Here is a 72089-nt window from a genome sequence, read left to right as displayed (position 1 = left end):
CATTTTGTATTTTTTTAGTTATTTTAGTGGTGACGTGTGAATATTTCATTGGAACAACTAATGTGTGATTAGTACATTAGTTGCTTTAATCGGAGTGTGATTAAAGACCAAAAATATTAAGGCATAATTGGTTATCGCATGTTTGTTCTAGAATTCAATGATTGACTGATCTTAGTGGGTCTCCATGTTTTTATGTCCACCCCATTTCTTACTATGCCATCAGTCAAGTATATATGCAGTACATCATATCATACACGTTTTCTCCCAGCTTCAATCAAAATCACAATTACATTTCTGGCATATTGGATGGATATATACACGCCGGGGTGCAATATAATCTTCATTTTTTGTGTGTGTGAACAAAGTTTAAAATACAATTTTATTAGATGGACAACAACTTTTATTTAAAGTTTAATCAAATGTTAATGTGATATGTTGTTATGATCAGGGGCAGAACTACAATGGGGACAGTAAAGACAGTTGCCTTTTCCTCCCACTCCACCCCATATATAGCCATGGCCGGATCTAGTATGGGGACAATCGGAACATTTGCGCCCCTCCCCCGTCCCCACCTCATCCCTTATATATAGGGGTCAAGGGACTCTTGTATATAATATATATAGTAAATGTTTAGATACAAGTAAATAATATAGATATAAAATACTCAAAGATGAAATAGTTTAGGTGGTTAAATATGTATGTGTTGTAATCCTAGAGGTTAAGAGGTCAAATTTTTGTACTGATTAATTTTTTCTTTCAAAATATCTCATTTGTTTTAATCTTCCGTCCTAACTGGATGAAATTTATAGCTCCGCCCCTATATATAGCCTGTATGTGTAGTGCATGTTTAGGTATAAGTATAAAATACAGATAAAAATAAAGGAAAGATGAGTTGATCAAATTGGTAAGGCATGCACGCAACTTACAAAAGGTCGTAGCTTAGGTTCAAATCCCTTAAAATGTTTTAGTATGGTGTTTTAATTATTTGTTCTCACTAAAAATATTTTCTGGCTCCGCCCTTGAAAAAGAATCCTCTTAAATTACTAATAGAAACATGCTACATCAACATTTGATAAAAGCTTTTGCTCAACAAATTTTATCTTCTTTTTTAATAAATACATTCGAAATAGAAAGATTTAGTGTGATACGATCTTATATCGATATTGTAAGAGACTGTAGAATAACACTTAAATTTGAAGTGTTATCTCACTTATTAGATTAGTATTTTAATTAAGATGAGCTATTCGCTTATATTTTAGTATCTACCGTACTATTAGTGTTCTTTTTAAGAGTCGATGCATCATGCATGGTGAAAAGACATACTAGCTTGAAAGAGGCTACCCGATGCTAGGAATGGCCTGAGTTAAAGCTAAGAAGGGGCACTTTGGTCTTTCATTAGGTCCAAACATAACAAATCAAAGTTTGAAGTGTGAGTCATCTAAAGTAGTTGGCATTAGGTGGATAGTGATACTTGATGCAAATTATACTATGGACAAAGAGTTCACCTTGCATTATAGACCCTGATCGAAAACGACATTTGAATTATGTACATATCGCTAACATATTATGTACATTCATTTAACAAATTATGTACATGTACATAAACTGAATGTACATAATATATGTTACTGATGGATATATTGGAGACAGGTCCAAGGTGAACCGACATGAAGAAGTGTGCCAAATCCACCTGCCCTGAGAGCCGGCCACAAGGCCCCAAAGCTAACGTTCATGCTGACCCTGAGGTCCTAAGGCCGACCTCGTATCCGGCATTGAGACCCCAAAGTCGGCCTCGTAGCCGGCCTCGAAGCCCCAAAGCCGACCTTCACGGTCGAGCCCGAGGCCCTAAGGCCGACCTCGGCCCCAATGGTAACTACGAGGACTGTAGCGAGCAATCCGACCGAGAATGGGTCAAAGCTATGAGGATCGTAACCACCCGACCATTTCGCGATGGGCGATTACGGAGGAAACCTAACATAAAATAGATCTTTTTGTCTTGTTACTACACATCTTGTAACCTCATTACACAAAGCTCTTAATAATACAAGGCTCATTGTCTTTTCCTAAATTCTATTTCTTATCATATTTCCTTTAATTATTGGATTTAGTTTATTCGGCCTCGGAATTAATTAAATCCATCATATACATAATTTGGACGTGATCCACGTCCCTGGTCCACAATATAAAAATTGGACACTTGGTTATATCACCTATTGGACTAATCTTATGAACTTCACTATTAGGTTTGAGTATCTATAAAAGTTATAAACATGATTGTGAAAAATCTCCATAAGATCAGAATTAATTACTCGTGTTTCATTACTATAGAAAGCTAATTCCTCCCCATTAATTTAAATTTGTATTTAAAAAGCTATATGCTCTCAGTTTGATCTTATGATTTTCTTCCAAAATGCTGAACCCCAACTCAGTTTGATCTTATGATCTTATGATTTTGTCATAAGAGGATGATTGAAAGAGAGCAACAAATACATGACAAAATTTCCAGCACTGATACTGAAGGTGAAAATCAAAAACTTGAATTACGCCTGTGCCGTCGAACTCAATCGTGCATATATGCATCATTGTCTTATACCAATTCAAAGATGGAGTTAATAACCTACAATAATATTACACAGATTCAACAAAAGCGGCCAAGATTTCACATATCCTAATTAATCATTCGCTGTTCGTCTTTAGGTTGCTGCAAAGTAGAAGGATTGCGGCCGTTAATCATATTAGATTTCATTTCCTTATCACACCCTCACTATATAACATTCAAAAGAAAATATGTAATCCAATTTTCTACTTCCAACTTTTACTCCCACACATAAAATCTTGATATAGATCAGAGACTTGTATTTGGACCCACATAAAATAAAAATAAGAATAAAAAGTAACTTACCCGTCATATCAGGGAGTAAAATTTTGAGAATAAAATTTGGAAGTAGTAGAATTCACATTCAAATGCATTGTACCTTCAAAAGAGAGCTTTCTAGCCCCGGCCCGAAAGGGGTGATCGATCGCCTTGATTCTCGTTCTTAAAAGAACATGAATTAAATATGACTCTTATAATTAAAAGTCATGAGTTTAATTCTTACCATCATCTTTTTGTCTGAGTCCATCACACAAAATTTGCTTAATGCAATTTATCTCTCTTATGTGATTTCGGAACTTTTCAAAAAAATTTCCCCCAAGTTAATTTGTGGTTACACTATTAGAAGCATAATATATGAGATTCGTCTCTCAAAATATTTCGGTATATAACCTTAGCTAAGTACATTTTTAACATATACTACATTGTAATAGAGTCAATAACATTCAAAAAAAATACATTTTTAACAATTTAATAACGCTTCATTACATAAAGGAAAATTGAAAATGTTATAACTAATTCAAGATAGTGTGACATAATCTATATCTATATATATATATAAAAGTAAAATCCTCCTAACAAATTTTCCCCCCAAAACTTTTGTAGTAAAACATATTTGGTAAGTAAATGTCAAATGGAAAATAAATAATAATAATAATAATAATAATAATAATAATAATAATAATAATAATAATAATCTATATATCTATATATATATATATATATATATATATATATATATATATATATATATATATATATATATATATATATATATATAAAAGTAAAATCCTCCTAACAAATTTTCCCCCCAAAACTTTTGTAGTAAAACATATTTGGTAAGTAAATGTCAAATGGAAAATAAATAATAATAATAATAATAATAATAATAATAATAATAATAATAATAATAATAATAATAATAATAATAATAATGTTGTTACCTTAAATAAATAAATTATTATATTTTCCCTTAAATAAATAAATTATTATATTTTCCCTTAAATAAATAAATTATTATAATTTCCTTTTGAATTAGTATTTTCTACCTATAAATACAATGACTTCTTCAATCAAAGAATCTCAGACTCATTTCTCTGCTTTCTTTTTGTATAAATTTTTTATATTTTTCTAACTATATTCTCACGTACTTCAATATGTTTTGCAGTTTATATCATCTGATATGAGTTTGAAGATACTTAAGAAGGCTTTGCTTCAACAAAAGGAAATTGAGGAGGAAGAGCATTTGTAACAGAACTCTGTTGGTTTAGTTTTTATGGAAGATTGTAGAGATGCGATCGAGGATGATAAAGACGGTAATTTTGATAATTTTGTAAGATTTTCTAAAACTTAGAGTTGGTATGTTGACTTCGAGATTTGTACATGCCATTCAAGTTTCTATGTTTTTTTTTTTACCAAGCAGAGTTCATTTTACAGCATTTTTATAATTAATATATATATATATATATATATATATATATATATATATATATATATATATATATATATATATATATATATATCACAACTTGAGTAGAGTGTTTGTTTAACCTATTAAAAATCTCGCTATATTTGATTTTTTCTAAATTTTTGTAAAACACAAAAGTAATGATTATTTAAAAAGAAGAAATAAATAACAAATACAATTTCAGATTTTGTGTTCCTCCATTCACATATTAGTATAAATAAATAAACAAGTAATAAAATAAAATACAAAGGAAATATAAATTTTAAACCAAAAATTTAATTAGAGAAACCTCCCAAAAAAATCCACGTTGTACTGAACCCAAATAAAAAAATACTGGCAATGGCACAATCATACGGATCAAAGGGAGCAATGGAAGACCCAGAAATCCAGACATCATTGATGTACCGAACGGTGATGAGAGACTCAGAAATAGGAATATCATTATGATTGAAAACGGAGATTTTCTTGACACCCGAATTTAGTTTAAGGAGAAGTTTACTCTTGAGTACAAATGTATCATCAATGGATTTTGTATGGACATATAGAGTGTATTTATACACCATGGATGAGTTCAAAATAGCACAATATTGAAATTATAAAATGGTAAGAGATCTCAAAAAAAGGTAAAACTTTCAAATTTTCAGTTAATACAAAAAATGTTATAATCGCCGAAAATATATATCTTTAACTTTAGACAAAAATTAAAAACGAAATCATAAACAATTTTAATAATTGACTATTTCATTTCTATGTTTCTTGAAAAATGATGGGCATGACTCATCGTGAAATATAGTAATTAATGAATTACCATTAAAATTAGTATAATAATGAAAGAATTATCATTTGTATGTTGACATTTTCCCCCGTTTATTACCATTCAAATGTTTGATACCAAGAATTAGACTATACAAACACAAAATATGCATGTATGGTAAATATATGCAATTTATATATATATGCCCCTAAGTTTTGGGGATAAACTTGGTTAGGAGGATTTTACTTTTAATTATATATAGATATAGATTATTCTCATAATTTTTCTTTCCTTCTTTTGTGTTATTATTATGGTAATTTTATAGAATATTTATTTATTCATACAAAATTTAGAATTTACATTTTTTATTGATTTCTAAGTACAATTCTCTTAGTTTTTATTATTCATATTTTTAAATTTCATATATAGATATGAAATACAATTTGGAATAAATCAACTTAATTATATGAATTTTTTCTATAAATTTATCTAAATATGTACATGATTAGAGAATATATTAACCATGCCAAAATTTAAATTTTAATTTTGTATGTTATGAAATAGATACCTAACTAAATATATAAAAGTCCAACTATATTATTATATTGTACATTTTAACATCTTTTTATTTTTTCTATTTTTATTTTAAATTCATAATAACAAAAATAAAATTCCGTGCAATGCATGGATAAAACACTATATTTAAAAAATACAATTTGATAAATATCATAAATTAATTAGTAAAATATCATTTATGTTTATAATAATTAAATAAAAATAATAATTCAACTATGTGAACCAATAATAATAATAATAATAATAATAATAATAATAATAATAATAATAATAATAATAATAATTAGTAATATTATTGTTCAATATAATATTTAAAAAAAAACTTATTTCAATTGGTAATGTATATTCTATATTAATCTATATTTATATTCTATATTAATTAATAAAAACAAATCATCCTTTACAAGCTCCTGCCTAAACAATTAATAATAATATGAAAAAATAAAAAAGAATGGAAGGAAGTCGTACCCCCAAACAATTAATAATAATATTGGAAAGAAAATTAATAATAATATGGAAGTATGAAAAATAATGGAAGGAAATATTATTCATGTGAATGTTTTCTACACTCTGAAAAAATGAAAAAAAAAAATCAATAAGCAGTATAAGGAAAATAATCATTAAGATATTTTACTATTAATCTTTTACGAAAGATTTTGCGTAAAAAATAACAAACGAATTGGTTATTACTAATTTAGTCTTATTTTACTATTAATCTTTATGAAAAATTCTGCATAAAAATTAATAAAATCGGTTATTAATAATTTAGCTTAATTTTACTATATTAATCTTTAAGAAAAATTCTGCGTAAAAAATGTAATAGAATCGGTTATTAATAATTTAGCTTTATTTTACTATTAATCTTTAAGGAAGATTTTGTTAAAAAATAAATAGAATTAATTATTAATAATTTAAATTAAAATTAAAGTACATATATTTTCCTATTCGTAATACAATTTTACTTACTGTTTTACAAAATCTTCAAATAATAATTGGTAATATTATTGTTCAATTATAATAAAAACTTTAATTTTAATTGGTAATCCATATTCTCTATTAATTAATAAAAACAATATCCTCATTTACAAGTTCCCGCCTAAACAATTAATAATAATATGAAAAAATAGAAATGAATGGAAGGAAGTCGTACGCCAAAACAATATAGAATAATATTGGGAAGGAAATTAATAATAATATGGAAAAATAGAAACGAATGGAAGAAAATGTTAGTCATGTGAATTTTTTCTACACTCTGAAAAATGGAAAAGAATCAATAAGCAGTATAAGAAAAAGAATCATTAAGATACTATTAATCTTTTAGGAAAGATTTTGCATAAAAAATTGAATAGAATTGATTATTAATAATTTAACCTTATTTTACTATTAATCTTTAAGAAAAATTCTGCGTAAAAAAATGTAATAGAATCGGTTATTAATAAGTTAGCTTTATTTTACTATTAATCTTTAAGGAAGATTTTGCTTAAAAAATGAAATAGAATCAATTTATCTATATATAATTAAAAACAAAATCATCCTAATTCATTCCCCCCCCCCCCCCCCCCTCCCCCCCAAACTTTTGTAGTAAAGCTTATTTGGTAAGTAAATCTCAAATGGAAATTAAATAAAATCTATTAATTCATAAATAATAATAATAATAATAATAATAATAATAATAATAATAATAATAATAATAATAATAATAATAATAATAATAATAATAATAATAATCCAAACAAAACCATATACAAATTAAAATTAAAATTAAAAAAAAAATAAGAAGAAGACAAAGGTGGCTTCCCTTTGTAAATGATGTGGATCATTTCGATCCCACATTGAAGAGCTCCTCTATATAAGAGGATCATTGCTTCTCTTACAAACATATAATTTCTTGCCCATCAATGTGGACAAGTATTGAGAAGTCCAAAGACTTTTTTTTTTAGTATTATTGACTCGACAAATTATGCTGTGGCACCGTGTCCATCTTGCAAAGTAGACACAGTTCAAAAATTGTTCATAATTATGAATATATAGTTCTATAATTTGAATATATAGTTCTATAATTATAAACATAGTGTTGTGAGCATTATTATAAACATATAGTTATGTAATTATGAATATAGAGATTTAATAATTGTGAATATGAAATTCAAAAATTATGAATATATATGTCCAAACAAAACGATATACAAACATTTATAATAATAATAATAATAATAATAATAATAATAATAATAATAATAATAATAATTTAGTTTTATTTATTATTTATTATTTATTATTTATTATTGGGGGTTAGGAAAGATTAACTCAAAATATATGTGTTGTTTTAGATTTTAGCAGTTTGGAGCAAATTACTTAGTTATTAAATAATATTTTTGGTGTTTTGATTAAAGATAAATTGTTAAAATGACAAATTTGTCAATAATAATAATAATAATAATAATAATAATAATAATAATAATAATAATAATAATAATAATAATAATAATAATAATAATCCAAACCAATATACAAAATAAAATTAAAATTTAAAAAAAAATAAGGAGAAGACAAGGGAGTCACGGGCTCCCTTTGTAAATGATGTGGGATCATTTTGATCTCACATTGAAAATGTTTGAAAAGAGGAGCAATGCTCCTCTTACAAACATAATTGCTTGCCCATCAATGTAGGCAAGTAACCTGAAGGGTGTGGTTGAGTATAAGGAACTCATCCATCCTTGACCAAAGGTCAAGGGTTCGATTCTTGGATTTGGGAATGGAGCAGTCTTAAATCTCTAAGCCAGCTGTCCCATCCAAAAGAGGTGCTTACAATTTAGCGAGGAGATTAGTCACTGTGTCCAACGGTGGAAACCCTGGATTTACCAAAAAAAAATCAATGTGGGCAAATATTGAGAAGTCCAAAGTCTTTTTTTTTTTTTTTGTTTTTTTTTTTTTGTTTTTTTTTTTTGGGTTAGAAGTAAAGGAAAATTAAAAATGGAAAGGAAATATTTTAATAATAATATTTTACATCATCAAATAGTAAAGACATATTTTAAAAAATAGTAAAGATAAATTAAAAATGGAACGAAAATATTTCATTAATAATATTTTACATCATTAAATTAAAATGGAACGAAAATTAGGTAAAAATATCACTGCATCTTTATTCTAATTGACTAATTGATTGGAAATAAAAAAGAATAATTAACTGAAAATGAATCCAATATTACTAATTGACTGAAAATATAAAAGGAAATGAATATTAATAATTGACTGCAAATAAAAAATGATCTATAATTGACTAAAAAAATGGTAAGATCATTGCATTTTAATTAAAAATGGAATGAAAATTAAAAATTGGAGGAAAATATTCCAATAATAATATTCTACATTATCAATAGTAAATGCATATTTTAAACAATAGTAAAGGTAAATTAAAAATGGAACGGAAATATTTCAATAATAATATATACATCATCAATTAAAAATGGAACGGAAGTTAGGTAAAAATATCACTGCATTTGATATTCTAATTGATTGAAAATTATAAAAAAAAAAAGAATAATTGGCTGAAAATGAATATGATATTACGAATTGACTGAAAATATAAAAGGATAACTAATTGAGTGATATTCTACCATTATATATTTTCACCCAAGTAACCCGTCCTGATGGAGAAGATGTTAGCTCTAGATGAAGATGAACAAGATTGTGTTGTCACTACCAATGTCGTCTACAAAGAGGTTTCAATAATGTGTAAATATAATCGGTGATATTAATTTTTTTTTTTAAATGAAAAAATTGCTATATATCTAGACAAAAAAATATATCTTCCATACAAATGAATATGGATAGCAATTCATTTCTATAACTGAGTTGTTAGAGAACGAGCACATTTACCTAATGTATGAAAATACTAAACAATGATATAAAAACTCTTCAAAATTATAAGACCGCATCCGTACATCTAGACATTAGCTATTAATTTGAGCAATTATGTGCACAAATTCAAGCAATGATAACATCAAAATATATAAACGATTCAAATCATATCTTTAAGTGCACTATATAATATTTGATGTTCTAATTTAAATAATTATATATCGATTCATATATTCTTAATATATTACAACATATTCATTCCGTGCATCGCACGGGTGCAAATACTAGTTTTTAAAAAATACAAAGTCTTTTATTATATGACATGATTTTACATAACTAACTTGGCAATATAGTCAACCAATTTAGAGATAGTCAATGAATATAAAACAATTTTGACAAATATCACATTTTTTTATTAGGTAAATATTTAGTCTAAATAGCATTCTTAATTAATTTACGATAAAATAAAGCAATTTAAGCTAATTATTAGCTAATATGAAATTATAAATGACATATTAATAGGTTTTTTTTTTAAATACTCATTATTCTTTACAAGGTAGTGTTTGTGGATTCGAACTTATAGCCACTCATTCGGAATGGTAACCAAGATATCATCACACTACATGATAGTTAGCAAAATAGAAAGAAATGGTCAAATTAATGTATAATTATAAAGGGGTGAGTCAATTGTACTCTTAAATTTAAAATTATGCATCAAGCTGGCAATTTAAGGATTTCAATTAACAAATTTCATAAATGGTCACATGTATATTTGATGCATTATAAATTAATTATCAGACATCTATGTTTTTTGTTTTTACATCAGTGATTAGAACATGTATAAATTTTAAGATAAAACTAACAATTGTTATTGTAACTAGAGAGAGACCAAAATAAATATTGTAGTATATAATTAGTGGTGAGATTAAGACTAATTTGACCATTTTTGCATATTTTAAAAGTCAAAATTGCAATTGACCCAGCCCCTAACTTTAGTTACCAAAAAGGCTATACACCGCTAATTTTACTACTCACCAACTAGTCATTACATGATGCGATAACATCAAGTGTGCTAGACATTAGTAAAGTTAAAACTATATATATAAAAAAAATTTTAAAAAAAATAATGCTTACGATTTTGCCATATCATGAAGTGATTGGTTTAAGAGTAGTAAAATTAAGGGTAATTAGCATTTTTCTAATAATAATAATTTGTAGAAACGGTCAACTACCCTGTCGTATGATGGCATCATGGTTATCATTCTAAATGGGTGGTCATAAACCTTGGTGGTAGGAATTTAGATTCTTTAAGCTAAAAATATTTGAGAAAGTATAGAACATTTACTACCTTGTAAATAATTATGAGTATTTCAAAAGAATACTAATAATAATTTATTAATCTTAACATCATCTAGAATATATCAAAAGTATAGTAGCTGATCATCATTTAAAGAAGTTGTCGAATAAGTGGAGCATGACTCTCGTACATATATGTCATGAGTTCAATTCTTGTCAACATCTTCTCGGTTGAGCTCATCACATTAGGTGATAGAAAAGTAAGATTTACCCTATGCATATTCTTGAAATCTTGGATAGTGGTTGTTGATTTTCATCCTCACCAAAAATAAATCAATAAATAGTAGTTGATGTTACAATTGCGTGTGAAAATAGTTCGTCATATATATTTGCTATACTATATTCTATGTAAAATTTTAATTTATGTAGTATCTGTCTATATATTCTTTCTCAACCTATTGAGGTTAGAATTTGAACCTATGATCTTCCATGCGGACTCTAGGAGAGTCACAGAGGTGTCATTAAACTACAATATACTTTCTACTTAGTCTAAAATAAACAAATTAATTCAGTGGAGTTTGATTACATATTTAAGTGACTCAACTCCTCTCACTTAAATTAATACTTTTTAATAAAATTTTATTTTTTAAACTACACTTATCACTTATATATAATTTATTTGTTAGCTTTTATAATAAGGGAAATTCTATTTACACCACCTATTTTGCTATTTGCACCACCTATTTAATAGGTCTAATAGCTTTATAAGTGGTGCAAATATAAATGTCCACCATTATTAAATGTGGTCAAAATTAATATTTATTATTCAATTTTTTTAACCATCCAAATATTAAATTTTAAAAAAAAAAAAAAAAAAAAAAAAGAGAAGGCGACGGGCTGCCTTCTCCCCTAAAAAGGCAGCTGGGAAGGCAACCCACAGTGGGTTGCCTTCATGGGTCGCCTTCTCCGGTGAGAAGGCGACCCTCTGGGCTGCCTTTCAGTTTTTTTTTTTTTAATATTTTAATTAATTAAATAATGAATTAATAAATTATCAATTGTAAGTTTGATCAGGTGGTGCAAATAGCAAAATGTATTTTCATTTGGCTATTTACACCCTCTATTAATTATTAAAAACTTTCACTTTTTACAATTTCAAGATGTCTTTTGGTCAAAGGGTGGTACAAATAGCAACACCCTATAATAATCTACGTCGGCATTTACTACGTTAATACGTTAATTTTTATTTTTATTAAAAAAAAAAAAGTAGAAAATGATGATTGTGATAGGTTTGAAAGAGGCACAATGATACCGCTCATGCACAAATTTTCATGATGACTTTTCACTACAACTTAGCATCAACTTCCTACCCCTTTATTCTTTTTTGTCTAATCTTTGCATGCCATTCCACTTATCTAATATTCTACTAAGCTCGCCCTTCTAAACAACATTTATTAATTTCCAAATCCCCACAATCATAACATTAATTCTCCCATAACGTGAATTCCCGATCCCAAAAGCTCCCACATCCCAGCTTGATAAAATATTTAGAAAGATGTAAATTACGGTACTCAATAATTTAGCAGACATGGTCAAATATCGTATCGATGTGCACAAAGGATCTGACCATTTTAGGCATAATCCGTACACTGTTGGTCGCCGAAGTTCAATTCAATCCGTACATTGAGTTAAACCCGTACGGGCGAAAATCATATATGATAATATATATTGTGTAAATTATGTTCCTGTATAATAGTCATCACACAAGAGAAGTAAATTACAGTAGCTAGACCTTGTATGATAAATTTAACTCGCTGACTAAGAGAGTATTGATACAATAATCATGTTTCACCACTGGATCACTTCTTTTATTATAACTTTAATGATTCTTTAATTAAACATCATATATTAACTGGCGGTGGATATCCCATAGATTTGATTTGGTTTAATGATTATTACATAAATAAAATCAAATAGTTAGATTTGACGTTTTTATTAAATTAAATTTGAATTGAATACTTAAGTTGAAGACCAAAAATCGAAATAAATTAATTGATTAAATTTTGATTTAATTTAATTTGAATGATAAACTGAAATTGAAACTAAATAATATTTTTAGTTTTCATTTCAGTAACATTACTTGATTCATTTATTATTCATTCATTTATTTATTTATTTATTTATTTATTTATTATTATTATTATTATTATTATTATTATTATTATTATTATTATTATTATTATTATTATTATTATTATAGTATCAGGACTATGTGGTCTAATGGTATCCGGGTTGGACTTCCATTTGGAAGATTATGAATTCAAGCTTTAGTGGAGGCGTTATTGGTTCTTTGTGTTTCAGTAAGTTGAGAAAGTATATGAACAGATACTACAATGTAAGAGCCAGTAACTTGTAACTTTCAAAACAAAGAAGTAGATGCAATTTGATCATAAGCTAGCAATCTATGAATATATAAAAAAAAAAAAAATCTATTAATAGGTAATTGGATAAGTTATAAAGAAGAAAAAAAATTCTTTGATTTAACTTGAATGATTCAATTTAAACTGATTTTGATCCATTTTAATTTATTCGATATACATGACTAGGGCAAATTATATCGTGCATCAAGGTGCACAATGCATTATGCGTCCTAAGAATTTATGTATATTATATTAAGAATTTATGTGTATTATGTTAAGAGTTCATGTGTATTATATATTATGTTAAGATTATGTGTATTATGTTAGGAGTTTATATCTATTCTACTATACAATTTTATACATACGAAACAGGAGATTTTTAGGGCGCATAATGCATTGCGCGTACTAGTGCACGATATAACAATTGCATGACTACCCTATCCAATTTTGAACATTTTTAGTTGATGAACAACTTTAATGACTGTCAATTTAACACATTGCCATTAATTGATTAGTAGTAAAATTAACAATACGTTATGCCAATATTTGAGTTTGTACCGTATCGTAGTTATTATGGGAGTGTCAATAAACAGTGTGTCTAATCTTAGTTGATTGGTTAACCTGCTGAAGCACAAAGAGTCCATACTATCTCCACTGGAGATTGAATCTATGAACTCTGAGCTGGGAAAGTTACTTCGTGGCACTTAGATCAGAAGGTCATTGACAAATAAATAAATAATATTTAATTTTGTATTTTTTTTAGTTAATCTTGGAAATATGTGAAAATAAGTTATGAGTGGGTTTTCGATATCGATATAATAAATGAGAAAAAGAAAAGAAGACAAAGAAAAGTGGGATTACGCGTGCTTGGGAGAATCAGATGGAAAGATAAGATCACACCAAAAAAAAAAAAAAAAAAAAAACACAAAACAAAACAAAACAAAAAAGAAGAAGAAAAAACTGTTCTTTTCTTTATAGTTACTCAATCCCTAATTAATTGGCAGCCTTTATGCTCTTCTTTGCATTGTGATAATTTCTTCTTCGCTCTTTATGGCTTTATGTGTGTATATGAATACAAAAAGGGAATACTACCAATAAGATCGGTTTAAGCTAGTCGTAAAGATTTAATTAGGGAATATATATATCATTTTTATGAAGTGGTCACCTTACTATTAGTAATGAGATAAAACTATGCAGTTGATCGATCCATCTCAGCACATGTAAGAAAATTAATTGAATGCGAAACTTTGATGAATCTCTTTTAAGTGTAATGATCTGCGAGATTAGATAAAATTAGACTATTCAACAAATAGTATTTGAATTGATAGGTAGCCTTAATGCCTTTTGACTGAGAGATTAGAACACAAGCGGATGACGATATCAAATTGATTCATAAGGATTAAGGATACCATTCAAGTCATAAGCCAACCCCCCTTAGCTTCCCCAGTTGGGAAAAAAAAAATCATCTCAAAATGTATGTGTATCACATTATTCACATCATAGTAGAGTTTAACATAACTTAGCTTAGCTTCAAAAAGATTTGTGACTTTTACCTTATAATTATGATACGAGTATATCCACAGTAGAAGAAGGTGAAAATCAAGAATTGGGAGAAAGAAAAGAAACAACCCATGCTACTATGCCAAGGAGAAAACGAAGGAAACCGGCATGGATGGTTGATTACATTTGTTAGACTAATTTTATTCGTAATAGGATACATTAGTTTAGTCCTAATACATTATTATATCATATTAATTAGGAATCATAGTCCTAAGCATAATAGGAGTAACTTAGTATATAATCACCCTGCATGCTAGGGGGAAAGACATGCGAATTATTATTATCTTTTTCTTCTCTACTCTCATCTTCCTTCTCTGAAATCTCTCTCTCTATCTCTCCCTCTCTCTCTCTGATTTTTCCCCTCCCCTAATTCCATCTTTGGAGTCTGCACCCACTCAAAGCGGTGCCGGCTTGATACGGGTTCGTATCAATTGGTGCTTTCATTGCATCGAACTCATCTTTCTTGTTCTTTTACACACTCAAAACTGTAATCCTACTTCATTATGTCAGACAACCAATCCACATCAACAACTCGTCCTTGGGAGCAGGCAATTGCCGAATTTCAAAAAAATTATGATAGACAAACTGTTACAAATCACCAACTCATTCAACAACTCATTACCTCCGTGTCACGGTTGGAAACGATGGTAACAACAAATAAAAATGCAGCAGTGCAACCTCAAACACATGGAATTTTAGGGCCTCCACCTGATAATCATCTACAACCATCTTTGCAACCGGAGAGTGGCCAAGGGACTCAACGATTTCATATGAAACTTGAGTTACCTCGCTTTGATGGCTCAGACCCTCATGGTTGGATATTTAGAATTCAAGAATATTTTGATTTTTATGATACACCCGACACACAGCGATTGCGAATATCAGGATTCACAATGGAAGGGATTGCTTTTGGGTGGTATAAATGGATGAAAAGGAATGGAATGTTAACTACATGGAAGGAATTTTTACAGAACATCACAAAGCGGTTCGGCGAGTCTCGTTTTGAGGATTCCCAAGGAAAATTGTCAAAATTGACACAGCAAACCATAGAAGATCCAATCTTAGAAGAAGAAACCATAGTGCATGAGCAAGATGACATAATCGCAGGAGATATTTCCAGTCTAAACTCATTGGCAGGCCCGGTTAATCCCAGATCACTTAAACTTTTGGGAGAAGTTAATGGCCGAACGTTACAGATTTTAATAGATAGTGGCAGCACCCACAACTTTGTGCAACCCAAAATCGCTGAGCAATTAAAGTTACATACTTTGAAGGTCACACTAAGTGGCACAACACTGAAGAGAAGCACATTATACCATCCACAGACTGACGGGCATACAGAAGTAATGAATCGAGTATTAGAGCAATACTTAAGGGCTTTTACTCACATCAAACCAACCAATTGGACGTCATACTTGGGATGGGCAGAATTTTGCGGCAATACAAGACCACCACCCACCTTAGCACTGTATACAAAAGACACACCAACAGTGCAAGCACTAGATGAATTATTGTTGGATCGTGACAGATTGATAAGGCCACTGAAACACAATCTTCGGGAAGCTCAGCATCGCATGGCCCAAAAAGCCAATGCCAAAAAAAGCAAAATGAAATTTTCAGTAGGAGATAAGGTTTGGCTTCGTCTACAACTATATAGACAGATATCAATAGCACGTAGAAACTCTAAACTAGCACGACGCTATTATGGTCAATTCAACATCTTGGAAAAAATATGGGAAGTTACATACCGCCTCGAGCTACTACCACAAGCAAGAATTCATTCAGTATTCCATGTCTCACAACTCAAGAAACACATAGGAACTGAAGAAAATATAGAGGTCCAATTACCAGAACAAATTGTGGGCCGATCACCAATTTCAGCTCTACTAGCACTCTGTGGGGAACAGAATGTTCTAAAAAATGGAAAAATACAACGCCAAGTCTTAGTGCAATGGTTAGATAGTAGTCCAGAAAACGCCACTTGGGAAGCTGCCGAGGAAATGGAACGATGGTACCCGAATCTCCACCTTGAGGACAAGGTGGTCGTCGAAGGGAAGGGGAGTGATACGAGTATATCCACAGTAGAAGAAGGTGAAAATCAAGAATTGGGAGAAAGAAAAGAAACAACCCATGCTACTATGCCAAGGAGAAAACGAAGGAAACCGGCATGGATGGTTGATTACATTTGTTAGACTAATTTTATTCGTAATAGGATACATTAGTTTAGTCCTAATACATTATTATATCATATTAATTAGGAATCATAGTCCTAAGCATAATAGGAGTAACTTAGTATATAATCACCCTGCATGCTAGGGGGAAAGACATGCGAATTATTATTATCTTTTTCTTCTCTACTCTCATCTTCCTTCTCTGAAATCTCTCTCTCTCTATCTCTCCCTCTCTCTCTCTGATTTTTCCCCTCCCCTAATTCCATCTTTGGAGTCTGCACCCACTCAAAGCGGTGCCGGCTTGATACAGGTTCGTATCAAATTACCACCTAAAAAAATTTTACGTCCCATTTTATTGCTTCCATCATTGCTCACATTATATTAATTGCTCAATCCCATGTCTCTTCACCAACTAAAATCCAACCACTTGGAACTTGATCTTTCATGTTTGAGGCAGTCCTTCCTTAGGAAATTTTGTCCTAACCATGGACCTACTCTCCAAATCTTAAGGAAGTGTTTGGTTCAAGGTATACACATATTACCAAGGGAGAATGAGATTTAGAAGAATAAGGTTCAAAATAATCACGAAGAGTTTTCTTTGTGTTCGATGTTGAAGACGAAGACTTATGTTCATTTCTGACACTAGATATGAAAACTTATATATCTTCGACTCTGGTGCTTGAAACAAAGACTTTTCTTCGGCTCCGGTGTCAGAGACGAAGACTTTTCTTCATCCCCAGTTGGAAACAAAGATTTCTCTTCGTCATATGTACCAGAGATGAAAAAAAATGGCCATCCGGTAAAAATAATTCTTTTAAAAAAATCATATGGCCAGGTAACTGGTAATTAACCGATATAATTTGTCAATTTGGTTTGGTTGCACACAACATTTGACTTGTTCGAGTGGTTAATTGCACTTTTTTTTAGTTGAATGATCTACTTGCATTTTTGTGTGAGTGGTTACTTTTTTTAGTTGTAGTTGAATGGTCTACTTGCATTTTTGTGTGTAGTTGAGTGGTTATTTTGAACCTTATTTCAAATTGGAATGTCACAACTCACAATCTCATATTTGATTCAGCTTATACTCTGTATTACATTTCTTAAGGGATGTAACATGGGGATTTCAATTCTTATTTATTCAAATGCCGGTGCGCATAAGGAAACTGTCCATTTTGGACATAATTTTCACAATGTCGTCGCCGAGGTTCGAACCTTGATCTCTTACTCCAAATACTACCCACTAAACAATTGAGCTAAGCCCGTGCGGGTATTTTATTTTATTTCTTATACACACTAGTTATGGCACACTCGTACAAAATGTCGTGCGCAATGATGATGATGTTTATTTAGAGCCAAAAATTAAGAATATTTCATATAGATTTTGGTAAATATTCCTTACCAAACACTCCGCAATAGTGATACATTAGTTTGAAGGCAAATATAAATAAAATAGGTAGTTATCTTTAAACATATAATTGGACTGAAAGAATATGACCAAACTGTCCATTTAAGAACTAAGAAGAGTACGTAAACAACACAACAAATATAACATTAAAAACAAATAAATAGATAACAACTTTATTGTAGTTTATTTCAAGTTAAAATTGTTAGTAAAAACCCAAATATTATAATATAATAAATTCATCAGGTAAATTAGAACTATAAGAAAAACAATAGTAGTAAGGTATCAAAAAAAAAAAAAATATTTCTAAAAGTATTTGAAAAGTAGCTAGAAATGGATTTTGACGAGAGAATTGAGCCTGAGAATTGAAGGCCGGTCTAAGAGTAATTTGGTCTTGAGAGTGATTGGAACTTATGAGCAAGGTTTGGGAGGCCTAGACAGGAAGGGGAGAAAGTTAAGGTGGCAAATTGCGCTAAGGGGTTGAAGTGCAAAAGAGGGAGTGGAAATTATGTCGTGGAAATGTGTTCACCATGCTTGGTGAACACGGTCTCAAACGGCATCGTTTTTATCGAAAAAAATAAAAAAGTTAATTAATGTGCTGTTAACGGCGTTTTGCATTCTATATTCAGATTATGAATTTACATTTATTAAATTATGAATTTTCTGTACATTCATAATCTCATAACAGAAAATTTATAATTTCATAACTGCACATTCATAAATTCATGCATGCACATTCATAATTTATGAATGGTTAAGAAACTTGCGCGAAGAGAAAGTGAAACCGCAAAATGTGAATATGAAGAAGAAAAGCCGCACTGTTAATTAAAAAAAAAAAAAAAAAAAAAAAAAAAAAGAAGATTAGTGGAAGAGAACAGTTCATGGTGAACACGGTTCCATGGCATAACGATTGAAGAGGGAGAGATTGGGTCAAAGCATAACATGAGTTGAAGTATAAGGGTTCATGGTAAGATTATTTTGGACCCAAAGTGGGATACCATTTAGTCAGAACGAGAAATACGAAACTCCTAGATGCTTTGTCGGGTCAGGGTGTGGGGGCCCTTAGGATTGGGAGAAATACGAAACTCTCAGTTTATGTGCATTCTGTTAAGAGTTTATGTGTATTATGTTAAGAGTTTATGTGTATTATGTTAAAAGTTTATGTGTATTATGTTAAGAGTTTGTGTATTATATTAAAAGTTTATGTGTATTATGTATTATGTTAGTAGTTTACGTGTATTCTACGTACTATACAATTCTGTACATTCGAAACATGAAACTTTTTTTTTTTTTTTTTAGAAATTAACGAAAAAAACGGAAAACAAAATTTGTTAAAAAAAAAAAAAAAAAAAAAAAAAAAAAAAAAAAAAAAAAAAAAAAAAAAACTACAAAACGATGTCATTTTGAGACAGGACGCACAATACATACTGCGCTCTAGTGCACGATATAATTTGCCGGTAATACCTCAGCTCCCTGTTGGCAGCGGTGATATACCCTGCTAACATAGCCCATATTGACAATGTTTACATGTCCCACTTGACCAATTTATGGGGTAGTGGTGACAGGCAAATTATATCATGCACCAGAGTGCACGATGCATTATGCGCTCTAAAAGTTTATGTGTATTATGTTAAGAGTTTATGTGTATTATGTTAAGAGTTCATGTGTATTGTGTTAAGAGTTTATGTGTATTATGTATTATGTTAAATTATATGTATTATGTTAGGAGTTTATGTGTATCTATTATACAATTATATATACATACGAAACATGGAATTTTTAGGGCGCAGAATGCATTGTGCGCCCTGGTGCACGATATAAAAATTGGTGATGACATACCCCCGGTAAATTATATCGTGCACCGCGGTGCATAATTGATTATGCACCGCGCATCAAAACGACGTCGTTTTATTTAATGAAAAGAAACGGAATCTGTTTCGCAAAAAATAACTCTGTTCTTCAGTTTCATTTTGTATACACTGCAGTTTCAGTTCAACACAACTACAGTTTCATTTCGATATAACTACAGTTTCATTCAATATTAATACACTCAAATATGTGAAAATGTTATTTAATTTTATTTTATATACAATATAGTTTCATTAAAATACAAGTACATGATCATTTCGATATAATTACAGCTTCATTGTACAATATACACTCAAATATGTGAAATGTTATTCAGTTTCATTTTATATAGATGACAGTTTCATTTCACCCACAACTACAGTATCATTTTGATATAATTGCAGTTTCATTTGATAATATAAAAATAATATGTGAGACAGTGTCGGTTTAGATACACTGTAGTGTCACTCTGTTAATACTAACAACGCGCTGTTTCTTTACTTAAAGAAACGGCGTCGTTCTGATGCGCGGTGCATAATTGATTATGCACCGCGGTCGACGATATAACGACTGCATACCCCCTTATTGGGCCTTTGTCTTAACCCATTGACATTTTGTATTTATCACTTGGATAGTTGGATTAAAGAAGGGCTTTCTTAGCTGCCCAATTTTCTTTATTTGTTTAACTGAGTCAATTACCAAAAATCATAATCCAATTTATGATAGGTCTGAAAATTATTAAATACAAATGCAACTTAAAAAAGATAATGCAAGCTTCGAAAATAATGTTAGAACCTAAATTGCAAATTTAATAAATTTCAATTTCAACACTCTATCATATCATACCAACCAAATTTGCAAGTTTTAAATTATCAGTTTAGCCAAATTCAAGAAAACAACAATATTTCATGTTTTAAAAGTAGAATGTGTACAATTATTCATTTAAAACAAATTAAATATAAAAAAATTGAAATCAATTAAGGAACTACCATCTTGTTATCAATAAATCGTAACCAATCATATTCCAATTACTAGTAATTAATTAATAATGGGGAAAAAAACAAAATGATCATATCATCAATTGATGAAGAAGAAGAAAGTAAACTGCTCATACTCCGTAAACGCAGCTTTGTGACTTGTACTTCGTGTGCTACTATAACCTTTATGGCCCGTTTGATTCACGGAATAGGCCGGAAATGGCATAGCATTCCCAGTAATAGGCCTATTCCGTTGTTTGGTAACCATTTCTATTACCAGGAATAATATTCCTGGTAATAGCCTATTACCTCAAATAAGGTAATAGCTATTACTAGGCCCCCTGGTATTAGCCTATTACTGAACGCTCAGGAATAGATTTTAGAATTTATTTTCTTTTTTACCCCTTTCTTTAACCTAATTTTTTTATCATATATATAAATTTATCCTATTTCACCACCGTCGTCGCCGCCACCACCATCACCGCCGCCGCCACCACCACCATCGTCGCCGTCGCCACCACCACCATCGTCGCCGCCGCCACCATCACCACCGCCGCCGCCACCACCACCACCATCGCCGCCGCCGCCACCACCACCACCATCGCCGCCGCCGCCACCACCACCACCATCGCCGCCGCCGCCACCACCACCATCGCCACAACCGCCACCGTCCCCACCGCCGCCACCACCACCGCCACCGTCGCCGCCACCATCACCGCCACCACCATCGCCGCCGCCGCCGCCACCGCCACCAGAACCACCACACAGCAGCACCACCGCCACCTCCACCACCACCACCGCCACCACCGCCACAACTGTCGCTGCCCCCACCACCACTGCCACAACCGTCACCGTCAACACCACCACCGCCACCACCACCACTACCACCCCAGCACCACCACTACCACCGCCACCACCACTGTCACCATCGCCACCATCACATATTTTTATAAGGGTATTTATGTCTTTTAAAACATATTTCATTTCTATTCCTTAAATCAACCAAACACTGTAATATAATTCCTAAAGTCTATTCCTTCCGCGAACCAAACAATAGAATACAAATCATATTCTATTCCTTGCCTATTCTATTCCTTATGGAATAGCATTCCTATTATCTCAAAATTCATTCCGTGAACCAAACGTGCTGTTAATTAATTAATTAAAAACCCTAACATTCACCCCACGGGACTAAGACTCTAAGAGTCATTATGCTGTGCAACTGTGTGCACCATGCATGGTGTACACGGTTACAAAAACGACGTCGTTTTGATGTTTGACTTAAAAAAAAAAAAAATCAGTTTCAATTGCCGTTAACGGCGTTATGTTGTACATAATTTGAACTATACATCCATAACCTCGTAACTATCAATTCAGAATTGCATAACTACACATCCAATAACTTCATAACTATACATCCATTAACTTCATAACTATACATTCAGAATTGCATAACTACACATTCATAACTTCATAACTATACATTCAGAATTGCATAACTACACATCAATAACTTCATAACTATACATTCAGAATTGCATAACTACACATCCATAACTTCATAACTATACATTCAGAATTGCATAACTACACATCCATAACTTCATAACTATACATTCAGAATTGCATGCATAACTACACATCCATAACTTCATAACTATACATTCAGAATTGCATAACTACACATCCATAACTTCATAACTATACATTCATAATGTGAAATTATAACTCCATAACTATACATTCAGAATTGCATGCATAACTACACATCCATAACTTCATAACTGTACTATACATTCAAAATTGCATAACTACACATCCATAACTTCATAACTATACATTCAGAATGTGAAATTATAAAATTATGAACATATGTTTACGTAACTAACAGCAATCGAAAATGATTTTTTTAAACTAAAACGATGCCGTTTTTGCAATTTGTACAGCATAATTTGCCCGGGACTAACTCAAGGGACAAAGTGGACAGTTATTATACCATGGATCAAGATTCACCTTATATTATGGACCTTGATTCAAAAAAATACTTTTAGATTATATGTCTGCAGTTAATTAACATATTATGTATATTCAATTAATAAATTATACGTCTAAATAATGTATAATGCTGTTGAGGGGAATCGAAACTGATTTTTTTTTTTTTTAAATGAGACGCGTGTTTTTAGTCAAAACGACGTCGTTTTGCAACCGTGTGCACCATGCATGGTGCACACGGTTGCACAGCATAACTATTGCTAGTATAGTTGGCTAAGGCAAATTATGGCAAATTATACCGTGGACCATGGTCCATAACGGTGTTGTTTCTTTTAATGAAAAGAAACGGTCCTCGTTTCACGTCGTTTCGCATAAAGTAAATATGTTTGTATAACATATTTAGTTTCATTTTATATACACTGCAATTCATTTCAACACAATTACAGTTTCATTTTGATATAACTACAGTTTCATTCAACATTATACACTCAAATATGTGAAACTGTTATTCAATTTCATTTTATATACACTATAGTTTCATTACAACACAACTACAGTTTCATTTTCATATAACCACAGTTTCATTGGACAATATACACTCAAATATGTGAAGCTGTTATTTAGTTTTATTTTATATACACTGCAGTTTTATTTCAACACAACTATAGTTTCATTTCGATATAACTATAATTTCATTCGACATTACATACTCAAATATGTGAAACTGTTATTCAATTTCATTTTATATACACTATAGTTTCATTGCAACACAACTACAATATCATTTCAATATAACTACAGTTTTATTGGACAATATACACTCAAATATGTGAAACTGTTATTCAGATTCATTTTATATACACTGCAGTTTCATTTCAACACAACTACAGTTTCATTTCAATTCAATTACATATTCATTTGATAATATCAAAACAATATGTGAGACAGTTTCATTTTAGATATACTGTAGTTTCATTTTGTAACTAACACACCAAAAGTACGAGTTCCGTTAAGATGTAACAGCAACCGTTTCTTTACTTAAAAGAAATATCTGTCATTTTTGGACTATGGTCCACGATATAATTGCTGGGGAAATTATAGTATGGACTATAATTCACCGTGTAATGTGGATTATAGATATAAATTCATTTTTAATATACTGGTGGTTTATTTTTAGGTACTAAATGTTCATTATTTGGTAATATTAAATAATAAACCTTTAGTATACAAAAAAAATGAGATTTAAAAAATAAATATTTAATGTATTAAAAATGAATCTTATTTTAGTTGTCTATTCAATCCCGCCTTGGTGAGATGCTCAGTTGACTTGCCAAATAAAAAAAAAAAACTTAACTAAACCTTCACTATTTTTTTTTCTTTTTTAAACTTCTGTATAAAAAAAAGAGTAAATTATAATTTTTATTTTATTTTTTATTTTCATTTTAATAAAATCAAGAACTTGTGGCATATAGGAACTAGAAGTAGACTACGTTTATCATTTTTTTGTTTAGTTTTTAAAGGCCAAATAATCTTCTTTCCTTGGGCTTTCAAAAAAAAAAAAAAAAAAAAAAAAATCTTCTTCCCTTGGGACTTGGGTAGAACTTGGCGCTCGGAGACGGGGAGTGAGTGGAAACTCTCGAGCGACGACGTTTTAGCATTGGTCGCTCAGAGGATCATCTCCTCTCGTCATCTGATCATCAGACTTTCCTGCTCTGAGTGGCCGGTTGGTTCTTCAAAGATGCCTCGTGCATCATCAGCTGTGGATCTCTTTCGCTCTGGTAATTCTTCTGGTTACCTCTTCCGCCTCTGTCATTGCCAAAATTACTTTAGCTTTTCTCTGGGGCGTTGTGGTTTATGTGATTGCGTTTCATTAATTCCTAGCGGATTGGTTTTCGAGTAATTCGACTTTAAGTTGCTGTCTTTATATCAAATTTTGAATAGTTGAGCTAAAAAGTTGCTACCTTTATAAGCGATCAGAATTGTTTGTTTCCAAATTCAATATATCTTATTTATTTGTGGTGTTTCTTCTTGTGTTTGGCCTTTGAGACACGATTAAAGAGCTGTGAATGGCGTTAATCAGATATTGATTTCAGCCCTTTAATTCAGATTGTAACGAGAATTAATGCTAGTGAAATGCTTGAAATTCATGTCACTAGACTCAGAATAGGATTTTTGTTTTGCTAACTTTTGAAATTGATTGCTCCGAGTTCTGCGTAGTTCCCTTTTACAATAAAAGAAGTTTGTATGGCAGTTGAATACTTGGATGCATTGTGTCAATCCTTTAGTTCTGGAGTTTGAGGTTAGCATACAATGGTTATAGTATTTTTAGTGGAAACATGAATTCACTTTATAGTTTGATTGTGTCCTTATTTGAAGTTTGGAACTATACAATTAGCTTAACTTTCCTGCCCTGCCCCAGGTGTTGGGTCAATATGTTTCCGATTCTACCAGCAATCCAGCATACTTTTAAATCATGTTGCTAGGATCAATAATAAGCTGCTATTAAATGATAGGGTAGAAGGAGATTCATATGATAGATGGGGTTTGCTTAGAGATATGTTTAAGATATTTCTTGGCTAAGAATTGAAAATGTTAAAGGAAAAGGTTAGTGCCAGCCTCAAGATGATGTTCATTACAAGTAGTTAGATATACTGTTCTTGATAGAGATTACACTAACTTTTGCTTTTGATGTTTTTGAATTGGTTCTCTATTTTATTTACTTGCTATGACAACGACATCATTGCTTAAAGGGTATTACACTCTCTCACGTGATTTCCATCTGTCCAGCTTCAGGTAAAGCAGCAAGTAAAGAGTTAGAACGAATTGATCAGGTCTTTTATACCTATGCTAATAATTTGTCTGGTGTAATTGAGTAAGTTTACCCTTTCTTTTGTACATGTAATTGATCAAAGACACTTAAACTGTCTTACAAATTCTTTTATTGTAGAATCAGAGTGGTTAATTGGTTTCCAGATTTCTTGTTTTAAACCAATACCATGGAGGTCATTGTCCGAAGAAAATTTTGCTTAAAGCCAAAATTTAAAATAACATTGAAATCTTTTCAACTATTTATCTTGCTTCCATGGGTTGATAGTTTTTAGAGTACCTACTACCTAATTTCATCCAACATGTTGCATGCATATAATGGTTCTACTGCTATTTTTATGTTAAATTTGTTGTTCATATCTAATGTATAAGTTTTCCCTTAAACAGCCCTGAAGGTATTGAGTCTCTCTGTTCAGATTTGGAAGTGGACCACACTGATGTTCGCATCCTAATGCTTGCTTGGTAACTTTCACTCTATAAGTAGGACTTTCACAAACTTTGTGTATGTTTTGTGGTTTAATACTAATCCCTCGCATTTCAGGAAAATGCAAGCTGAAAAGCAAGGATATTTTACTCTGGTAATCAGGAGACCATTACTTGCACTTGCTTATTATCTATTAATCATTACAGTTTTTCTAACCTGCTTTATTGTCTTTACATAATGATAATTTCTTGGCACTTAATTTTCTCTTTGTTTCTTTATTTTCCTGGTCCAAAGTATACTCATCCTATCTTCTTTTATTAGGAGGAATGGCGAAAAGCGCTTAAAGCACTAAGAGCTGACACAATACAAAAAATAAAGAAAGCACTTCCAGAACTTGAGAAGGAGGTACCACCTTTCAAGGGTTTCATTTCCACTTATGTTTAGCCCTCTGACTTGATTTTATGCTGTTTGATGAACTCTGAACCCTTTCCTTTTATTCCTTATTTATTTATTTTCCCCACTTTTTGTATGTTGAAGGTCAGAAGACCATCAAACTTTGTGGACTTTTATGCCTACGCATTTCGATATTGCTTAACTGGTATGGCATTTCTATAATCCGCATAACACTTCTTTACAACCTCTTAATGTTTACTTGGTAGTTAAATGCTTTTTTATTTAGATTGTGTTTTAGCCACAACAAATTGCACAAGGTAAACACCATGGGATGGTAGCATTATAGAATTGAAGACAAACAAGTTCCAGCTCTTACCTTATTTGCTCACATAATTTTTTTTTTTTTTAGTTTCCATTTTACCATTTATAACAACTTTAGACAGGCAACTGGTTAATTGTTGTCTTGTCTTCTTCTATGCTACTAACCATCTTTTCTTTTTCCCTCTTGGTTTCTAGAGGAGAACCAGAAGAGCATAGACATCGAGAGCATCTGTGTGTTGCTCGATCTTGTTTTGGGGCCCTATTTTTGCACCCAAGTTGGTGCATTTGTTCAGTTCTTACAGGTTAGTTACCTTTCAATGGTGATTCCTTTCGTTATCTTTTCCTTTGTATTGGTGGAGACCTTTTCAGTTTCCGAACTGGTGTGACATTCTCAGATTTCTGATGGTTATTTAGGATTGATATATACGTGTGTGTGCGCGTATGTACATGTATGTTGATGCTTATTTTAGCTCAAGCTAAATTAAACCTGGAGGGTGTGGTTGAGTGGAAGGGACTCATCCATCCTTAACCAAAGGTCAAGGGTTCGATCCTTGGCTTTGGGTATGGAGCAGCCTTAAATCTCCAGGCCAGCTGTCCCACCCAAAAGAGGAGGTGCCTACAATTCAGCGAGGGGATTAGTCACTGTGTCCGACGGTGGAAACCCTGGGTACACCCAAAAAAAAAAAAGCTCAAGCTAAATTCCTTATATGGTATTGCCTAAATGATATGGACTGTGATTTAATACTAGGTTGCCAAATGCCCAGACTAGCTGTGTTTTCCAATGCACAATGGTACCTTTTAAGTATTGGGACCTTTTTTTTTTGAGAGAGATTCTATATTTAAGTGAATTAGTGATAATATGTCATATTGCTTAATGATATTGTATTGGTGCTTGATTATTATTGTCAGACACAGAGCGAGTATAAGGTCATAAACATGGACCAGTGGATGGGATTTTATAGATTTTGCAATGAGGTAATGCTTCACTTCTCTCTTTTACGATTTTTTGGTACGTCTGATGGGGGGGAGGAGGGCACTAGAATTTGAATCCGGACCTACTGTCTAGAAAGGGTTGTAGCTTCCTACTACATTACACCCCGAACCCCCTTCTTTTTACTAGATGAATACTTTTGGTTACTAGTGCTTCTTATACAAACTCGGGCACTTGGCCTTTGTGGTATCGTTCATAGCCTTACGGCTTTCTCCATTTGAACAGATAAGTTTCCCAGATTTTAGCAATTACGATCCAGAGCTTGCTTGGCCATTGGTCCTAGACAACTTTGTGGACTGGATGAGAGCAAATCAGGGCTAGGTGAATTGCTATTCGGAAACTGAAAATCTTTGCCTCACAGAGGCTAAAGGATGAAATTGGTACCAGCCTCTATTCCCATATTATCAACTTCAGCAACCAATTTTGTTTCCCAACAATGAACTGATACCAATCCAACTTCCTTGCAGGATTCAGCTTAAAACGCGTGTTTGATACCGCCATTCATCCGTTCTTTCTTACTTTTGCATGTTGATTGTTAAAATGCTGTAACCTCTTTTGCTTCTGTATTTCTTGTCAGCACTGAGATGTAAAATTAAGTTGAATATCTTATTTATGAACTTGTATTGTTGATATAATAATAATATGATCATGTGTCTTGATCTTTACTGGTTTGTTTGTGTACACATCCAATAAACCTATTCTTATAGATCCATATTGTACTATAGTCCTTTCACAATGACCCAAAATTTAGGTGCCCATGATCTCGGATTTTAAAAAGTCGACATTAGGGTGTATAGTGTGTAAGACTGTAAGGAGAATAAATCACATTACGAAGATCCTGATTTTGTGTGATGGGTTCTATTAAGATGGTGTTACAATAATTGAACTTGTAACTTATACAAAAATACAAAAATTATGTTTCACATCGAAGCATGTGCTCCATCTCAATTAAAAAGGTTAAGTAGTTAGTTAGATTGTTGTGACGTGCTTGGATCATAGTCTCTCTCTTTTTTTTTTTTTTTTTTTTTTTTGACTTTTGACTTTTGACATGGCTTTAATACTAAATGTGTTCATCTCAACTAAGCCCAAACTGATAATTGAATTGCACATTAATAGTTATATGCTCAACACACTTAATTAGTTATTTTAATATCAATCTATTAACATAACTAATATGTCAATAAAATGCACTCAATTTGTGAAAAGCACATGATGAGAATGTATATGAAAATACTTTATTTCCCATCTAATTTTTCTTTCATTATTTTATATTTTTATTTATTTTTTTTGAGAATAATTTTATATTTTTATTATATGATGTGGCCTATTTCCTAGCATTATTGAAATATATAAGTAAATAGAAAGGAAAATGGAAAAAATAACACCTCAACGGCTACTGAACACTGATCTCTGAATCGCACTCTGCTGCTGCCACTCTGAAGGTTCTCTCGCCGCCGGTGATGTGTTGCTGGGTGGATGGGAATGATGCTCGCCGGTAAAACCATTTTGGCGCGAATCTCAGGGAAATTCCGACCCGTCCTAACACGATCCTTTTGCAGCGGCAACAAGCCGCCCGCCAACAACAACAACAAAGAAGTATTAGACCCTTCTTCTTCTTCTTCTACTTCTTCTTCTTCGTTGACTCGATATGATGCGTACAAGGAGCTGGAAAACCTTAATTTCATGTCGGCCGCTAAAATCCTCTTCACAGAGCCTTCCAAGAAGAAGAAATTCGGGTACTCTTGTCGCGAACTTTCTTTTAGGCATTTTATCGAACACTACTTCCCTATTCGATTGCTTACTTGTGTGAACATTTACGGCTTCCATGAGTTCTTGCCTGTCATTCTTGTATCTGTTATGTCGGTTTACATGGGAGCACATTCAGTGGAAGATGTTTTAGCTGTTTGATTTAGTGTATTTCTCTCTTCTTTTGAAAGAATTAAGCTTAGCTTCATAGGAATGAACATGTAGAGGCAAATAGCAAAGAAGAAGACAAGATATTTGTTGTGGTAAGAGCAGCCTCATGTTACCAATGCATTGAATCTGCATTCACCTTTAAGATTAAAGACTTAGAATGACCTGTGAATTGAATCTTAATGTGTATGTTGTGTGAGTGTGGTCTTACTCAATGTTGCAGAACGCACTAGGCGCTAGCCGAGCGCCTAACGGGCGCCCAGGCGGCCGAGTAATTATTAAAAAAAAAAAAAAAAAAAGGCAGTAGGTTGTAAGCTGTTAGACTGTTATAATTTTCCAAACTAGTCAATTACATATGTTAGACTGTTAGCTGAGGACCGAGGAATATGAAAGAGGAGCAACCGAGTAGGTGACGATGTACAGGCAAGGGAATTAAAGAAACAATCATTCGGTCGAGTTGGGCGCCGACTCGGCCGAGTTAGGCACCGAGGGCGCCTAGCCGGCCGACTAAAAGTAGCCTAGGGCTGGAATCCCCTCGGCTTAGGGGCGCCTAGACCGATTTTTATAACACTGGCCTTACTAATATTCTTTTTTTTGTTGTTGTTGTTGTGAGTGGTGTTTTTATTCAAGTTATGTTGCATTTCTTATAATACTATTTAATTTTATGATGATCAGGCTGGATTTCCATCTGGTACAACTCTTCTTTGCCTGCCTGCCTTCACTGGGTACCTCTAATTCACATATTTAGAATGCTTTACACATGTTCTTTGGAGCTACAATCTGAATATCATATATCTTGTAACAGCTGTATATTTGGTGGCTCAATATGCTCGCTATGAGATCAGAAGAATGGAAGCGGTAATGAAACTTCTCGTTTGAATACTTTCCTTCTTCCTAACCCCCTCCTCCTCTTTGTGAAATATGACGGGTTCATCTATATATACACTATCCGTTTCAGAATGTAACATTCTGAGCCTCCTTCCTTTCTTGAGATGGAAAACCTTCATATTTCTAACCACTCTCAGAATTAAAAACTTGAATTTGTTAACATTTTGTTTGACAAGGTGTAAATACAGTGCGAGTAAAAGTGCTGGAATTTTAGTATTTGCATCGCCTTTATCTTAATGAATGACTTCCATTATATCCATGAACCTAGTTCCTAGTCAAACTATATAGAAATGTCTTTAAAATGCAAGATTCATAGTTTTTAAAAACCTCTTGTACCTGAATGGCAAAAACTTTTAAAGTCTTTGCACTATGACTGGTCCCTAATTAATTCTGCTGTTCAAATTCCCAATTCAGGAAGTGGAATTGAAAAAGCAAGCCGAAGAAGAAGCAAAAGCGAAAGAAATGGAAGAAATGGCAGAGGTAGAAAAAGAAGAAGCATCTGAACCACAGCTCTTGGAGTTGAAAGCGAGATTGGATAAGTTGGAGGAGGCAGTAAAGGAAATAGTGGTTGAATCAAGAAAAGAGTCACCTGATGCAATTGGAAAAGGCCCAAAGATTGGTGGTCAGGATAAACAGCCAATATCTGGAGAAAGCAACACAAGTAAGAGCCCACAAGCAGGCAATTCTGATGCCAAAGATTATCCAAACACGAAGACTTCTTGGGAAAGAACAGGAAAGACTGATGCCCCATCATCATAGCCTGAGCAGCAGCACAACCTAAATGGAAGATTCTCTCGTCATCCATAAAGCTGACTGGTCCCCTACTTATGTTTTATTGAATTATAGGATGCTTACAATTGGCCAAAAGGAGTCTCTAGAAGATCAATAATCAGTACTGCTTGAAAATAGTTCATGAGATCAGATAATTTATCAAGGTAGCAAGTTACTGATAAGGTGAGATATGCAGGTTTTTTTTTTTTGCACGGTTTATATGATATGTTATGGCCTTGATTCTGTGGTATTTGTTGCATGGGAAATTCAATTTTTGGTAAGTTGAAACTTCAAAGAAAGAAAGTTTGCCTGCTAATAGTTTTCTTCAAGTCCATGTTTCTTGACTGAGATGGGATGTTCTCTTCTACTAGTCTCTTTCAGAAATGGTCATCAAACAATTCCTGTAAAATGGATGTTCTGAAATTCGATAGGGCAAACATCTCAACTTTTTTTTTTTTTTTTTACAAAACTTTGAGAAGAATGATTTTTTTTTTTTTTATTAGAAAAAAAAAATACGATGGTTCTAAAGAAAGCCATCTAAGTTTTTTGTTGAGTAATATTTAAACAAATTATGCTTAGGCAACTTAATAGTGTAAATACCCAAAATAGTCCCTCGACTATAGCTAAATTCACAAATTGATCCTCAACTTTCAATTTTAACCAATTAAGTCCTTAACTTTGTAATTTTGACACGATTTGGTCCTCCATCTATTTGACCGTTTGTTGACTGTGATCGACAATCTCCAGAAGAACCTTCAGCTCTCGTCGGAGCACGTGGTGGCCTTCCGGATGACGTTGCACTGGTTCGGAAACACGTCGTCTTCTTCGCTCTTGTACGAACTCAACTACATTGAATCCTAAGGGAGGATGAAGAAAGGCGACCGGATTTAGTAGATTGCTTTTGGCAGTGGATTCAAATGTAACAGTGCGGTCTGGAAATACAACCAGAACCTTAAAAAATCGACGATGGACCATGAAATTACATATATATCCTCAAAAATCACAGTCAATAAACGGTCAAATAGACAGAGGACCAAATTGTGTTAAAATTACAAAGTTAAGGACTTAATTGGTTGAAATTAAAAGTCAATGACCAATTTGTGAATTTAGTTATAGTCGAGGGACCATTTTGGGTATTTACTCCAACTTAATATGCATTTATATTTTAACATACTTACAAGAGAAAATGACATATTTGGTCTCTGAGTTATATCTATATTAACAATTCAATTCCTCAGTTATGACCATATCCATTATTTATTCCTTAGTTATAAGTGAAATGGCGTATTTGGTCTCCGTCATTATTTTTAGGTGCATGACTATGTAATTTGAATCACATTTGGTCCTGCTGTTCAATTTTTTGACCAAGTTTTTGACCAACTATTGTTGGAATATTAACGAAAAAATAATATGTTTTAATTAAAAAAGTATTTTCGGACAATTATTGCTGAAAAAATTATTTTTCTAGTTGAAATTCCGGTAATAGTTGACCGGAAAATTGGACGGTAGGATCAAATTTGGTACAAATTACAAAGTCATGCACCTAATTTGAAAATATTAAGGACCAAATGTGATACTAATTATATAGTCATGCACCTAATTTGAAAATATTAAGAGTTAAAGACCAAATTTGATACATGTACAATAGTCGAGGAGAAAAATAGAAACTAATGAGCTGTCTATCTGAAAAGATCAACGGGTCAGATATAATTTTTTTAAAAATGTGGTAATATTTTTATAAATAACTCAAACTTTGAGTGCAAGTAAAATATGTTAAAAGTATAAGTAATATATGCAAATATACAAGTAAAATCACTTAAAGTGCAATTAATTTATATTTTCACATTGATGCACTTAAGTGCATCAATGTACCAGGACTATATGGTCTAATGGTACCCGAGTTGGACTTCTATTTGGAAGATTATGAGTTTGAGCCTCAGTAGAGGCGTTATTGCATCAATGTAAATTAACTGATTTTAAACTTAACCATTATAGACTAAGGGTGAGACGTTGAGCTACTGCAACAAAAATTGGAATAACCATTAACAGCTTTAGGGTGCTGCAAATTACCTCGACCACTGACCACCATGCTCTACTTATGAGCGAGATAAGAGAGTCATGCACAAATCTAAAAATACACATCAGACATTCTGTACTAACTAGTATAAGAATAAGGGTCAAATATAATATTCAACTACACAACAAACTGTAATTAGATTATCAAATCAAAAAAAATATATATATATATATATATATATATACTTTCTCACCCTAATGAAACGCACAGAGTCAACAACGTGCCTCCACTAAAGTTCGATCTCATGACCTCTTACATAAAAAAATCATTACATGTCATCTAAGCACAAGATATTTGACAATATAAAATAATATAATACAACTTAAAATGACCTATTGACCTGGTAACATGCTGACTTGGCGATTTTCAAATTAAAAAATATTTTTAAATTTTATTTTATTAAATTTAAATAAAATAATTATTTAAACTTTTTAATAAAAACCACCCCTACCCCTGTTGGCGACCAAGTAGGAGTTTTTGTTTTTAAAGTAATTATTTTATTTAAATTTATTAAAATAAAAGTTTATTTTTAAATTTAGTAACTAATGTTACCAAACTAACAAAAAATTATTTTAAGTTAAACTGCATTATTTTACATTGTTTGAAGATATAAATATAATCTTTTTTAAATTCGATAGTCCAATTCTACGTAGTTGAATAACCTATTTTATGGTTTTACCCCATTCCTAATATATACTGTACCATTTATACTTTGTAGAACTTTCTGGATCCCTAAAGCATAATCTAACTCTCAATCTCTCACGCCAACAAGCTCTCAAGTCTCAACGCCTCAGTGGCTCAGTGCCTCACCCAGTAACCCCTTTCCCCTCCGGCGCTCCGGCGCTCCGGCGAACGGCATCTCTGTGCATATCAACACCTCTCGATAGATTAGCGTCTGAGCAAGCCAAGGTATGGGTGTTTCTTTTATTTATTCATTCTATTATTTGATTTACACAGAAACACGGCAGTAGGAAATTATATGCCAAAATCTGAAGAGATGGAACTCTGAGAGACTTAAGTAAATCAGGAATTCATTATGAAGCTTAGTTCAATCTGGAGATACTAATACTCATATGTGTTAAATCAGCACTCAAAAATTGTTCCTATAAACTTCCGAATGCAGCATTTGAAATGATTTTTTGAAGTATAGATTATTTAATTTCTAATTTGCCTTTTTTGTAAAATACTCATCTTTTCACATGATATCAAACCATGTTGCTAGCAAGCTATCATAACTTTTTAATGTTCAGTTTGCTTTGTTTTGTATACTTTCTCCAAATCCCATTGCACTATTGCAGTAATACAATGTAGTTAGTGATATTTCATTTTGTCTGTAAAGTATGATTTGTAATGTTTGCTGAGTTCTTTTTGTAGATTTTTTTAATTTTGTATTAGATATATTACAAACACCTGCACCGGCTGCACTTTCTTATATTGATGCATCTCAGTTGTGAATTTAGAGGTTTTAGACAGTGGTCCTGTTTGATAAATGGCTATTAGTTGTTAGCTGATTGGGTTAATTAGAGGGTATAACTAGTTGATAACATTAGCTGATTGTAGAAATGTTTGGTAAATTAGCTGTTAGTTGATAGCTGTTTGCCTGTTTGGTATAATTTCCTTTCTCAAAAAGCTAATTGAAAAAGTTGCTTTGAGAAGCTTTTTGATTTTTAGCATTTTGGAGTTACAAAAAACTAATTAACCAAACATTTATATTGATTTTTTAATCAAATCAAAAAGCTAATAGTAGTCAAATAAGCCAAAATTGGCCTATAGGCTAACTATTTTACCAAACAGGGCCAATATCTTTTTTTTTTTTTTCTATGTAATATGTGAAATTACTGCAATCACTTTATTCTGCCGCTTTACATTCATTCATACATATTGGTAGGTTGAGTATTCCTTAGCAATAATATGTCAATGTCATGGGTGAAATAATCTTTTGCTCACTGTTTCCATTCTTCTTGGGCATATCTTTCTTTGATTTGAATGGGCTATGAGGCTATCTTGAGAATAGAATCTTGAAATGCATGAGGAACACTATTCTTGTAGTTAATGTGAACTTATGTTTGGTGCTTTGAACTTTGAATATTTGAAGTTTGGACAGCAATTTTATGTTTATTTCTTGGTCACTAATCTTTTTATGGTTCGAATAGAAGTTTTATATTTTATTTTGGATTCTAAATTTTATTTGGTTTTATTATTTATGTTTGGAAACATCAGTTTATAATATTTATAGTAGCAATTTGGAGTTATAAAACCTCAATAGGGTATTGGGTTTCTGTAGTTTACCTCAGATGCGATGGCGCCTCACTTAATTCTCCGACCATTGCGAGGAACAGCCCAGAGGCTTCTACAACAACTTAGTTCGGGCCGTTTGGCAATCTCAACACCCACCAGAAATTACATATCGGAAATGCGAAAGGATGCTTTTGATGGCAACATGCTCAGACTACTACGAAATGAGGTTGAATATGAAATCGACCGCTCCCCTATCTCTAAGGTACTTTTTCTTCCCCGTTGCACCCAGACCCTTAATCAAGTTATATGTAAATTTTTTTTTTTTTTTTTTTTTTTTCCGTTTTAATTTCTTCAATTTTGAGTTCAGTGTTAAGAAACTTTTGTGCCTTCGACAAGCATGACCATTTCTTAGTCCTTTGATTTTTATTTATTTATTTTTGGGCTTGTTTAGGAATTTTGTTAATTTGCACTTTTCACATCAAGCTATGAAATATCATAAATAATTGCTTTTGTGGAAGAGGTAGACTTGATTTCTGGGGCATAACTTTTGCATTTCATTTTGGTGCATTTTCTTTTAGGATTTGTTTCTTTTCTGGTGGCTGAAAGTATGTATAGTGTTGGATTTTCAGTAATTGACTAAACTACAATGAGGAGAAAACAAAAAATTTCTGTTTTCCATGATCAACTAGTGCCCCATTGACACTTAGTTTTCCTAAGAGAAACCACATTTGTTGGGTTTTTGGGTGCCAACAAGGATAGAGGGAGGGAGAGGGGAAAAAAGCAGAAAATATATATATTTTTAAAAGCAGGGTAAAGAATAAATCTGTTGCGGACACGGAACCCTCTTCTATGTTATTTTTATTACTTTTTTTTCTCTTCCGCAAAAACTGAGCCAAAAACTCTTTATTTTGCAGGAACCAAAAACACACACTCTCTCCTCTCTCATCCAACAACGATAAATTCTAACAAAAACTCAAAAAAAAAAAAAAAAAAACATTGGTGGTGTTGCTCTAAGTCAGGCTTCTTCAATTACATTTTAAGTATAATCATTTTTCTGTATGATGCTAGAAGTCTAGAACATGTTTTCATAGGGTTACTTGCATGTTGTGCGGATGATTTTATGTGTATATGGATATTGCCCACTTTTTAAGTTAACTTTGTTTTAAAATTGCAGTCTGTCCCTGAATTTGAATCATTTATGATTGATAAAAGGGCAGGAGAGCAATGGATTAGACTGAATAAGAAATTTGGAGAGAAAGAAGAGATCAAAGTTGATGTAACCATGTTCGATCGATCCGTTCCTGTAAAAAAGAAGGGCGGTTCTTCCAAAGAAGATGAAGTGTATCTTCATCTTACAATGATTGTTGATATCGTTAAGGGAGAAGGCAATGATATGCTGGAGTTTGTTTGCACAGCATGGCCAGACAGCATTGAGATTCACAAAGTTATAATGCGTGGGCATGGTCCAATTGCAGCTCAGCATTATACAGGGCCTCGTTTTAAGTATGCATCTCCCATAAAATTTACTGCACTTCTCAACTTCCTAAATTATCTTACATTTAAAATTTAGTCCTTGTCTGGCTGCTAACCATTTGGTTGTGGGATATCTTTGGAAGCATATTCTTAAAGCTTTGTTACTTGTCATGAGCATGCATTTGCAAGCATATTTGAATGCAAAAATGAGGTTTCATTCTTGAGTCCAAGGTGATAACCAACTTTTGAAAATTTGTTCGAAGCCATAATCATAAAATGCTATTTTGTGATCAATTTTGCCAATTGATTGGACTACTATTTCTATACTTCTTTAGGTGAATTTATGAAAAACTTCACTATGTCATTCATGTCTCTCATTTGTTTTGTATTTTTGTTTTTGTTTTCTCTTGTTGAGAGGAGCACTTGTATAGTTAAATGCAATGAGATTATGGTCTAATTGTTTGATTCTTTTTATGTTCAAGGGAACTGGATGACAAACTGCAGGATGAGCTTTATGATTTCCTAGAGACTCGGGGAATCGACGATGACCTTGCTGTATTCTTACACGAATACATGAGGAACAAAGATAAAATTGAATACGTTCGTTGGATAGCAAAGACCATTTCTATCTTAGAGAGGAAATAAGGGAAGTGTTCATAGTGCATTTTAGTTAGTGTTTTTGCCTCTCCACACCCTTATTTTCACTGTGGAACAGTACACATGGCACTAGGAAACATGATAACAGATTAGATGACAGAAACTGAACTAAGGTATACATCCTTTCGGATTTATTACATATTTCAAGATGAAGGCTTGGTGTTGTGGTGTATAAGAGCAAGGTAGATCAGTAATTTGAAGAAGAGGAGAAAACAATGTTGCTCAGCATTTATTCATATTGAAAATCGATTTCTTGTGCTTTGGGAATTTTCATCTAGATTCTTGCATTTTCCTGGTCTCTAAGGCGGGCATACATAGTTGAGAGAGAGAAAGATGTTGGCTTAGGTGTTAGCTGTTTCTCTTGTTGATTGTGTGACCTATGGTTTTTAATGTTTGAAGCTCTGGCTTTTCGGTTTACAGGCGCATTTTGTTTGATCATAGCAAGACTTTGTATGTTGGGAATTGGGATAGATTCATAGATCGATCTACTGTTGTTTATGTTAGCTGCTATATCTATTCAAATTAAAAATTAAACATTAATTGTGTAGTATGGTGGTTAAAGTTGTTATCTTTATTATGTTAGTAATTTGGGTTTGGGTTTAATTTTTTTAAAGTGATTTCACCCTCCAGACTCCAGAGTGAGTTTGTCTGACTTTAGGCCATGGTGACAAATTGAATGGCATTCGGAATGAAATATAACAGGCATAGATTATGGTTGGCATCCATTCAAGGTTAATGAGGGATGAAGGAAGCATGGGGAGATAAAAAATTTTATGTATATATATATGATGCAGTGAAAACAACACAGCTTTGAGAGGGGGGGGGGGGGGGGGGGGGGGGGGGGGGGGGGGGTGGTGAATGAGTGCAATCCCACTGGCACTGGGTGACATCTCAACTGTGTGTGCATGTAACTTGAAGCAACATTGTAGCAAGTTATCATCTTCATTTCAAACAACTCAAAATGCTTAAGCAAAAGATCAGAAGACATGAAACTAGTGCATAATAGTGACACCCACACACCCAATAAAAAGTGGTAAGTAAAGAAGCAGGAGGGGAGAAAGAACAAGTACTTTTATTGAGTGTAAACTAAAAAACAGGACTGCCACTATGACATTATCCAATAAGAATTGTAGGCTTTTGCCCAGCTACTAAAGCTTAAAGTCTAAGGATAGAAGATTCGATGTTTTCCTCTCACCTAGAGGTTCTAATTTATAGTGCAAAGAAAGAAATAAATAATAAATATAGAAAATGATATGATTGTGTTTCTGATTTATTCTTGTCTAATCCCTTGATTTATGCTTGGGTGCGTATCATTGTCACCCACCAAAAAAGAGTTAATGCTCAATTTAGTCCTTAACTATAGCAATTTTTCTTGATTTAGCCTAAATGACTTTTTGTGTTTTTAGGTCATCGACTTTGATGATTTTACTAAATTGAGTCCTCGCTGTTAGAATCAAGGACTAAATTGAGAAAAATTAGTATAGTCGATGACTAAATTGGGTAAAACCACTATTATTAGAGACTAACTTAGGTAAAACTACTATAGTTGAAGACTAAATTGAGTATTAATAGATGTGAAATTACCAAGTTACTTTAATAGGGGACTCAATTGAGAAAATCATCAAAGTTGATGACTTAATTAAGCACAAAAACATCGTTTAGGACTAAATTAAGAAAAATCACTATAGTTTAGGACTAAATTGGGTATTAAGTATTAACTCCACCAAAAAAAATCTTGTCCTCAAGATTGGAATGGGGTCAGACACGTCCCACAAATAGTATCGTCTTTTGGGCGGCCCTCCAATTTCACGACAGGTCTTTGACAATCAGGATCGATTTTTGGCCCGTGTATAATGCGCAACCGGATAGGGCCTCAATTTTGGATGGATCAATATTTATTTTTGACATAGTTGCTTAAGAAAAAGTTTAAGAAAAAATCTGCAATAATCTTACATTCCTTCCTGCCTCTTTCTATCTTGCCTAAAACTCATCAATTTTTTTTTCCCAAATTACGCACCACCATTGAAGAGGTCAAGATCATTCATTCCTCATTAATTTTACAAGTCTCCCCCAAATTTCTTTGATTACCAAAGTTGCAATTCAATTTCTACTTCTCTCTCATAATTAATTGAGCATGATTATTGATAGGAAATATTCTCCGGGTATACGTCCTTGTACGTTCTAAGCTCATGTTCGGTATTTGGACCAGGGTCAGGTGTTTGTGTGAGGCTTCCACCTATTTAAGGGAGGCCACGCACAAGTTAGGGGGTTCCACTCCACTCACTTCCCATCTACACTCTCTCTAAAAGACTTTCTAAACACCTAATAAGAAAAGGCTTTCTTAGACCAATTGGTCTCTTCTTCTTCAAATATTCGTACATACTATATACAATTGATTCGATTAAAATACATATCCATAGTAGAAGCAAGTATTTACTACATCAAGCCTTATTTATTTACAAGAATGGGCCATAAAAATTCAAAAGATGGCCATGAATCAATAACCGCCACTATCATTGGTGCCATCATCACTAGGGCTGGGCAAATCGGTTCGGGTTACCCAAACCGAACCGGTTCGGTTTGGTTTCTACCCGAAAGACCGATCGGTCCTAGTTTAGGTGAAACCGATCGGTTCGGTTAAAAACCGAACCGATAACCCGATCAGTTTTCTGTTTTTTTTTTTAATATATTAATAGATATATATTATATTAAATATTTAAGATGAGGTTTGAACTCTTACTCATTTGATTATAAACTAAGAACTTTACCCACTAAGCTATATCCACATTCATGGCTATATTCACATTTGTATGCTAATAAGGGTATACATTTTTCATTAAATATTGCACACTTCAAATATAATGAATAAAATTATCCGTACTACATTCTTGTTAGACTAAAATACCATTATACCGTTATTACACCGTTGCTATTTAATTCTAAAGTTTCATAATTCTATCATTATTATCACACACACACACACACACACACACACACACACACACACACACACACACACATATATATATATATAAATAATTAACTATGATACCTGTTTCCTATTCTTTAATTATTATTTTATTAAAATCATTATATAATTACTTTAATTGTTGATTATATTTTAATTAAATTTTTATGTATATAAATATTATAACAATTAATAATTTTAACTCCTCAAGTCCTCAAATCCCAACTCCAAGTTGTAAGTCCAAACATTTGGTGTTTTAGTAATTTTTATTTTTCAAATATTAACTATAGATGAATGATTTTTCATTTTGTCATCAACAAAACACTTCAAGTGGCACTTCAAGTGAGTCAACTGAACAACCGGTCAGACAAAAAAAGAAACGTTCAAATAGTAAACTTTCACCTAAATCGAACCGAATACCAAACCGAAACCGAAACCGAACTGAACCGAACTTTTCAAACCGAAACCGAACTCTATTTTAAACCGAATGGTTTAATTTTTTTAAAACCGAAAAACCGAAACCGAAACCGAAATCGAAAAAAACCGAACCGAAACCCGAAGTGCCCAGCCCTAATCATCACCATCTTCATCTTCTCCTGCGATTAAAATTCTGAGGGACTTATTTGGGTACACATGCAATGGGTTATAAGGTTGTTGGCACCAAAAACAAAGTCATTTCGCTCTCATGTCCAAATATTCTTTGTTAGAATAATGTCGTGCCAGAGGCCCGTGACATTGTCATGTCGAAGCTAAGCTACATATGGAACCAGAAGGTTGTGTTTGGGAGGAAGATATCTGAGTTTTATTAAAGTCATGGGAATGGGCTGAAATGGGTGTGGGATGTGAATTTTTAAAAAAAGAATTTGCCTGATAGTTTTGCACATACCCTTTTGACCCAGTATGTGATGAATTCTTTTAGAACGAAGTTTCTACCTCGTATATGCCGCGGCTAAGGAGTCAACCGGTGGAAACAAAATCAATCTCTCGTTCCACTACACGACCCACCCGCATTTTCGTTTTGAGGTTTGTCACATCATTCGGTCGAAGTCGTATCCAAATCGCAGGTTTCATGCCATTGAGAAAAAGTCCCAATTGAATGTGAGGCGCAAGTCCCAAAATCTGTGCAATCTGAGCTCGAACATGGGCAATGTACTCATCTACCTTATCAATCTGGCAAAGAGCAGCAAGCTGCTTGAATGGTGGACCAAGTAGTTCTTCACCAAACTCCTCTAACATGTCGTGAGTAAATTGGGATCATGTCAAAGTAGGATTTTGCTGTTGTAGCCATTGGAACCCTGATAAAGGCCATAGGAACCTTCAAATCATCTCGGGTATGGTGTATAGCAAAGTATTGCTCAACTCGGGGTAGGAAGTTCCAGTTTACCCGTGAGAAGTATGGTGTTGTCTGGTTGAAACTGCCTGATAGGAGAGTTGAATCTATTGTTGGGACTGTTGTCGATGATGTACTGGCATCGTCGTGTCCTTTGCCTTGGGGAGAAAGGGTGAGGAGATTGAACATCTTAGCAATGGCAGCTTCGATGGTTGCAACACGATTATTCAGTGTTTTCCCAATTCGGCGTGTATTTCATCCTGGTTCTTCTCTAATGTCTACATTCGAGAATCCATTCAAGTGTTTGTCATTCCTTGGCAGGTCAAAACTGATAGTTGAATTACCTGCCAAGGAATGACAAACAATTATCTACTCTAAACAACCTAGTTAAAACCATGTTATGCCCAGTTTTGGAGGCACCAATAAGCTCCACAAGAAAATAAAAAACACTTTATCTAGGAAGAAAACCTTATACCAGCAACAAACTGAAACTTTTAAACCTTTCCCGGAAAGATGCAACTCTAATATCAAACCACAACAAACAAAGCTCCTAACATAGAAAACTGAAGAAGAGGACAGAAGAAAAAAAAATTCAAGCAAATATTGCCATATTGGACAGGAAACTGCAATGATAATACAGCAAATCCATTAAGAACACACCATCCAAACGATATGGTTAACATACACCTCATTTCGGATAACAATCTTCCAGTTTCTACTCACATTATGTTGCAATAACTCAAGACCGTTAAAGTGTCACCTTACCTTCCAACAGTTGATGCCCAATGTCACCATACCCAAAGACATTACGAGCTCCCCAAAGCGTTTAGCGCTAATACCTTTCTCAATGTTCTTTTCAAAATTGATGCCACTCACCAGGTCCAACTATATGTCTAAAAGCTGTTAACTGTCCAAAAGTATAAAGCCAGAAAATTAACAACAAAAATTTCTAGTTGAATATCAATATAGCCTTCTAATCAAGAGCAAGTAATAATCGAATGAAAGAACCAAAAGCATAAATGGTAATTTTTTTGGCAGCACAATTCACATTGTAGTAAATATGAAGGGCAGAAGTTGTGATATAATGCATATGATTTCATAAATAAAAAACAAACTTTTTCATTGAGAGTATACAAAGAAGTGTGGCATCAACAAGCACACACGTCATTCCATAGATTCCTATTCCTATCTCCTTTTTTTTTTGGTTCATAGTTTTTATAGTTTCTTTCATATAATACTATTCTGTCTATTCTCAATACCTAAAACTGTAGACCATACAAGACACCAGTATACTTCTCTAACGAGCCACTAAAGAAGTTCTCTTTCAACTTTCTGAAGGTACAAGCTGTGAGAAGGCTATCTGAACCGGCCTGGTGGCAGATACCGACTCTCTCAACCTCCAGCAGCTCTGCAAGCTTGTTCAACCCACCATGAAGACTATTGCAGAACTTCATCAAATACTTGATATCATAAAGAACTGGGAAGTAAAGGTTGATCAAGGTAAAGAACCCGACCTGTGTATCTGGCAATGCCTGGCATGTTAAGACCTTGAGCAAGTACCCAAAATCATATCCACTGTGAAAGGTAACCCAGTGCACGTTATCATTCAGCACAATCGCTGAAGACATTAAGAGCTCCCCAAAGCGTTTAACACTAATACCTTTCTCAATGTTCTTTTCGAAATTGATGCCACTCTGGCGCAACAACTCGATTGAATCAATGGCGAAAACATCCTCGTTGGGATTGAATTCCCGGAAATTGAATTGCCAAATGCAGTACTTATCAGTTCCACACTTTGGCAAGTTCCCCTTCTCATCAAAGAAAGTGAGTCCTAGCTGAATCAGCCTCAACATGTCCACATTGTCCTTTAGGGTCTGATAATGGTAATCATAGCTGCTCTTGAAATTGCCCACAGGCCGGAGCACAACGCCTGGGAACTCCGTGTCCATGGCTATGTATGGATAACCATCCACAATTTCACGGATGAGAGCAAACTCTTCTTCAAGATTATCATCCCAAACTTCTCGAATATGAATGGAATCGTCTTTCGACAAAAGCGACATCTCCCTCAAACACCAAAATACCTTCAACAACTCTACTCAAATCACTAAAACTCCTAATGAATCACCCAATTTTTTTCTACAACTGTACAGCATCTGAATACGGATATATCCAAAATGCTTCAAATTCAAAACAGATCTGCAACAAAATAAACAATAACAATAAATCTGATCAAGAATATACAAGCCCACCAAATATTTTCTGCAATATGTATAACACATCCAGACACAAACAAACAAAACTCAAAAATTAATCAATGAAAACCTAAATCCACGACTAATTCATCCATTAAAAAAACGATACAAATTAACAGAAACAAAAATGAACCCAACAAAAAAAAAATCGAATCTTACCTTCTACTCAATAAAGATGCCGCCTCTGAACCGTAAATCGACGTATTGATGGAGGAAACCGAGCGTTTACTGCCGAGGCTTCAATTTTGACAAAGATAAGCATGAAGAATATGAATTTGGGTTATTAAAAAAGAAAAAAAAAAAAAAAAAAAAACCTAAGGTGAATTAATTGATAATTATTATTTTCCTATCTATGGAAACACAGATTCGGAGTCATCGGGGTGAACGCGGATGGGTCCCCCTTCCTTGTTCACCTCCTTCAATTATGCGAAGAACTTTTTAATTTTTAAATATTTCCTTTCGATTTTCTGCAATTTTTGTTTTTCTTCTGAGAAACATCAGGGAGAGATTCGGAGAAGGTCAGAAGGAGACCAAAGACTTCGAAAAAGTTTATACTAAGATAGAGAACCGCTTTATAGGCATGGATTCCTGTTGGGTTGGGTACGTTTCATATAAACATTTATTGGTAAAAAATATATATATATATATATATATATATTCAAATATATGTGAATTTTGATCATTCAAATCAAATACCTTCGTATCTCATTTTAAAAGTTAGGTTTATTGTTCATTAGTCAATTTTATTTTATTTATTTGTTTATCATTTAATTTTTTTTATATTTAATAATAATTTTAACATAATTTTCTAAATTAAACATTTAAAAAATATAAATTAATATTGAACTTAATATTATGAAATATTGAATTATAATTGTAAATAATTTTAGTTAATTCAAGCCAATCGAGATACATAAATGAGATAAAGAAGTATTTTAAAATTAATATTTTAGTATTCAAGTTTAAAATCTTTGTACAAATAAGATATGTTTAAAAAAAACATTCCTCAGTAATACATATTCCTTTTCTTGTATTACAAGAAATATTGTTTTTGGGAATTAGCTTTTTCCCCACAAGGGGAATAATTATTATAGGCCCATAATATTAAGCTATTTTTGAGTTTACATGAATAACTTATATATTTTATTTTCTATTTCATCATTGTTTAACCTATGATTTTTTACACTATCTTTCTCTCTATTTTCTCATCTCTTTCGCCATTTGCATCTAATTTAAATTGGAATTATTCTTCAAGCTTCAGACAAAATGTATTTTTATAAACTTTATTTTATATGTCAACTCTGATTGGGATGAGATTCGAACATTTTGTTTATAACAGATGGGATTCGAACCTAAGTCATGGTTGCAAAACTCGGTCGCCTAGGCGCTAGGCGGCACCGAGGCTTGCCGTTTTGGCCTAAAGGCGGTCAAAACTCGGCCGGCCGCCTGGGCGATCAAACTCGACCAAGTCGGCTGATTTTGACCGATTTTGTTCGATTTTGACAGATGTCGTCTTTCATTAATTATTGATTTTAATATTATTATGACGTTATGACTTATAAATTATCATTATTTCATTTATTTAGATGTGTTATTTGATTGAATGTTGATTGTCAAACTACAAATCTGTCACTATTTTTTTTTTTTTAAATTTTTTTGGTGCCCGCCTAGCGCTGCCCGGTCGTCCGACTAGCGCCTAGCACCTACTGCAACCTTGACCTAAGTTAACAGAATATTCCGTTACTAAAGTTTATACTAACGGAATGAGAGGTATTTAAGAGAAGAAAATAATATAATAGATGGTAAACTAGAAAAAAAAAATACTAAAATCAAAATAATCTAAACCATTTGTTTCATCAAATAATTGAATGAACATTTTTTTTTTTTCTGTTATAGGCCTAACTTTATTGACTATTGTTAGTGTGTGTATATAGTGGATTTTAGGGAAAAGAGACAAATAGGCTATCGAACTTTAGTTGAAAAGTTAATTAGCCCTCCTCAAATTTTCAAAGGTGCAATTACACGCATAAAAGAATGATATGGACCCTATTTGACCCTTTTCCCTAGATTTTATAATGAGTTAGCCCATTTAAATTACTAAGCATGCGATCTAACTAGGCCCAATGTTGTCCAAAGTGGAAGTTGGGGCCGATCCATTAATACTGATCTTTACTGTACTACCCTAATTTTAGGGTTTATATAAATTTAGTATATCTCGTCTTCTTCGTCCTTGCTCGCTCACAGTTTCTTCAGTGCATTCATTACAGGTACACCACCACCCGCCTCTAATCTTCTATGCTATCTATACAAGGTCCGTCTTATCTAGTGAATGTAGATGTGTTTGTATTCGATTGTATAGAACATGTCGATAGCTCAGGATTTTTGGTGAATTCAAGCAGTAAATGAGCGATCTTAGGTTTTGAAAATATGTCTTATTTCTATGCTTATTACTAGTATTTTTCCTATGTTGAATAAGCCAGCTCAATTTTACATAATTTGATCTGGTTATTAAAGGTTTAAACTGGAACTATAGTTTTTTTTTTTTTTTCTGAATTATATATAGACAATACGAGGTTTAAGTAGTGGGAGAGGGACTAGCAAAACTAGATCATTGCTTTGAAGTATTGTAAACTATTTACCTTCATGTTAAATGCTATTAATATCATAATCCTTCCCTGTGTTTTGTGGTTGTTTCAAGCATCAAGGCTAGTGATTGTTGCATCCAGAAATTTTGTTTAGCTAGTCCCTCCCCCTTTTTAAAGTTATTATCTTTGTAGCCTTTAAACAATTATAGATAGATTGATAGATAGATATGATGCTTACTATTTTTTTCTTAGTTCTGGGCTGTCTAATTTGATAGATTTTTTCAACATTTTTATGTTCCTTCTCTTGACTTCTTTTTCTCCTTGCAGGATTAAGGCAAAGAGCTGAAATAACAAGATAAAATGTCAGGGTATGTAATGTGATTGTTATTACTGTAAGAATGCAATTGCATCTTTCTTTAATTTATTTAGCTTTTGAGATTAAGCTCACTTGATTAGGATGTTATGATAATTTGCTTTATTTGTTGAATAGACATTTTGGCATTGTTCTATTTCCATTCTGTCTTTTCCTATGAAATATAAAGGATGTGCATATATCTAGTTCTTGCCCGTAGTTCATAAAATTCTAGGCGAATATTTAGCCCAAAATGAAGCTTTATCACATTTTTATATCTGTCACAAAGTGTTTAGGATCAATTGGATTTGTTTTTGAATCTATCATGTGTCAAATGTTTTTTTATTCATCTCCATTTCTTTGACCTCTACTATATTCATATTACTAGCTAATATTCACTCCATTTTTGATTAATCTATCTCCATTTCCTTTCAGTGAAGAGAATGTTGCTGCTGAGGCACCTGCTCCTGCTCCTGCTCTCGGTGAGCCCATGGATACAATGACAGCATTGCAGCTTGTATTGAGGAAATCCTTGGCCCATGGTGGGTTGACTCGAGGTCTTCATGAAGGTGCCAAAGTGATTGAGAAGCATGCTGCCCAGTTGTGCGTGTTAGCAGAGGACTGTGATCAGCCAGATTATGTTAAGTTGGTCAAAGCACTTTGTACAGACCACAACGTGAACCTAATTACCGTTCCTAGTGCAAAGACACTCGGAGAGTGGGCCGGTGTAAGTAGGATTCTTTTTTATCAACTAATCTTTTTCCAAGATACAAGTGCAGAGTAGAGAAACACTTTTCAGACTGAACGCTTGAGTTATCTTGAATTAGTCCTTAATTATTTTTTCACTTGAACAGCTGTGCAAGATTGATTCAGAGGGGAAAGCTAGGAAGGTGGTCGGATGTTCTTGTGTTGTTGTGAAGGTTAGCCGGGAATCTCTTACTGCATTGTATGTTTATAATATTGCTTTTCGTGTGTTAACTTTTGGATACTCTGCAGGATTTTGGAGAGGAAACCGAAGGTCTCCATGTTGTTCAGGAGTATGTGAAATCTCACTGACTAGTACTGGCTTTGTAGTTGTAGACTTGTTTGCAGATTATCTATAGTGATGGCCAATTTGGCATTTTGTTTGAGACTTCCTAAGAATCTATTGATAGCCCGAGCACCATTGACCAATAATATTCACGGGTTTTGATGATTACACTTAAATTTTATTGCTCCATTGCATTGTATGTTTGGTGTTTGCCTCTCAGCCTTTTAACCTAACTTGTGTGCTATCATTCGTATCAATGAGAGTTCTAATTGTCTTCAATTTTGATGATATTTATAAGCTGTATATAGAGTTTACCCATCTTAAGCTATACTCAAAATCTTCAAAGTTGGACGACGTCTACGTTTATAATGGTGTTAATACCCAATATAGTCCTCGACTATAGTGGTTCTATGTTAGTTGAATGTTACAATTAAGGTCCTAATGGTAATTTCTCATTCTAGTATATGACAATTACGGGTACACTTGCACATTTGAATTATTATGAGACTCTAGAATGCAACCTGATTAGTATGATTAGGTGGAGTTGGATTTGAAATATGTATAGCTGACAAGGTAAAAGGAATTTAAAAAAAAAAAAAAAAAAGCATTATTGGAAGGATATGGTTCTGCAGCAAAGAAATATTCTTGTGGTGGTTTCCCTTTGTTTTCTCTCCATAACACTTCATGATTTATGTGGGACAACTTATAAGGTCAAAAACTTCTTTTCTTTTAATGTTTTCCCAACAAATGCAGACTCAACAAATGTGACATGACATAAATGATAAATATGATTTGTAATCAGCTTTGACCACTTATATGCATATTGAGAAACATATTAATCAATATACACACATGGCTTTGACCATGGTTTAGAAACAAATCAATCAATATACAAACATGGCTTTGACCACGATTGTAAACTAGGAAACTAGTGTCATTTTGCCAGATGGGGAAGTGTGTTGGGGTAGTTAAATGAACAAGAGATGTAGTTGCAGAAGCGGAAGCCAATGTGGGGAAGAAATAATTAAGAAGAAGATAGGATTGGTTAAAAAAAAAAACACACTTAGTGAAATTGTTCTCTTGATACCATGTAGATGTTGTGTGAAAAAACAAATTTCTTGTTCTCCTTCACCCTTCTTCTATGAGTGAAAAACCATAACTCCATGGCATGAGAAATCAAAGAAAATTGAAGGAGCAAAGACAATTAAAGTCAAGTATCCACTTTGAATGTTGATATGACAAACACTTCTTTAATACAGCCGGATGTTATCTATGAGCTTAGAGCCTTCATGTTTCATCCCCATTTCCTAAAGCATTTAATGCACTTTATAGGGCGTGAGGGAGACGCACACATGCCGATATGCTGGCATGGCGTACACGGTACATGTACTCGCTCCTTATAATGGTTTCGCCAAGTATTGCACATCTAATTTATAGTTACGTGTACTCATTAACTATAGTTGAAATGTGATAAACTACTATAGTTGAAATGTGATAAACTACTGAAGGAATGAATGCTACAAAAATGAAACCAACCATATCCACAATTTCTTTAAACAGATCTTGGCCATGGAAAATTGTCAATTAAGTTCAAAAGCAGCCACACAAAAAAACAAAAACAAACTTTTTTTATTTCATTTTCTTTGGTCCACCAATGACAAGCATTAACAACATATATATGATAAATACAATGCAGCCTTTTATTTGAGCATACAACATTAATGATACATTACACATAGTATAGTACAGAAATGGAAGGCTGATATACACAACAAACAGAAACACACGCAGGGCAGATACATAATTGTTTTGTGAGATAATGTAGAGACACTAATTAGTGGAGATGCTTAACAAACCATTTCAACAAATCCTGATGAGCCTCTTCAGCAGCCTTCACTGCTGCTTTATCATCCTCATCGTACCTCACGGTCCAACCATGGGTGACGCCATCAAATATCTTCACCAAGGAATCAACCTCAGGCTTAGCCTGCAAAGCAATCTCGAATTGCTTCACAACTTCTGCGGGTGTTGTTTCGTCATTTTCCGCTCCTATTATCGAAATGGGAACCTTCACATCTGAAAACATCATCATAATTTTACATTATGATCATTACGTTAAAATATACCTCAATTTATTTAATCTTGTCACATCAAGTATTGACACATAGAAAGAACAACAAAACCTTTTTCTTCATTTTACACAAATAAGTAGGAGATGGAATACCTTGAATGTCATCTAAAGTGACAAATGCAGGGTGCAATAGGACGGTGGCTTCCACACATGGGATCTTGGCTAAATCCACGGCTGCTTTTCCTGTTAAAGTATATATATTATATATATACTCTTTATTATTGATATATCTATATATATGAACTATTTATTATCTCAGCTAATATTTATTATAATTCTTTTACAAAAACTTATTATACCCAACTAATGTTTTTGAGGTGGTTGGCAATTAGTTAGTTGATTTTGTTAATAGTTTTAACGAGCGGGTAGTATTAGCAATGTGAAGGAAAACTGATTATGTTAGCTGCTTTGACTAGATAGTAGTATTAACAGTTTAAAGGATGTGTTTGGTAAATTAGTTGTTTAATGTTTGTAGGTAATGTATAAAATGACTTAAAAAGTTATGAATATATTATTTTATTTATTTACTTATACTTACAATTATTTTACCAATTATCATGTAGTCTGATGACATCCCGATTACCATTCTAAATGAGTGGTATTAAATGAGATGAGAAGAAGCATACCTCCAGAACATACACCTCCAATTCCAACCTTAGTGACACCTCCAGCCTTCAAATCTTCAATCACTACTTTTGCATCATTACAAACATTATCCTACGTATAGCCACATCAACATGAGAGTTTTAATTTGATTAATTGGTCACAGAACCAGATAATCTGAACTAATTTAAAATAATATCTGAGAGTGACGAAGCAAACAATTATTGTCGGTCCAAGGGTATGTATGTACAAAATAAATCCCGTTGTGTAACTACACAGATAAACTAACATTTCTAAGTTAACTTATGAGCAAGCCAATTCAAGTATAATAGTTCGAGATAGCAATGGTGGTTTCATTGTAGCGAGAAGTGGACCAATTCGTTGTCTTAAAGACCCTCATTTTGCAGATGCTTTGGCTGTTAAGGAAGCTTTTCTTTCGACTCTTGAACAAGGTTGCATTGGCATAACATTCTTCTAAAGTCAGACTGTCAGTTGGTATGCAAGTTTCTGAATAATGGCTTACCAGATCATTCTTATGCAGGTTGCGTTCTCAAGTATTACCGATCTCTTAAACGACACTTTGAATCAGTGTCCATTCAATATATCAATCGATCAGTGAATAAGCTTGCTCACGTGTTGGCTAGAACTGCTAGTTCTCATACTGGTCATCTTAATTGGTTTTCTAATATCTCTTCTTGTATTGAACATTTAATTGCTTGATTTTATTGAAATATTTTCATTTCAAAAAAAAAAAAAAAGTATGATACTCACAACAGCATGATCTTTTAGCCATACACCGATAGGCTTAGCACCATTCTCAACATATGGATCTCCATGAAAGAAGTCTGGGACCACAACGTAAAATCCAGCATCTCCAACTTTATCTGCCAATTTTCTGTAATAACCACAAAATCGATCACAATATTATATTATTGTGTATGTGATGAGAATTCTTGATTGATCTTTAATTGATCACTCTAAATTAAATTAAACATGTCGATTAATGTTCTGATGAGTAATGTCCATACCTCATGTTTGTTGCTTCATATCCTGCACACACAAAAATGTAGCTACACATAAGAATCACACCACAAAACAATATATACTGGCCTGGTTCAAGTGCGGACAGCAGGTATGTATAAATGCACCACACCTGATGGTGCATTTATGCGGATTGTTTTTTTTGAGTGCTACTGACTCTGTTAGAGTGCAGTATCTATTCATAACTACTTTCTCGACCTACTAAAGGTTAAAGAGTCAATACCGCCTCAACTGAGACTCGAACCCACAATCTATGGAAGTGCAACTTGGTGCCACTAGACCATAAGGTCTTGGCTGAGTGGCTACATGTGTATATATGATTGTGAAATAAGGAAAACTTTTCATTTGTAGCCCAATTGTCTAGAAAAAAATTTGAATGCGTAACTCAAATGCATGCATATATATATAATAGCCGATAACCCATACTAGTCAATGGCCTCAAAAGACAACTAACATTAAAATTGTCACATCTATACATACCAAAAACATCAGAGACGAGAAGGACAGCAAGTTTGGAATGAGAAGGTCCAGAAACATAGCAATTTAGGGCTCCTAGTTGTTGAACCTGCCCAGCTCCATAGCTGGAGCACAGCTTTGGTGGGTTTGCAATGCAATGGGGAGAAGACATTATATTATATTATGCCTTTGATTGAGACTATGTGGCTTTTTTTGTTCTTAGGAGGTCGGGGGAATGCTTTGCATACTCCTTGCAAGCACACATACTATATATAGCAATGATTGGAGATTAGATTATCTAAATTAGGTGGAAAATCGTTGTATTGTAGCAATTTACAAGTTTGTAATCATCATAATTAAACAAATGCTATTTCCCATCAACTGTTTGATTTTTAATTTCGTGTAGTGTAGTGTAGTGTAGGAAGATATGTGTCAGATTTGATATATTCATACCAATTTCTATATTTCAATTCTTTCTCCTCAAAGGAGGGGTCCCCTCAATTATAGTCCATCCGCGAATGTTATAAACTTAACCAATAAGGGTGAAATAGACCACTAAACTGCATGCACATCAAATTATAATTAGATCATCGAACTCAAAAAAAAAAAAAAAATAGATTCTTAAACAGTACAAAATTATGCAATTAGACTCAAAATGACATGTTTACCTTTAAATAAGCTGACAAGTCGCATTTTAAAATATTTTTTAAAATAATTTTAAATAAAATAATTTTTTTTAAAAAAAACCTAAATTACCGTCTTCGTCTCCGGCCATGAAGACGAACTGGAGACGAAGACCTCCCTTCGTCTCCATGGCCATGGAGACAAAGCCGCCAACAGATTAGGTTTTTTTTTTTGTTTTTTTTTTAATTTTTTAATATTAATATTTTAATTAATTTTATTTGAAATTATTTTTAAAATTGGTAACCGCCCTTTTAGGTAAACATGTCATGTTGAATTCGATGGTCTAATTTGGTGTGCACTTGAGTGATTTATTTGACCCTAATTTCTAAACTTATTTTGATTCATACCAATATCTATATTTCATTTTTTGGTTAGTGTAGTGTAGTTATAGTTGGTTTCGTTTGTGAGAATGAATTAATGAGAAATTTAATTTAACTTAAATTCTTTGGAATATTGATTTCATTTTTTTGATTAGTGTAGTGGAATAATCAGGGCCGGTCCAAACATTTTATAGGTCTGGGGCGAAATTGAAAAAAAGGGCCCCTATATGAAAAATTAAAATTAAAATTTAAAAACACTAATAAAATCATGATGTCAAATAATATGAAATAAGATTAAAAAATTTTCAACAATTTTTTTAAATACAAAAATATTCATGTCATTCAATCCCTGCAAAAATAAAGATTAATATTTTGCATAAATAAATAAAATTATAACAGACCAATTAATTCCGAATAAATCCCCATTAATATTTGGACATCAACATTCAACAGGAGCAATCCACAAAGATTAAAAAGAGACAATATGAATCACTACAGCAAAGTAATTAGTAAATTAAATCAAAAAATTACTTTGACATCTGACAAATGCCATTTTACTTTGAGAAGGAATAGATACAACAATACAGCTTATAATCCAATTAACAATACAACTTATTCAATATTTCAATTAACAATTAAGAATTTGGAATTCTGGATAAATGGATAATTATTTAATCTGCAAACTAAGCCATGAAAATCCCAATTAAAAATTATCATTCTTAAATAAATTATAGAGGTTTCAGAAATCAGAATTCTACAAATTCCTAATGCAGTGCATTCTACAATTATGCAAATCTCAATTTCTAAATGGCCAAATCATAGACTTTTCAACAATACAGTTAACAAATACGGCCTAATTCCTAAATCAAAGCTTTCAAAAAAAAATCCCAAATCATAAAAATTAAAAATACCTTTGCAAATTACAATTGTAGACCGGAGTGGTGAAGGCGCGGCGAACAGAATCAGGACTGGCTGACCGCAGAGAAGATTTGTTATTTGTGGATTATGAAAGTAGATTGTCGATTCACTCAACTGCCCATTCTTCTCCTCCTAAAAGGTTGAATCCCCAACCCTAAGGGCCCCCCACACCCCTCAATTGCCCATTCTTATTTAGCTTGAGAGGAATTGAACGGTTGCTGTGGCGGAGAGGTATTGAATGGTTGCGACTTGCGATGCGTTGATGCCTCTTTTCTTCGATTCTTCCTGAATCTTCCATCTATTCGACTTCCATAAGAATTTATTAAGTCAAAAATAATTAAATAATTTTTTCTAATATATACTAAGTAATATATACAATATACAATATATTATTATATCTTAGTTTATGGGCCCCTTCTAGGGATGGGCCCTGGGCAGGGGCCCAGCCTGCCCATGCCCTAGGGCCGGCCCTGGGAATAATTAGTATAAAGACATTTAATTTACATAATAAAATAGAAGAATTCTAACCGACCTACTTTTTTGTGACAGGATTGGCTACACCATAACACTCACTCGAAGACTGAACAAAGGAGGCCTTGGCAGAGGAACGTGTGATCAATGAATTCACTGAGATTTTGACGGCGGAGAAAATGAACAAATTAAAATTTTCAGAATAGATATTTGAAAGATGTAAGTTTAAGGGGATAATTGAACCATTGAGCTAAGTCGTAAAGAGACTCTCATTCTATATAGAGAAAGTGGGGAGAGGGAGACTCATACTTAATAAATGTAGGCTCTATTTTTGGAGAAACATTGTTTAGGGGGAGATTATCCGAAATCTATATTGATCAGATTATAAGGACAAAAAATTGTCACAATTTAACATGATAATATTATAATATATGATTTGTATTTCATTAATAAATATTTTTTTTTTAAATATAATGGGATTAACCAATTTATAACAACTAACTAATGAATAAAAAAAATTATTGTTGTTGGAGATAATGAACCACAATCGATTTAATATCCGTAAAATAATATTTATATATATACACACGAAATATATATAAAATATTATTGGATATATATATCCGAAATATATATATACACACAAATATATATAAGACGGACCCAACGATTATATATAAATGTATATCTACGAAAAAGATATACAAATATATATCAACCAAAAGAAAATATAATCCTTAGATTATAATTCCAATTTAACAAGAAAGAACGGATTTTTGCTTAAAAGCATAATCCAAAACAAGAAAGAAGGAGAAGAAAGAAAGAAATGTACGAGTTAGGCAAAGTGTCTGTCTTTCCTTAAAACCTTATTTGCTACCTCCCAAAAGTGCTAGGAGCGTTGTGGCCTAGGTTTCCCAGGATAAAATGTACAACGGTTCGACGTTTGAGCACCCAAACGAACGAACCCTGCAAAACACAGTAGCAAGAAAGGTGTAGGAGCAGAGTTTTGGAGCTGGGAAAAACAGAATTTTCTGTGTTGTGTGTGTTGTTCTCCCGTGTAGAAACACTGCTGCTACCCTCCTTCTTATATAGGGACGTAGGACATCAAATAGCATTTAACTAGGCCATTAACACCAGCCTTGTAACATCTGAAACAGCTGGTCTTTAGTGCAGATTTAATTCAAAAATCAAATACAGAAATTAATTCTGTAACGGATGAATTAAATCTCCAACTGTCCAGAGACGTATCTGGTAGACCGAAGTTTCAACCTCGCGCTGCGCACGAGAGCAACTCTCGAGTTGCTCTCGGCCAGGTGCGCACGAGAGCAACTCTCGTGTTGCTCTCGGCTGGGTGAGCACGAGAGCAACTCTCGTGTTGCTCTCGGCCACCTAGCTGTCAGAGAGTTGCTCTCGTGCTCACCCAGCTGTCAAGTGGCTTAGAGTTGGGAAAACTGATACCGAAAGTTGGCATAACTTAGCCCGCAAGGCCAGCCAATTTTCAGACCCGCAGGTGCCGGCGCACACGAGCTCGGGCTTGAATCAAGCCTTTTGATCTCGTTTCTAGTTGGAATTTGATTTGCACCCCACCCCCCCTCCCCCCCAAATCGAAAGTGGACCCCACTGATAATTGTACCACAAAATAGCCACTTAAAATGCCATTTTAATGCTATTTTTTCCAACAATTGTCACATCAAAAATAAAAAATTTTAGTAGACATTTGTTACATTTATAACTTTATCCATTCCATATAAATATTAAAATATATTTCATTGCGCCAGTTAGCCAGACCAACGATATGATTAATTCTGATTTCTATTTTGCTAATAATGCTGAGCGGTTGATGAGCTGATGCATATCACTCTCTCCAATATTATAGTAAAAGAAAATTTATAAAAACCTTAAGTCTCACAATTGTATTGGTTGATAATCTAGAGTATTATTGTTTATCTTATATATATATATATATATATATATATATATATATATATATATATATATATATATATATATATAAAAGAGTTTATAGGTCACATCTCATAGATCAATAATATATTACATTGTTATTAAATGTTAAATTATTTAATATGAAATAAAGTTATTTAATAATAAAGGAAATATTTATATGACTTAGGTGACATGCAACCAAACAACCAATTCAAATTAGTCGGACAGTTAACTTGGTAATCAAATGGTTCACCTTTTTGGGTTTTAGCCAATCATCGATGGGCAACATATATTGATTTACCTTCTTGTGATCTTTTGCCAATTTTACAATGCAACACACATTTCTAATAGTGAATGCCGACTTTCTCATAAATTAAAAGTAACACTGTCCCATTGGTTAAACAAAGTTATTAATTTTTATATCTTTTTTCTTAAATTTAGTAAGCAACTAGTAATTAAAAATCAATATAATATTTATTAATTTAGTAATGGTATTTAATTAATTTAATTGTTAGTGGGGTTTAGGGTGCAGGTTTGTAGGTTACCTTCTAAATGACATTTCAATACATTAAAAGGCAAATTATATCGTGCAATAAGGTCCAATTTGCGAAGATGAACCTAATACATGATTATTTTAAATATGTTCATTATATCTTAATATATGTCTATTTTTAGTATATTACAAGAATACAAGTCAAAATAAATTTATAATATACTAAAATTGAGCATGTATATTATCTAAAAACATAATAAGTGTGAATGAAAGTTATACCCTTTATTTATGTCCCTTTCTTCCGTTAATTTTTTTTATACATTATGCTATAAAGGTTGTACTTTATAATATTTTGGACAAACATACTCCTACCGTTATAACTTCCGTTATCTTTTCCACTATTGTTACCATGCACATGCATCCACCATATATTTTCTTATCTTATTCAATAATAATAATAATAATAATAATAATAATAATAATAATAATAATAATAATAATAATAATAATAATAACAATAATATTTATACATTATAATTTGGAGTTTTTTTCTACAATATAAATATCAAATGTATAAAAATGTTTACACTATTATTATTATTATTATTATTATTATTGACAGGATAATAGGGCTGACACCCGACCCGGATCATAAATGGGCATCTGACTCAGCATCGCTTGGGAACCCAACGAGAAGAACCCCAACGGTTAGGAATTCCAACAGGTGTCACCTTACTGTCATTGAAGCCAGCATTGAAGCCCCCATTGATGAGAGAGAATTAAAGGCTAGGCTCCCCATTTATGTCCCATTTTGTTACCGTTAGGACTCTAAATATAAATGGGGCTCTCCTCACTAGACAAAGACACACTGTACTTTCCATACTGAGACAAAAGGGCAATACCACTATTGTTACTTTCTTATTCGTTACTTTATATTATATTTCCGGTAACTTATTTACCGTCAATTATTATTATTATTATTATTATTATTATTATTATTATTATTATTATTATTATTATTATTATTATTATTATTATTATTATTATTTAAATATTAAAAATCTTAATATAAAATACTAATATTGGGAACCTAATTTTTGTGCATCGCGCATCAGAAAATACTAGTACTAAAAATAAATTTGTTTTGAAGGGTCAAACTTGCTACATGGACTCTGATCCATAGTATAAGCATTGTACATTTGTACTTAACATCCACTTTTTTTTGTCATTTATTATTTTTTATTTATCTTTTTGTTTTCTTTAATTAATTGGATTTTTATTAACTATATTTATATATAAAAAAAAAGAAATAAAAAGAGATGAATAAAAACTAATGATAAACAATTATATATGATATCAAATAAACAAAATGCATTATAAATTAAAATTATTAGTTATGCTTTTATTTTTAAGAACACGAAGCCATGAAGGGTGATAAAAACAATTGTAGAAATACATTCAAATTTTAATTTAACAATTATTGTTATTCTATCTATTATATTTTCAATGCATGGTAAAACTAAAATGAATTATTGTTGAAAGATTTCATAAATAATTTTTGTATCAAACAAAATCATAATTAGTTTATTCCTAATTGTATTTCATATATATTATACTTTCAACAATATGAATAATAATTAAACGAATTATATTTAGAAATCAAAAGATGTAAATTTTAAATTTTTTGTGAGTAACGTAGATTTAGATCTAATTGGACATATTTTATTATATGAAGGTATATATAATGCATTGTATGTGTACATAATATTTATTAATATGTATTTTGGTAAATATTATAAAATAATTTCCCTAATTCTTATTTATATTACTAGATTTATAATCAAGATAATTACATTTAGATATTTAAAAATTTGAATTTTAATTTTTTTATGATTAATATAGTATATGTATATATTTTAGTGGATTTTTAAATATTTACGAATACACATTTAGTTAATTTTATGAATTCATTTCCTTAATTATATTTAATATTTCATAAGAGAATTGAATTTAGAAATTAAAAAAAAAAAAATTAAACTTCATACGAGTTAATGTATTCTCTAACTATATGTACATATTTCTAAATGTTTATAAGTTTTCTAATTAATAGTATGAGTTTAGCCAGATTTTAAAGTGGAACTTTCTTAATCAATAACCATTATAGCAATCAATGTGTGATTTATGTATATCGCAATATTAAAGATTTTTGGTTATCTTTCAGACATAACTATTTGATTTCTTGTCTTATCGCTAACTTGACCAGTTAGTGCAACAACAATACAAGACTTTGTGTGGAAAATAAACCAAATATAAAGTAAGAGACACAAAGTATTGCTTACCCATTTCGATACAATAGTATTTATGTCTGGGGGACCACCATCAATGATCAAGTCCAATCAACTAGCTATCTCAACAGAAATTTAAATATACGGTAAGAGAATGCATTCGATCTCAACCCAATGTGTGATATACCTCACACGGTAAAGACACAATCTGATGAAGCTATAGAGGATTGTTGAAGCCAAGATCCATGCAATTAGCAATCCAAAAAATCCCTTTTTGGAGATCTGCGTTGTCGCTGTCCGTCTCGCTGACTCACCCACCACTGCACCACAGTTGTATGAAATATGATCCATAGATAAAGCTTTGTAGAACTTCTTCTCAAGTCTTCTTAAACTCAAATTATCAATAATGCCTTGAGAAGATGATATCTCAGAGTATTATCCTTGTATAATATAGAGAGAGTTTCTTGAAGATCAAATCTTGAATCTTATGTAATGCTTGTAATCTCTTCTCTCTTGTATAAACGTCTCTCTAACCAGTATATATAATACTCTTATTCTTGAAAGACAAGTAATTCTTAAGATATTCCTTGTAGCATGAATTACTAATTGTCTTACCCTTGAGGCATTTCAGTCATATAAGGATATTATTGTAAAATGACCTCAGACCGCGTAACAACTCTGCAGCTGTAAGGGATAAGTCAGTGTTGTTCAAACGGCTAGTTTCCAAAGGCCTCTGGTGTAGTGTATGTTCTATAAGATCTTCAATTAGTACCTTAGCTGACACTAAACCTAACTTATTTATTTTGCCATAATATAATTCTGTCAAATACAAGTTGGTGTTTACAATACTAAACACTAACACAATAGTAATTTTTTTTTTTTTGAAAGCAAAGAAGTTAATTCATTAATGATAGGCTGAAATGTTTACAATAACGATCTAGGGAATGGTCAAACATTCCATACAGTCAGACATAGAAACAACTTCCCTAGCAATGCTACAAAAAACTTGATTCGCGATTGTTTCACAAATTTGAAGCTGAATTCTTTGGAGGGACTTAAAACTTCTTTAATGATTTGGTCAAACGTACTCAAGACTAACACTGTTGAATAATCTTGCACACCACCTGAGTATCTACTTTCATTCTTCTATCCATTGACAATATCTCCCATCGGGCTGAACTGTATATCATAGTTCATAGGAGTCTCTATTTCATTGTCATGTTTGTCACTTAGGATGAGATTCACATACGCCATGACCAGTTTTATCATTTCACGCTTTATGAAAAAGAACTCGCCAAGTAAAGAGTTAAGAAACTCGTCAAAACAACGAGAGGAAAAACACAGAAACTGCAAACAAAATTAAACCAGTAAAACAAAGCAAAAGGAAACAACAGTGCAGAAATAAGGGTGTAACGACAGGTAGCGGTGGATAGAGCTGTCAAAACGGGCATGCGGGGGCGGGGCCCGCCATTTGGCGGGGCGGGCTAAAAAGCCCGCCAAAATACAGGCCTAAGAAACCCCAGCCCGCCTTAAGCCTGCGGGCCTTGGCGGGGGCCCGCCAAATTTTAAAAGGTTTTAAATTTAAATAAAAATTAATAAGTATATATTAAAATAATTTGGATAGTTTAAATATATATTAATGCATGCGTAATTTGTTAATCATAATAATAAGTAATAACTAAATAGATTCAGTGATCATTATTCTCAAAAATCCCAAATAGAAGGTAACTACTGCAACAATATTTCTCCTGGCACTGGCCCTGTATAGCGCAATATGGCATTTTGGTTTAATGAGGACTCATTGTATGATATTTTAGTGCTGAATTTTCCTTATAATGTACTATTAGTCTTGCTATTGCTGCTATGTGTATTGTTCTTAGTTGAAGAAGTTGTCAGGATGTCTGTTAGATTTTTTAGGGAGATTTTGTAATCATGCTTAAGTGAATCAACTGTGTATCACAACTAAATATAAAAATAGTGACCAAGACTATATGGTCTAATGGTACCCGGTTTGGACTTTCATTTGGAAGGTTGTGTGTGTTCGTATAAACATAGTGGTTATGGATCGCTAAAAAAAAAACAAATCATTTTTACTAATACACTTTTTCAAAAATATTATATATAAATATAAAATCAAATTAAAAAATACAATGTACTAATTACTACTCCGTAGTAACTTTTCAATATAAATAAAATAACACATACTTATAATTATATAAAGGCTCTGTTTGACAGAGCTTATAGCTTATTTTAAGCTACTAATAAGCTATAAGCTCTGTTTGGTAATGTTCCCAAAATAAGTTCCTAACTTAAAATAAGAGCTTATTTTGAAACGTCACCTTAGATAGCGTTTCAAAATAAGCTCCTAGGCTTTTTAACTTTTTTTTTTCCATCTTTATCCTTATTATTTTAAAGAAATGACATAATTTACTCTTCCCAATTAAAATATTTTTTTCTTCTCCTTTATCCGCAACTTTCACCGCAAATATTATTATTATTATTATTATTATTATTATTATTATTATTATTATTATTATTATTATTATTATTATTATTATTATTATTATTATTATTATTATTATTATTATTATTATTATTATTATTATTATTATTATTATTATTATTATTATTATTATTATTATTATTATTATTAGATTTGCAACAACATTGCTACTTCATTATGCTAGATCATGATTATACTAATAGTCCCTTGGGGTTGGGGTTCAGCCTTTTGGAAGAATGGTTATACTAATAGTTTTATTTCAGAATGTTAATTTTTTTAAAGACAAAATGTTAAATTTTAATATGTAAACAAACTAATTTAAATTTTATGAAGATGTCCTTTTTAGTCTTTTTACATTTATCAGCTTATCAAAAAGCTAATTTTACCAAATACTTTCAATCATAACAGCTAGCTTAACAGCTCTTCAGTTTTCAGCTCCGAAAGCTTTTCACCTTTCAGCTCTTTTTCAGCTTTCAGCTCCTAGCTTATAGCTTTTCATTTAGGTTTGCAAACAGAGCCAAAATGGTGTATACATACACTAATGCTAGTAATATAATCAAGTTGACAAGACAAATTTAATCTTGTAAATTTACTAATGTAACATTTATTTATTTTAATAAATTTTTTATCATACATTTGGCGGGCTTGGCGGGCCCCCGCTGGCCCGCTAAGCCCGCCTTGCGGGCTAGGTGGGGCGTGCTAAAAAGCCAGCCAAAATACGGGCCTAAAATATCAAAGCCCGCCCCGCCGTTTTCGTGGGTGGGTTGGGAGGGGGGGGGGGGGGGGGGGGGGGGGGGACAAGGTAGCCCGGCAGGCTAAGCCGGTTTTGACGACTCTAACGGTGGAGATGGATGAGAAAATGGTAAAGGCGAACGCTGTCTGTGGTGGAGATGGCAGCTAGGGAAGACAATCGGACCCCGCATCTGATTTGCTTATTTCACAGAGGCAGCGGCCATGTAGAATACCATAGACGAGAGATAATTAAAGAAACCCTAATAGAATTTTGTATATTATGAAATATGTACACTTTTGTTATATAATTGTGGTTAGTGCTATAATTCTACACAACGTATATAATCATAGAACTAACCACAAGTATATAACAAAAGTGTACATATATAACAAAAGTGTACATATTTCATACTGTACTAAATACTATAAATATAATGTATGTCTACATAAATGTATAGAAAGAGACATTGATGATATTATATAGATATAGACAAATATCACATCATATTTTTATTTATATGCATAAACCTTCTTATTTAAATAAATTGTATTGATATCCGAGTTTTACTTCAGAATTTACTTTAATGATATTGTAAGCTTTTGTTTGTTATCATAAATAGTAAATAGATGCTTGTAAAACCCTTACTTAGTTTTGTTTCTAAATGTTCTCCAAACCCTTAAATGTAGCATAAAAAAAACTTTAGATCTTCACTTAAATAGTAGGCTCATGTTTGCTATGTTCATATCTGACTTTTGTGATCCGGCATTTATGGACTTACTATAAATTTTTAGCTAATTTGTTGAAATTTTATTTCTTTTAGGTATACTAGTTTTTGCCCCGTGCGATGCACGACATAAAATTTAAGTAACTTTATTATTGATAATATTTTAAAAATAATAAAATAAAATATTACTCATGAAATTAAAACTTATTCTGAAATGTATTTTTCTTTAACAATACTAAATTGGTTGTTATATCGAACATCACATACTGTTAGCATATATTATAAAGAACTGTGTTATAACATACCACATGAGATTTAAAAGGGTGTACATTAAAATAATTATATATATATATATATATATATATATATATATATATATATATATATATATATATAGAGCCGAGTTCAGGTGCGGCAGTGTCTTACGGTGCGGCGATTTCTTACTGTGCGGCAACACCAATAGTTCAACAAATATGCACAATCAACGTTATGAAAATACACCACAAAAAACAGAGTAACAGAGCCTTGCATCACCAAACACACACCATTAGGTGTGAGTAAAAACACCATACACTGTTCAGAAATACACCATTGGGGGAGGTGAGTTATATGGCGTATTTTTTTTGAGTCTATTGTGTATTCTGTGATGTTTTATTGCATTTCATTGTGGTGTGTTATTCTAACACTGTTGGTGCATATTGTTAACACTGTTGGTGTATTCTGGAATTCCACCGCACCGCCGCACGGGAAGACCCCGCCGCATTTGAACTTTATTCTATATATATATATATATATATATATATATATATATATATATATATATATATATATATATATATATACACACACACACACACACACACACACACACACACACATTTTTATAAAAAAAAAGTTTAAAAATTAGGAAATCAAACAATATACAATAAAAAATTATGAAATTAAATTTTCTTATATATAAAAACATTTATTAATATGATTTGCAATTAAAGCCTATAGTACATATACTTGACAATATATAAATAAAAAATACAGTATCATCATCATACATTGAAACTAACTACGAAAATCTTTTCTTAAACATTGCTTAATAATAATAATTATATACGTACAACATATATAAATCTAAACTAAATATGAAATATTTCATGACATGAAAGAAAAAATAAAACCTGCAATGCTAAGCCCAATAAACATTTAATTATCTATCCATATAATCCAGTTACGTTGCATTTCAGCCCAATACCCGAGCCCATTAACCCAATTATAAAACCTGATTACCAAACCCTAATCCATATTTTTTGACGATTGCGCTTCCGTCTACTCTGTTGCGTTCTTCATTCTCTCTAAAATGTTCACTGACTTACGCGAACCTTCTCTGTTTCCGGCGTCTTGACATACTCGATTTTAAATCATCGCACGTCCAAGTAATTCACTGCTAAAAAACTTTTCAAATAATCTGACTGTAGCTTTCGGTCGTTGTGGAATTGCTTTCTTTCCCAAATGCCAATATGAAAAATCGGGTGACCGGAACAGATCTAAAACAAACTAATAAATACAGTATCATCAGGTAAAACTTATTGTTTAAAATGAAATTAAGAAATACATCATATTTTCTAATTACTTAATATCAGTTCAATAATTATTTGTTTAAACTTATTCGTCTCTCCAATATTATTGTTCATGCAACTGATTTAAATTTTAAAAAACTTTTTTTTTTTCAATTTAGTAATTGGTTTAGTAACTTTTTTTAAAAAAACCCTCTCAAAACTATATTATAATGAACAATTAAATTGTTGTCGATCAACAAAATTGTAAGAATAAAAAAATAGGTTAATCTTATTTTTTAAAATCGGATACTCTAATTGTTTTCAGTAAACAATAAATTAATTTATATAATAAAATGTTAACTTAAAAATACTGGAATGTATTACCTGCTTCATCATTAAATAACAATAATTGTAGATTAACATGTATTGAAAATAGATAAGTATGCTGCATTATATACCTTAAAATGATGCAATTTCATTTAATTGGTATTTAATACCTTAAAATGATGCAATTTTATTTAGGCGGGAAATTGATTGGCAAAAAACATTTTGCTATTATATAGAGTAAGATTATCCTTCTTCATTTTAAATGTATAGATAAGTCATCCTTCTTAAATATGTGGATTTAAATTAATTTAATAACATTATATTTAAATGTAAAACAATTATATATTATCAACTACTATGTAGTGTGATTACATCCGATCTCGGTTGTCATTCCAAATGGATGGTCATGTTTGAGAAAATATAGAACATATATTACATTGTAAAAAATTCTGAGTATTTAAAAAAAAATTGATAAAATAATCACCCAATAACATTAGATTTGTTCAAGCTTCACAAATATAAGTTAGTATTTTTTTTAATGTTAGTTTTTGTTCAAATTTGTTATTAACGCAAATCAATTTATTTTTTACTAGTAATATTTAAATAATTTCTATTAGTTTAGATTTACAAATTTTATAATTTATTGTATTTTAATTTGTAAAACCTGTTTACACCATTTGTACTACAGGTTTTTTAAATGAATGTAATAATACTTAAATTTGTCATTAGCATAATGCTAAAATCATTATAATTATATACTAGTATTTGCGCCCGTGCGATGCACGGAATGGATTGTTATAATATATTAAAAATATTTGGATTGATATATAGTTATATAAATTAGAACATCAAATATTATACAGTGCAGTTGAAGATATGGTTTGGATTACTTATGTGTTTTGTTGTTATCATTGTTTGAATTTGAGCAAATAATTGTTCAAATTAATAGCTAATGTGTAGATGTACACATGTTGTGCTGTAATTTGGAGATTTTATTTAACATTGTTTAGTATTTTTTTTTTATTTTATAAATTAGACAAATGTGTTCGTTCTCTAGCAACTCAGTTATGTGAATGAATTGCTATCTTAATTCATTTGTATAGAATATATATATTTTTGTCTATATATATAGCAATTTTGTCATTTAAAAAAAATATAACATCAACGATTGTATTTACACATTATTGAAATCTCTTTGTAGACATTGGTAGTAACAACGCAATCATGTCCATCATCGTATAGAGCTAACACCTTCAGTCCATCAGGATAGGTGACTCGAGTGAAAATATATAATGGTAGAGTATTAGTCAATTAGCGATCCTTTTTATATTTTAAGTCAATTAGTAATATCAAATTCGTTTTCAGCAAATTATTCTTTTATATTTTTAGTCAATTAGTCAATTAGAATGTGATATTTTTACCTAATTTTCGTTTCATTTTTAATTGATGATGTATAATATTATTATTGAAATATTTCCGTTCCATTTTTAATTTATCTTTAATATTGTTTAAAATATGCATTTACTATTTATGATGTAGAATTATTATTGAAATATTTCCGTCAAATTTTAGTTTTCGTTCCATTTTTAATTAAAATGCAATGATCTAACCATTTTTTTTTCATATTAATCAATTATGGATCATTTTTTATTTGCAGTCAACTATTAGTATTCATTTCTTTTTATATTTTCAGTCAATTTGTAATGTCATATTCATTTTCAACCAATTATTCTTTTTTATTTTCAGTCAATTAGCCAATTATGATATCAGATGCAGTGATATTTTTACTCAATTTTTGTTCCATTTTTAATTGATGATGTACAATATTATTATTGAAATATTTCGGTTTCATTTTTAATTTTCGTTGCATTTTAAATTTATCTTTACTATTGATGATGTAGAATATTATTATTTAAATATTTTCTTTTCATTTTTAATTTACTTTTACTTGATGATGTAGAATATTATTATTAAAATATTTTTGTTCCATTTTTAATTTCCATTTTGTTGTTTAAAATTGTGAAAGATTTATGACATAATTGTGATTTGATGTATTATACTGTATAATATTATTGTGAAAAATTAAAATGCAATGATCTGACCATTTCCTTTTCCATTCTAGTCAATTATGGATCATTTTTATTTTCAGTCAATTATTAATATTAATTTACTTTTTTAATTAACCTAACTTCAATTCCTTTTTTTTTTATTTTTAATTTTCAGTGAATTATTAATATTCATTTCGATCTTTTTTCAATTTACCTAATTTTCATTATATTTTTAATTGATGATGTAGAATATTATTGTGAAATATTTATGTTCCTTTTTTCATTCATTTTTTTTTTAATTTACCTTTACTATTTACTATTGTTTGGGAAGGAAATCATGTAAATAGGATTTTGTTTTTAATTATATAGTATAGATTTGACCGTGAGGTTGTAACATATATATATATATATATATATATATATATATATATATATATATATATATATATATATATATATATATATATATATATATATATATATATATGAATTAGTTATATTATAAATTGTTTAAATTGATTATATAGGGTATTATGTTAGTGCGTGAGAGCATTGAATATGGAAACAATATTACCAAGATTTTAGTTAATTTCTATTTTATATTTGCTTACAAAATAAGTTGTATTAAATTAGTTAGTGATAAACATCCAAAACTATACACGGTAATACCATACATAATATTATCAATTATGCTAATATGTTATTACCTAATTAATTAATATCTTTTCTACACGGTATTATAAATACGTAAAAAAATATGGAGAATTTGCAAACAATAATGTTATCAAAAATATTATTATATTATAGAATATAACTAATATGTCTTTTATATATGGTATTATTTTATTACGTAAATACGTAAATATGGAAACAATATTACCAAGATTTTAGTTAATATCCATTTTACATTTGCTTACAAAATAAGCTTTAGTAAATTAGTTGGTGAAAATACAGCTACGCATGAAAGATGAATTCAATCTAAAAATGACAGTTTATAGTTTTGTATGTGCACATGCACGCATAAGGATGATGAGTTTTGTTCATATGAAGATAAGAGAGTACTTATGTAGGTTGATTATTTATAATATATTTGGAAGTAAAATTTGAGGTCTAAGATCATATAGGGCACTCTTTGATCTTAAATCAATAAATAATTAGTTATATACACATTTAGCAGTACCAATGTTATTACTAATACTTTATATATATCTGCAGTATTGAACATTTAATGTGAGATAAGAAAGAATAACCAGTTACATGATGCCTTTATTTGGATGCACTGAGACTATTACAATGCTCCATCACTTTGCAAACATGTACAACTTTGACTTTGTTTTATACTTTAGATTATACTTTGCTTATCCTTTGAATTTTTATGTATTATTTTAAGCTAATTTATTTATTAATATTAAAAAATACATTTTAAATTGTGACAATTTATACTAATAAATCATTTACTAGGACTATGTGGTCTAATGGTATCCGGGTTGGACTTCCATTTGGAAGGTTGTGAGTTCAAGCCTCAGTGGAGGCGTTATTGGCTCTTTGTGTTTCAATAGGTTGAGAAAGTATATGAACAGATACTACAATGTAATAGAGCTAGTAGCATTCAAAAAAAAAAAAAAACTAATAAATCATTTTAAAAACTGGCAAAAGATGATTAGAAAATTTGATGCCACTGCATCAATTTAAAAAAAAATGTTTTATTGCTACTGTTTATCTCAATCATCTCATAAATAACAATAATGTTTCTTAGAGGGGTCTAATCAACACGTAAACTTAAAACAAAAAAAAAATGACAATCATAAACAAAATATGTACAAAAATAAATGATAAAAACATTATGATAATGATTAAGACATAATAAATTTACTTTTTCAGAAAATCACAAAACTCTGGAAATCCTAATTGAAAAGGAGCTGTGTATCAAGAGTTACATATCTTGATATAACCGGCTAATAAAAAAAAACATTCATTACTTGTCCTTATTCATACACTTTCAAATATAAAGAAAAGTTAAAACACTTGTGTTTAGATTAACTCTTTGTATCATTCTTAACTCTACACAATTGCATAAGAACAACAGATTTGTAAGGTCAGAATTTAAAAAAAAAAAAAAGTTTCAACTCTTGGTATATGTTGATCTCATACTGTAGCCTTTAATTGATTGTCCCTATAAACAAATAAACTACTTAATAAAAAATACATATACAAAATACAATAAAAATAACAAAATTAGATAATTTACTTTGTATCCACGTACAATTAAAAAATCAATAAGTTAAGAGGGCTTCCCTGCAATGATCTTATTCAATGGGGAGTATATCTCAACGACCCTACCAATAACGTCAAACATGTTAATAAAAAAAAAAAAGAGAATTCAGATGTAGATTAAAATTGTAAATGAAACTTACCAACGAACTGTTTATCATCTACAGACTTCAAAAATGAAAATGATTTCAATAAATAAATTTGTCTAGGAAAGTTGTCATTTTTTTTTCTTTAACTAAAGTAGCATAGTTGAATTACAACATAAAATAATGAGTGCATTTTTTGTAAGTATAGAAATTACTTATCACCGTACATTTTTTAATGGCATACACTTTTCATTCTTTGAAAAACTTACAGTACTTACCAACATGCTCCCTTGGTATATGAGCATGAAGTTCCCTACAATGGAGTAAAAAAGAAAAGTGTTATTTTGTAATTTATTTTTGCAGTATAGGAAGCAGCTTAGAAGCAGCTTTGGAATGCATCTTTTTCCAAATTTCATATACAACACGAGTTCTAGAAAAAAGCAAAATAAAAAAATACCATTTAATCGTGAAATATGCACTCTCTAGATTTTATGGAATCACTCCCTTTCTCCATGGGACTTCATATAGATGCACACCAATCACCATCTAATAGTTTGAAAGTCTTCAATGGAGAAATATCCGGGGCAATGATAAATATTGCAATCGTAGAAAAAAGCAAAATTGAAAAAAAAAATACCTCTTGATCGTGAAACATGCACTCTCTAGATTTTATGGAATCACTCTTCTTTCTCTATGGGACTTCATATAGGCCAGGTGCGCACCAATTGCAGTCTAATATCTCTGCAAGTCTTCAATGGAGAAATATCCTGGGCAATGATAAACATTGGAGTCGTAACAATTATATGTTAATATACATATCTATATCTCTATATATAATTACTCAATATAAATAAATGAGTAAATGAATATAAGGAAAAAATATTACCAATTAATATATTTACTAATTATGTTAATACGTGATTATGGAAACAATATTGATTTTATTTAATTTCTATTTTACATTTGATTACCAAATAAGTTTTACTACAAAAGTTTAGGCGGGAAAATGAAATAGGAAGATTTTACTTTTATATAGATATACTAGTATTTGCACCCGTGCGATGCACGTAATGGATTTGTTAAGAATATATGAATTTATATATAATTATTTAAATTGGAACATCAAATATTATATAGTGCTTTCCTTCCGGGACGACTGATTACGGATAATGCTCTCATTGCTTCGGAGGCTATTCATTACTTAAATCGTAAAAGGCAGGGTATCGATGGCTGGTGCGCGCTAAAATTAGACATGGCGAAGGCCTATGATAAAATGGAATGGCCGTTTTTGCAAGCAATTATGTCTAGAATGGGCTTTGATGATCGTTGGATTCAACTTATTATGCGATGTGTGACCACGGTTCGTTATCGAATAAATGTTAATGGCAGCCTTACAAATTATATTGTTCCTACTTGTGGCTTGCGTCAGGGAGATCCGTTGTCCCCGTATCTCTTTATATTGTGTGCAGAAGCTCTCTCCCATTTGATTTCAGAGGCTGTTGATAGAGGGATGGTATCACCGTGTATTGTAGCTAGAGGGGCCCCCGGAGTTTCACACTTATTCTTTGCAGACGACAGTTTGCTTTTCTTTAAAGCCACAGTACAGGAGGCGTTAATTGTTAAGGAGTGTCTTGCTAGCTATGAACGCATGTCAGGCCAATCGGTAAACTTTCATAAGTCTTGTATTATTTTCAGCCGCAATACTAATGATTATTTGAGGAATGCAGTGGCTGGAGTGTTTACAGTGGCTCAAGTGGATAATATTGGCAGATACCTTGGTTTACCAATGGGAGTAGGAAGGAATAAAAAAGAAG

General features: G+C 31.8%; 6 protein-coding genes across 9 annotated transcripts; 4 read left to right on the top strand and 2 right to left on the bottom strand.

Moving 5' to 3' along the window:
* The first annotated feature begins 24746 nt into the window (after nucleotides 1-24746).
* Nucleotides 24747-28824, top strand: LOC109165869 (DCN1-like protein 4). Of its 2 annotated transcripts, XM_019314829.1 has the most exons (10): nucleotides 24749-24972; nucleotides 25982-26066; nucleotides 26408-26482; nucleotides 26562-26598; nucleotides 26766-26849; nucleotides 26982-27042; nucleotides 27354-27460; nucleotides 28068-28133; nucleotides 28375-28529; nucleotides 28617-28824. In XM_019314829.1, the coding sequence occupies exons 1-9, from the start codon at nucleotides 24933-24935 to the stop codon at nucleotides 28468-28470; spliced, it is 651 nt and encodes a 216-aa protein (XP_019170374.1). In that variant the 5' UTR covers nucleotides 24749-24932; the 3' UTR covers nucleotides 28471-28529; nucleotides 28617-28824. The 2 variants fall into 2 exon arrangements, with proteins under 2 accessions (XP_019170375.1, XP_019170374.1); XM_019314830.1 differs by lacking the exon at nucleotides 26766-26849 and having other exon boundaries at nucleotides 24747-24972; nucleotides 26562-26583; nucleotides 26979-27042.
* A 696-nt stretch (nucleotides 28825-29520) lies between these two features.
* Nucleotides 29521-32025, top strand: LOC109164691. The gene is made up of 4 exons (XM_019313229.1): nucleotides 29521-29885; nucleotides 30739-30788; nucleotides 30869-30921; nucleotides 31366-32025. The coding sequence occupies exons 1-4, from the start codon at nucleotides 29626-29628 to the stop codon at nucleotides 31708-31710; spliced, it is 708 nt and encodes a 235-aa protein (XP_019168774.1). The 5' UTR covers nucleotides 29521-29625; the 3' UTR covers nucleotides 31711-32025.
* Nucleotides 32026-34510: 2485 nt separating this feature from the next.
* LOC109164579 (uncharacterized protein At2g39795, mitochondrial) lies at nucleotides 34511-38745 on the top strand. Of its 2 annotated transcripts, none has more exons than XM_019313086.1 (4): nucleotides 34511-34708; nucleotides 36084-36299; nucleotides 37212-37540; nucleotides 37993-38745. In XM_019313086.1, the coding sequence occupies exons 2-4, from the start codon at nucleotides 36099-36101 to the stop codon at nucleotides 38153-38155; spliced, it is 693 nt and encodes a 230-aa protein (XP_019168631.1). In that variant the 5' UTR covers nucleotides 34511-34708; nucleotides 36084-36098; the 3' UTR covers nucleotides 38156-38745. The 2 variants fall into 2 exon arrangements, with proteins under 2 accessions (XP_019168631.1, XP_019168632.1); XM_019313087.1 differs by having other exon boundaries at nucleotides 36066-36299.
* A 4797-nt stretch (nucleotides 38746-43542) lies between these two features.
* Nucleotides 43543-45259, bottom strand: LOC109164554 (probable CCR4-associated factor 1 homolog 6). Its single transcript, XM_019313052.1, has 2 exons — nucleotides 44880-45259; nucleotides 43543-44664 (listed from the first exon to the last, which is right to left on the bottom strand). Exon 2 carries the CDS (start codon nucleotides 44526-44528, stop codon nucleotides 43725-43727), a length of 804 nt encoding a protein of 267 aa, XP_019168597.1. The 5' UTR covers nucleotides 44529-44664; nucleotides 44880-45259; the 3' UTR covers nucleotides 43543-43724.
* Nucleotides 45260-46919: 1660 nt separating this feature from the next.
* LOC109164564 (40S ribosomal protein S12-like) lies at nucleotides 46920-48889 on the top strand. The gene is made up of 5 exons (XM_019313067.1): nucleotides 46920-46987; nucleotides 47633-47673; nucleotides 48093-48384; nucleotides 48512-48577; nucleotides 48654-48889. Exons 2-5 carry the CDS (start codon nucleotides 47666-47668, stop codon nucleotides 48711-48713), a joined length of 426 nt encoding a protein of 141 aa, XP_019168612.1. The 5' UTR covers nucleotides 46920-46987; nucleotides 47633-47665; the 3' UTR covers nucleotides 48714-48889.
* A 1412-nt stretch (nucleotides 48890-50301) lies between these two features.
* On the bottom strand, nucleotides 50302-53145 carry LOC109164937 (endo-1,3;1,4-beta-D-glucanase-like). Of its 2 annotated transcripts, XM_019313496.1 has the most exons (7): nucleotides 52943-53145; nucleotides 52450-52471; nucleotides 52193-52316; nucleotides 51445-51535; nucleotides 50912-51001; nucleotides 50527-50763; nucleotides 50302-50484 (listed from the first exon to the last, which is right to left on the bottom strand). In XM_019313496.1, exons 1-7 carry the CDS (start codon nucleotides 53088-53090, stop codon nucleotides 50417-50419), a joined length of 780 nt encoding a protein of 259 aa, XP_019169041.1. In that variant the 5' UTR covers nucleotides 53091-53145; the 3' UTR covers nucleotides 50302-50416. The 2 variants fall into 2 exon arrangements, with proteins under 2 accessions (XP_019169041.1, XP_019169042.1); XM_019313497.1 differs by having other exon boundaries at nucleotides 50302-50763.
* Nucleotides 53146-72089: the final 18944 nt, after the last annotated feature.

The sequence above is a fragment of the Ipomoea nil genome, unplaced genomic scaffold (genome assembly GCF_001879475.1).
Source record: "Ipomoea nil cultivar Tokyo-kokei standard unplaced genomic scaffold, Asagao_1.1 scaffold3069, whole genome shotgun sequence".
Taxonomy (NCBI): Eukaryota; Viridiplantae; Streptophyta; class Magnoliopsida; order Solanales; family Convolvulaceae; genus Ipomoea; species Ipomoea nil.
Note: the sequence above shows the minus strand (reverse complement) of the source record. Positions and strands in the feature narration are given on the sequence as shown.

Coding starts and splice junctions, on each gene's coding strand:
- LOC109165869 (XM_019314829.1), top strand. CDS start 24,933: ATGCCTCGTGCATCATCAGCTGTGGATCTCTTTCGCTCTG. Junction 27,043..27,353: donor ATTTCGATATTGCTTAACTG/GTATGGCATTTC, acceptor CTTGGTTTCTAG/AGGAGAACCAGAAGAGCATA. Junction 28,134..28,374: donor TTTATAGATTTTGCAATGAG/GTAATGCTTCAC, acceptor CCATTTGAACAG/ATAAGTTTCCCAGATTTTAG.
- LOC109164691 (XM_019313229.1), top strand. CDS start 29,626: ATGGGAATGATGCTCGCCGGTAAAACCATTTTGGCGCGAATCTCAGGG. Junction 29,886..30,738: donor TCCAAGAAGAAGAAATTCGG/GTACTCTTGTCG, acceptor TATGATGATCAG/GCTGGATTTCCATCTGGTAC. Junction 30,789..30,868: donor TGCCTGCCTGCCTTCACTGG/GTACCTCTAATT, acceptor ATCTTGTAACAG/CTGTATATTTGGTGGCTCAA.
- LOC109164579 (XM_019313086.1), top strand. CDS start 36,099: ATGGCGCCTCACTTAATTCTCCGACCATTGCGAGGAACAGCCCAGAGG. Junction 36,300..37,211: donor ACCGCTCCCCTATCTCTAAG/GTACTTTTTCTT, acceptor TTAAAATTGCAG/TCTGTCCCTGAATTTGAATC. Junction 37,541..37,992: donor TATACAGGGCCTCGTTTTAA/GTATGCATCTCC, acceptor TTTATGTTCAAG/GGAACTGGATGACAAACTGC.
- LOC109164554 (XM_019313052.1), bottom strand. CDS start 44,528: ATGTCGCTTTTGTCGAAAGACGATTCCATTCATATTCGAGAAGTTTGG.
- LOC109164564 (XM_019313067.1), top strand. Junction 48,385..48,511: donor CACTCGGAGAGTGGGCCGGT/GTAAGTAGGATT, acceptor TCACTTGAACAG/CTGTGCAAGATTGATTCAGA. Junction 48,578..48,653: donor GTTCTTGTGTTGTTGTGAAG/GTTAGCCGGGAA, acceptor GATACTCTGCAG/GATTTTGGAGAGGAAACCGA.
- LOC109164937 (XM_019313496.1), bottom strand. CDS start 53,090: ATGTCTTCTCCCCATTGCATTGCAAACCCACCAAAGCTGTGCTCCAGC. Junction 52,317..52,449: donor TATGAAGCAACAAACATGAG/GTATGGACATTA, acceptor TGGTTATTACAG/AAAATTGGCAGATAAAGTTG. Junction 50,764..50,911: donor CACTTTAGATGACATTCAAG/GTATTCCATCTC, acceptor TGATGTTTTCAG/ATGTGAAGGTTCCCATTTCG.